The sequence below is a fragment of the Eulemur rufifrons genome, chromosome 8, assembly GCF_041146395.1.
Source record: "Eulemur rufifrons isolate Redbay chromosome 8, OSU_ERuf_1, whole genome shotgun sequence".
Taxonomy (NCBI): Eukaryota; Metazoa; Chordata; class Mammalia; order Primates; family Lemuridae; genus Eulemur; species Eulemur rufifrons.
In genome coordinates, this window is record NC_090990.1 from 95,306,017 (window position 1) to 95,376,699 (window position 70,683).

Below are 70,683 nucleotides of genomic sequence, written 5' to 3' on the forward strand. Positions count from 1 at the left end.
CAGCCACAAAAAACAATGGTGATCTAGCACCTCTTGTATTATCCTGGATGGAGCTGGAGCCCATTCTACTAAGTGAAGTATCACAAGAATGGAAAAACAAGGACCATATGGATTCACCATCAAATTGGTATTAATTGATCAACACTTAAGTGCACATATAGTAGTAACATTCATTGGGTGTCTGGCAGGTGGGAGAGGGGAGGAGGGGATGGGTATATTCACACCTAATGGGTCTGGTATGCAACATCTGGGGTATGGACACAGTTGAAGCTCTGACTTGGGTGGGGCAAAGGCAATATATGTAACCTAAACATTTGTACCCCTGTAATGTGCTGAAATAAAAAAAAAGAATCTGAATAATTTGAGAGATAAAAAAAAAAAGCTACAGATTGTGTACACCAATTAACTGGCCAGTAGGGTGGGAGGAAGACTTCCACTGTTTATTCTTTTATACCTTCCGAATTTTGAGCCATGTTCATATATTATATCTTCAGAAGATAAGACATTTATAAAAATAAAATATAAAGTTTCTTATTGCTTCTAACATACTATTTTTTTTCTTAAATCAGGAATGGACATTGGATTTCTTAAAATTGATTTTTATGTCATCTTTATTCATGATCATATATTCACCTTTAATCCATTATTTAATGCTAAAATACATTAATATCATGAATTACATTATTAAGTTCTCTAATATTGAATTATTCTTATATTTTCTCAATAAGTCTATTTGGTAATATTAAATTGTTATATTAACACACACACACACACACACACAAAGAAAATGTGTCTCCCAAATGCACTATGATGCTTCTTGGGTAAGAGTAACAAGCATTCCTGGGATAACAGATGAGAATACACATTGTGAAATGCCTGCATTACCTATTTGATACTTGTATAGTGGGTTACTCTTGCATTTCCCTCATCTTACTCTGGTTCTCATCAAACTCCTTATCTCTATTTGACAGGTGAGAATAGTGTTACCTAGAGAAGTAAGGAGATCAGTCTGAGTTGACACAATTAACTAGAGGTAGGTATAAATATTTTTCTCAAGGTTCTTTCCAGTCCATCAACCAGGGAAATGCACAAAAATTAGAAGTAGAATGAACTTTTATGATGATTCTTTTTCTAGGGGAAATGGAATAGGTTCTATTGCCTGAATTTTCAGGGCACATTTTCTAATTTAGTACAACAATTATGATTTCCCAGTTTTTGTCACAGATAAATAAGTCAAATACTGGGGTAGTGCTGAAATATATTTACCAATAAATATATTTAACTGGGCTGAGTGAGGTGGCTCATGCCTGTAATCCTAGCACTTTGGGAGGGCGAGTTGGAAGGATTACTTGAGGAGACCAGGAGTTCAAGACCAGCCTGAACAACATGGTGAGACCCCCATCTCTACAAAAAGTAAAAAAAATTAAGCAGGCATGGTGGCACATGCTTGTAGTCCCAGTTACTCTGGAGGCTGAGGTAAGAGGATCACTTGAGCCCAGGAGTTTGAAGTTGCAGTGAGCTATGATTGTGCCACTGCACTCTAGCCTGAGTGACAGAGCAAGAGCTTGTCTTTTTTTTTTTTTTTTCTGCTCAAGGGTTTAGAAGACCTTGTCTTAAATAAATAAATAAAGAAAGAAAAGTTAATTGAAACTTATTTGCATGCTATAATATTTTTTACTCAATTTTCATGCAGTTGTTATCATTTTAATTTTTAGAAGTATTGTATATTGCAAAACAACTTTACGGAATTTTGAGTACTGTCAAAAAGTTTGTTTTATTACCAGAGAAATGTTTTGAAATTTGGATGGACATCACGATGATAATTTACAGTGATGGGAAGGCGTTGACCATACAAACTTTAGGGACCAATTAGTGATTCCTGGAAAAAACGGTATTTTGTGACATTCAGAGCAAATTTGGCCAGCAGTGTTTTCCCTAGACCCTATTGGCATTTGGCCCCCTTCCTTCATCCCAAGCCCATGGGACATGGGACACAAAAGGCATATTCAGGAGGGCTTGTTTTGGTTCTCCTTTGATGCCACACTATCTGGGGAGCAGGCATTAGGGAGCAGATGGTGAGTCCAACAATAACAAAGAAATCAATATGATCTAATGTTTTCTTAATGTTTATAGTGTGCAAAGTACATGCCTGTGCATTATCCCCATTTGAACCTTACAACAGTCAGTGAGGTCAGTACAAGTCTACAATTCCAAAATTCCAAAAATGCGGTACTGTATTTGATTATGAAGGTTGCCTTGGATTCTGCTGGAGATGTTAAGCTATATATGATATGTTCAACCTATTTCTCTTGAAAATCCTCAAAGTTTTTGAATTCTAAAACTCATCTGGTGCTGATTTTGGATATGGAACTTGAATTACTACCCGTACTTTACCTATGAGGAAGCTGAGCTGTCTCAAAGGGACAGTCTTCCCCACTCCCTGCCCCAGAGGGATCTTAGGCAGAGTGGGGTTGATGAAGCGTAAGTGGGTGGTAGGGAAGGTTCTAAGTGGGGCTAACTTCTGATCTCCTGCCTCTCTGTCTTCTTGTTTAACACAGCCTCTGGCCAGGCGCGGTGGCTCACGCCTGTAATCCTAGCACTCTGGGAGGCCGAGGTGGGCGGATTGCTCGAGGTCAGGAGTTCGAGACCAGCCTGAGCAAGAGCGAGACCCTGTCTCTGCTATAAATAGAAAGAAATTATCTGGCCAACTAAAATATATACAGAAAAAATTAGCCGGGCATGGTGGCACATACCTGTAGTACCAGCTACCTGGGAGACTGAGGCAATAGGATCACTTAAGCCCAGGAGTTTGAGGTTGCTGTGAGCTAGGCTGACGCCACGGCACTCACCCTAGCCCGGGCAACAAAGTGAGATTCTGTCTCAGAAAGAAAAACAAACAAAACAAACAAACAAACAAAAAAAAATCACAGCCTCTGGAGACCACATTGCCTGTAGTTTAGGCATCCATGGGGTACTTCATCTCCTAGTCTCTCCAACTATTTGACTTCTAGCAGGAATGGCATGCATCTGCAGGTGTGGGTGCCTCCTAGGAATTTTGCATATATATAAAGAAAAAGGGTTATAAATAGAGATTAAATAAATAAAGAGAAAAACAAAGTTTCATGGTAGGATAAACATATGAAAATGACCATTGTTCCTAAATTATTTTCTAGGTTTAATGCAATTCAGATCAAAATTCCAAAAAAATCACCACTGTTTAACTTCATTAATAACCAAGGAAATGAAGATTACAAGTTTTTTTTTTTTAAATTACAAATTGACCAAAAAATGATAAATCATAGTTTCTACTGGTGATCTCTGTTCATTCCAATCCCACTTTCTCCTTGCTTTCTTCTAATGTTGGTAGCAAAATACTCAAATTCCCAGCCTTCCTCATAGCTAGGGATGGGCATGTAACAAGTTTTAGTGAACAAAAGCTTAATTCTTCTTTGCCTTTTACTCTTTCATCTTCTTTCTCTCTGTAATACAGATGTGATGCCTGGAGAGACAGTAGCTATCCTGTGATCACGAGGCTGAAAATGCCAAAGGATGGTGAAGCAGGAAGGTCAGAGTAGACAAGTACCCTCTTAACATAGTTGAGGCCCACACCAGTCCTGGGTTGACTACTGCTGCGGTTTTGTTTTGTGATAACTATTCCTCTTACCTATTTAAGCAGCTATGGCAAGATTTTCTATTATTTGCAGCCAAATATAATCCTTATTAACATACTGGCATTGGCTAGAGTATAAGAAATGGACTTTTTAATTCACTACTAGTGGAAATAATAATTGACACAAATTATCAGGAGGCCTTTATAGATAGCTTCCAAAATGTTTATACTATTTTGCCCAGAAATTTCACTTCTAGAAATTTATCCCTAGAAAAGACTTATAAGTGTAGGCTAGGCATGGTGGCTCACTCCTGTAATCCTAGCACTCTGGGAGGCCAAGGCGGGAAGATTGCTTGAGGTCAGGAGTTGGCAACCAGCATTAGCAAGAGCAAGACTCCATCTCTACTAAAAATAGAAAAATTAGCCGGGTGTTGTGGCACGTGCCTAGAGTCCCAGCTACTTGGGAGGCTGAGGCAGGAGGATCGCTTGAGCCCAGGAGTTTGAGGTTGCTGTGAGCTAGGCTGATGGATGCCATGGCACTCTAGCTTGGGCAACAGAGTGAGACTCTGTCTCAAAAAAAAAAAGAAAGAAAGGAAGAAAGAAAGAAAACAAGAAGTTAAAAAGAAAAAAAATCACACATGAAAATAATTATAGATGTAAATAAAAGCATATGTATAAGAATCTTTAGTGCAGTGTTTATTATAGTGAAAACTTGGAAATAGCTTAACTGTTCAACACTAAGGAATGGTTAAACAAATTATTAAAAGTTTATGTAAATGAATATTTCATTGTTAAAAATCTTGTTTTTGAAGAATATTTAATAATGCAGTAAAATGCTGAACAGTTTTGTGAAAGTAAATAAACAACCCAGGATATATGAGTTTTTCATTCTGTTTCTCCATTTATATGTAAAGATTGGAAGTTAATAGGAGCTATCTTTGAGTGGTAGGCTAAAGAGGAAGTTTTACATGATTTTTAGTTAGTGTGAAATAAATATACAGGGAAGAATAGCAAATAAACATTTAATAAGAATTTACATTTAATAAACATTTTATGCATATGTGTAAATGTGGGCATTAGCCTTTCTTAGTATCAAAATATGTCATTAAACTATCATAATTTAAACAGCATAGTACTATGCAAAAATAGATGACCCTAGATAAGAATGCATTTGGTGCCTAGTGAAGGCACTAACTGTGACTAAAAACAATTCATAAATAATGCTGGGAAGAGAAATTTGCAAGTTGAAAAAAGATCAATTTTTTTAATTAAAAAAAGTGTTTATTTATTTTTAACACAAGTTTTTGCTATGTTGTCTGAACTTGAGTGCAGTGGCTGGATCATAGCTCACTGCAATGTCGAACTCTTGGGCTCAAGTGATTCTCTCACCTTAACCTCCCACAGTGCTAGGATTACAAATGTGCACTGTGCCTGGCCTACTTTTTTGTTTTTTTTTTGAGACAGTCTCACGATGTTGCCCGGGTTAGAGTGTAGTGGTGTCATTGTAACTCACTGCAACCTAGATTTCCTGGGCTAAAGGGATCCTCCTGGGTCAACCTTCCGAGTAGCTGGGACTACAGGCACATACCATCCCAGCTAATTTTTCTATTTTTTGTAGAGACAGGGGTCTTAATATGTTGCTCAGACTAGTCTTGAATTCCTGGCCTCAAGCCATCCCCCTGCCTTGGCCTCCCAAAGTGCTAGGAGATTACTGATGTGAGCTACCACGCTTAGCCAAAAAGATCAATTTAGATCTTACATCGTAGATGAAAATTAACAACAGAGACATTAAAAAATGAGATTTAAAGGCCGGACGAGGTGGCTCACGCCTGTAATCCTAGCACTCTGGGAGGCTGAGGCGGGAGGATTGCTCAAGGTCAGGAGTTTGAGACCAGCCTGAGCAAGAGCGAGACCCTGTCTCTACTAAAAAATAGAAAGAAATTATCTGGACAGCTAAAATTATATATGTAGAAAAAAATTAGCTGGGCATGGTGGTGCATGCCTGTAGTCCCAGCGACTCGGGAGGCTGAGGCAGAAGGATTGCTTAAGCCCATGAGTTTGAGGTTGCTGTGAGCTTGATGCCACAGCACTCTAGCCTGGGCAACAGAGCGAGACTCTGTCTCAAAAAAAAAAAAAAAAAAAAAAAATGAGGTTTAAAAATATCAGAATTTGCAAAGAAATGTCCTAAGTGGATAATAAACATTTATAAATATGTGATTCAAGCACAAGTTTTCCTTTCTTTCAGAGTCTTGGGCCACATTTTTCTTTAAATTCCAATGGAATACCAGGAGTTCTGTGCTGTGGGAAACCTACCAGCATGGTCCCCAGTGGTACTGAAGAGTCCCAGGGAGACTTGTGTCCCTCCCCTGTGAATCTGCATTTCCACAGCTCCTTGGCTCTCATCTACTTATCATCTTCCATCTGACTGTGGCTGCCATCGATTTTCTCTGGCTTGCTTTGTCCCCAACAGGACACCACATCTCTTCCTTTGTACTCCCAAAGCACTGGTAAACACCAGGCTGTTGTCTGGACATTGTCTGTCAAATATTTATTGAATATTTGATGGTGGAAACACGGCATAGAGTAATTGCAACAAAGAGAAGAAAACTATTAAATTTTGTATTGGCCATTGTCATTCCTAGAAATTTTTTGGATTGGGGGTAGCATTTGAATATGATTTTAGTACTACCTGGAGCCAATTTCCTTTTTTTTAATTTAATTTTTTTATTTCATTTATTTTTCGTTTTTAGAGACAGGATCTTGCTATTTCGCCCAGGCTTGTCTTGAACTCCTGGGCTCAAGTGATCCTCCTGCCTCAGCCTGCCGAGTAGTTGGGACTACAGGCATAAGCCACCATGCCCACCTCCTGGAGTCAATTTCTTTCATTCAACTAATGCATATTGAAGACCCACTATGTGCCAGGCATTTTGTGTAGCCCTGGAGATACGATGGACCACCACACACATGATCCCTGTTCTCATGAAAGAGGAGACAGATATTAAGCAAATACCTATATAAACACCCAAATAAAAGGATCCGGAAGTTTCCTGAGAGGGAAGTCACACAATCTTTCCAGTAATAGATAGTACCTTAGGATTCTATTAGGTTGGTGCAAAAGTAATTGCAGTTTTGAACTGTGAATTTTAAATCATTGTAACTAGGCTCAAACACATCTTTATTAATCAAAATAGGAACCATTACAATCAACACATTTTTGCCAATGAGAAATAAGTTTGTTTATTCCTGTAGCATAAAAATCAATGCTTCGGGATTCTATGAACTCTTGGAAAGCATTTTCTGCATCCTGTTGGCTGTGGAAATGTTTTCCCTGCAAAAAGCTGTTGAGATGGTTGGAGAAGTGGTAGTCAATTGGTGAGAGGTCAGGTGAATATGGTGGAGGAGGCAAAACTTCGTAGCCCAATTCGTTCAACTTTTGAAGTGTTGGGCGTGCAATGTGCGGTCAGGTGTTATCTTGAAGAATTGGTTGGGCCCTTTCTGTTGACCGATGCCGGCTGCAGGCGTTGCAGTTTTTGGTACATCTCATCGATTTGCTGAGCATACTTCTCAGATGTAATGGTTTTGCCGGGATTCAGAAAGCTGTAGTGGATCAGAACGGCAGCAGCCCACCAAACAGTGACCATGACCTTTTTCTGGTGCAAGTTTGGCTTTGGGAAGTGCTTTGGAGCTTCTTCCCGGTCCAACCGTTGAGCTGGTCATGAGTGCTTGTTGTATAAAATCCACTTTTCATTGCACGTCACAATCTGATCAAGAAACGTTTCCTTGTTTTTGTGTACAATAAGAGAACGATGACACTTCAAAATAACGAATTTTTTTGATTTTCAGTCAGCTCATGAGGCACCCACTTATTGAGCTTTTTCACCTTTCCAATTTGCCTCAAATGCTGAACGACTGTAGAATGGTCGACGTTGAGTTCTTTGGCAACTCTCGTGTAGTCATAAGAGTATCAGCTTCCATGCTTGGTCTCAATTGGTCGTTGTCACCTTCTGATGGCTGGCTACAGTGCTCCTCATCTTCAAGCCTTCTTCTCCTTTGCAGAACTTCTTGAACCACCACTGACTGCACTGTACCTTCATTAGCAGTTCCTGGACCAAACGAGTGTTGATGTTGTGAGTTGTCTTTGTGCTTTACAACACATTTTGTTTTTTTTTTTTGTTTTTTTTTTTTTTTTTTTGAGACAGAGTCTCACTCTGTTGCCCAGGCTAGAGTGAGTGCCGTGGCGTCAGCCTAGCTCACAGCAACCTCAAACTCCTGAGCTCAAGCGATCCCGTGTCTCAGCCTCCCGAGTAGCTGGGACTACAGGCATGCGCCACCATGCCCGGCTAATTTTTTCTATATATATTTTTAGCTGTCCATATAATTTCTTTCTATTTTTAGTAGAGGTGGGGTCTCGCTCTTGCTCAGGCTGGTCTCGAACTCCTGAGCTCAAAGGATCCGCCCACCTCGGCCTCCCAGAGAGCTAGGATTACAGGCGTGAGCCACCGCGCCCGGCCTACAACACATTTTGAACCTGAATAAGAAAATTGCTCAAATTTGCTTTTTGTCTAACATCATTTCCATAGTCTAAAATACATATAAAATAAACAGCAAATAATAAGTCATTAGCAAAAAAAAAAGTGAGAAATGTGCATTAAAATGATGTATAACATAACAACATTTAGTTAAGAATGTATTCCAGGCCGGGCGCGGTGGCTCATGCCTGTAATCCTAGCACTCTGGGAGGCCGAGGTGGGTGGATCGTTTGAGCTCAGGAGTTCGAGACCAGCCTGAGCAAGAGCAAGACCCCATCTCTACTAAAAAAATAGAAAGAAATTATATGGACAGCTAAAAATATATATAGAAAAAATTAGCCGGGCATGGTGGTGCATGCCTGTAGTCCCAACTACTCGGGAGGCTGAGACAGGAGGATCCCTTGAGCTCAGGAGTTTGAGGTTGCTGTGAGCTAGGCTGATGCCACGGCACTCACTCTAGCCTGGGCAACAGAGTGAGACTCTGTCTCAAAAAAAAAAAAAAAAAAAAAGAATGTATTCCAATATCAAACGTGCGTCAGCTGTGGGCAGTGCTGGAAGGAGTCAGGGCGAGCATGGGGTGTGTGTGGAATGGAGAAAGCTTGTTTGTTAGCACACACCAGACATTCCTTGGGGATTATGGACTTCACAGCGGACCAGAAATCTCCTTACCATGGGAGGCGATGAAAACCAGAGAAATTTCAGTGCCATTAATGCCAAGTCAGCATGACCTCCCTAAGGAGGTACCAGTTACATTAAAAAGAGTTAATGATTGCCAGCGAGGGGCTCTGGCCTGCAATCCTAGCACTTTGGGAGGCTGGGGCAGGAGGATAACTTGAGGCCAGGAGTCTGAGGTTGCAGTGAGCTATGATGACCCCTCTGTACTCTAGCCCAGGTGACAAAGTGAGTCCCTTTCTCAAAAAGAAAGAAAAAAGTTAATGATATGAAGTTGATAATTGTACTGTGGTTATATGTGAGAATATTCCTGTTATTAGAAACACAGGCTGGGCGCGGTGGCTCACGCCTGTAATCCTAGCACTCTGGGAGGTCAAGGCAAGCGGATCATTTGAGCTCAGGAGTTCGAGACCAGCCTGAGCAAGAGTGAGACCCCGTCTCTACTAAAAAAATAGAAAGAAATTAGCTGGGCAACTAAAAATACATAGAAAAAATTGGCTGGGCATGGTGGTGCATGCCTGTAATCCCAGCTACTAGGGAGGCTGAGGCAGAAGGATTGCTTGAGCCCAGGAGTTTGAGGTTGCTGTGAGCTAGGCTGACGCCATAGCACTCTAGTCCGGGCAACAGAGTGAGACTCTGTCTCAAAAAAAAAAAAAAAAAAAAAAATGCACACTTATTTAGAGGCAAAGCCCCATGATATTTGTAACTTACCCTCAAATGGTTCAGAAACAAAATGTGTGTGTGTATATAGAGATAACATAAAAATTATAAAGCAAATGAGGTAAAATATTAAGAATAGTTGAATCTGGTGAAGGGCATGTGTGTGTTTTTGTACTACTATCTTTATTTTTACAACATTTTGTAAGTTTTAAATTATTTCTAAACAAAGGTAATAAAACATCGAAATTGCAGTATGATACATGCAATAAGTAGTGTTAGGACCACGTTCAGGAGTGGGACAAAGGCGGAAGCCATGAGCTTTGTCTGGGGTGGGTGTCGGGGAAGGCTTCAGAGAGAAGTTTAAGGAGGGACTTGAAGGATGTCGTCTTGACAGAGCTGTCCTAGGGCACTGAAGCTTCTGGTTGGAGGGAGGAGGAGGATGCAGGGAAGGACTGTGAGGTCTGACCGACCCTGCCACTCTGATATCACACCGTTACACTGTGTAGCCTGCCCTGACAAAGCAGGAATCCCCTCTTCGAATGGTGAGGGTCACCTGTGTGATCAAGAACACAGCCCCCTGCCCCTCCAGCCAGTCTCGCCTCCCTTCTCACTCCCAGAGGCCCGGGCTCAGGTACCCTGGAAGGGCAGCTGTCAGAGGGAGGGTCCCGCAGCCTGGGCTGGGCAGGGCTTGCGTGGTTTGGCTGTCCCCATAAAGGGCTCAGCACTGTGCCCTGTTTCAGGATCCTCTGCAGAGGGAGCTCTGAGTTCTACCTGGCAGGGACCTTTCAGCCCCTGGCACCTGCAAGGAGGGAAGGAGGGAGCTGTCCTTGCTGGTGAGGAAGGTGTTTCTGAGACGGAGACAAGATCCGTGTGTGTGGGCGCAATGATGCCAGCTCATGTCTGGTCTCAGGCTCAGGAATGGAGAGTTTCAGGGAAAGGACCCCTTGGCTGCTTAGGTATCTGTAGGGTTGGATAGGAGTAGGGGGATATTCCAGGAGGTTCTAGAATGCTCAGAACCCATCACTTTGCATTTGAGGTTTCTTGACTCAGAGAGGTCAGGGAGTAAGGAATGGGAGGAAGACCAAGGATGGGCCAGTCAGTGACCTTGTGTATCTTGCTTCCCCTTAGAGGACAATGACCAGACTCTGCTTCCTGCTGTTCCTCTCGGTGGCCACCAGAGGGTGCAGTGCAGGCAAATCTCTCATGGCAGCCACAGTTCCTTCTGCTCCTCTCTGGCCGACAGGGCCTGGGCTGGGTTCTAACCCCTGGGCCAAGGGGGAAGTCTTGGAGATGCACAGAACTCACGCTGGGTAGTCAACTTGAGATGTTGACTGGGTGTCAATTTGTGGCCTTTCTTGGGTTCTGGGCTGATGCAGTCAGAGGGTGAGTTGGGGCATGTTCTGGGGCTCCATGTTGTGCCTCTGTGTCTGAGAAGGGTTCAGGGCTGAGAGACTAAGGACCGTGTCCCCTCCCAGCCACCCTGCTCCTGAGGCCTTGGCCTCGGGATCTCCAGAGGGAGCTGGGTGGTCAGTGCTGTGTCCAGGGTACATCTTCCTCCCATCAGTATCGTCACAAGTCCATTCCCCCAGTGGGCATACTAGTGATATTTTTCTTTGTTATTGGTTCTACTAGTTATTTCAATTAAAAAGCACATTTGCATATATCATCTCATTTGATCTCCGTGAGTAAAAAGAGTTTATTAACGACACCTTAAAGATGAAGAGAGACAGGATCCGAGCTGTATAGTGTCTGCCTGAGGAAGCTCTGCCATCAGGGCTTGTCTGGGACTTTAACTTGAGTCAAAGCACACTTTTCCCCATTCTGCCAGGCTTTCAGAATAATTTCGGGACTTTTATACTAGTCTACATGACCCTTCATCTACTTGCCTCTGTTAATTTCTTGGCTTTCGTTTTCACCCCTCCCTGGATCACAGTGCGGTTCCAGCCACAGGAAGAGACTGACCTGTAGTTTTTGGCAGGCTGGACCAGGCTCTTCCATCCTTTCAGGCCATCTTATGTGCTCTCTTCCCTTCTTGTAGTGTTGTCTCTCCTCTTCTTCCTGTTATATCCCATTTCTTTTTGTCCTGTCAGAATCAGCCTGCTCCGAGTTACATCTGAGAGTCCTTGCCCCCACAGGTGGGCTTTTCCCCACCCAATGTCAGCTGGGTCCCTTTCTATGTGCTCCTCCCTCTGGAATGTAATCTCTGGAAGGAACATGTGAAATCATCTTTGAATGCCCAGTGTCTATGTAGTTCACATGATAGGGATTTAATTTAAGTCAGTTGGGTGGAAGATTCCAGTGTTCAGCCTAGCTGCTGGGTCAGATAGTCTTAGCACAGAGAATCCCTGACCTCTTGGGACTTCAGAACATAGTGACATGCTGATGCAGTGGGCAGGGGTTGGGAACTGGTGCCAGACTAGAACGAGAACTATTTTCGCATCCTCTAATCAGTGGCCCATTCTTTTAAGATGCTCTGGGAAGACAAAACCTGTGCCTCTTCCTTTTCTTCCCTGCCCAGAAGCTGCAAGGAAATCAAAGAAAGGTGCTGTAGAACAGGTGGTGAGTAATGAACCAACGTGGCATTCTCTCCTTGAAGCCACTTTTTCACTAAGCAGAGCCCAGTCATGGAAATCAGGAGGAATGTACCCATATGGAGTCTGTTCTGGCCCCAGATCCTACCCAGGGAGGTTTCCAGTGGGAATTTTGAGGATTTTGTGTCTGACCCCTGTCACATAATCTTCTGAACCCAGGGAGAATGCAGCGTCCCTGGGGACACAGGGTCGGGGCAAGAACTGTGAGGGGTCTAAGATTTCTCCCCGTTTGTAAGCTAATGAGTTAGCCTGCCGCAGGTTCATGGAGCTGGCAGAAAATGTGAGGCTCTTGAGCCAGAGAGAGAGAACTTTATTAATCACAGAAATAGTAGTCGCCAGAGTGTCAGCATTGTCTTGTGCTGGGTTGGGTGACATCTGCACACGTAGTGGGTTTATCAAGGAGGCTAACTAATTTGGTTGGCAAAGAAACAACAGGCTCTTTGTAGAGTCAGTTTATTACTCATGTAGGTAGCAAAATCTAGATCAGCTTCTCCCATTTCCCACAGGCCGGCACGGAAATAACAGAGGCCAGATGACAATGCAACATGGGTAGTGGGTGCCCTGTTGCTGGGAACCGGTCCACTCTGCAGCTAAGCAGTTTTATAGCCCATAGACACCTCATCAGAACCTGGGAGGTGAAGCCGTCTCATGACAGCTTCCATGAAAGACAGGGATGTGGGTGAGAAATGACCTCATAGCAGCTCCTGACAAACCTCCCATGTTTCTGGAAGATCATAGTCTTTCTGCCACAACTTACGTCAGCTGTGCCTATGTGGCCTATGCAGGGCTGCCAGGGTGCCACAATGGAGCCCGTCTCCTACAGGGCTGTGAATGGGAGGGGAGCTCGGAGGTTAGAGGACCTGAACCTTCTACGATGGGCAGTAACCATTTGCCCCAAGAGGCAGAGAGGCCACATTCTGATGCAGAATCAGGTGTGTCCCTGTGCTGATTTGTGGCTTCTCCTGGCCAGAGGGAGGTACCGTCCAGGGGGAAACACCATCTCTCCTTTAAGGCTATTTGCTCTGCAACATGGAGAAGACAGTATGGGAAAAAGCAGAGGCACAAGACAGGTGGAGAATCATCTTCCCACAAATGAGTGTGTGTGAAAGCCTCCGGAATATGCTTCCTAGGGCCTCTCTGTAGGGCTGAGATGGCCATGAGCTCTGAGACAGGGAGGCTCTGGCTGGTTCTCTCTGCAGATGGCCTGTATTTCCTCCGCACCGAGAATGGTGTCGTCTACCAGATCTTCTGTGACATGACCACTGGGGGTGGTGGCTGGACCCTGGTGGCCAGCGTGCACGAGAACAACATGTATGGGAAGTGCACGGTGGGCGATCGCTGGTCCAGTCAGCAGGGCAACAGAGCAGACTCCCCAGAGGGGGACAACAACTGGGCCAACTACACACCTTTGGGTCTGTAGAGGTGGCCACAAGCGACGACTACATGGTTGGTGCCACTTTCCCACTCACTGGGAAAGGGTGAGGAGTTGAGTGTGTCTGGGCACAGCATGCAGGAGGGAGGGTGGGAGGGTGGGGACATGGAAACAGAGCTGGAGAAGAGGAAAGAAATACTTAGACATCTTGAATCACAATTTCCTCCGCACTAGTCAGTTAGGGACGTGGGTGGTGGGGAGTCCTCATCAGCTGGAAGTGGGGGTGTCTGAGCACAGGGGACCATCTGTCCCCCTGGAGCCCAGAGCTGTCAGCTCAGCTGAGGGCTGCACGTGTGGGCCTTTGCCTGGTGGGACCCCCTGGCCCCGTCAGGCTCAGTGTGTGTTGCTGTTGCTGTGCAGAACCCTGGCTACTACGACATCCAGGCCCAGGACTTGAGCATCTGACATGTGCCCAACAAGTCCCCCCTGGAACACTGGAGGAACAGCTCCCTGCTGAGGTACCACACCGAAACTGGCTTCCTCCTGGGACGGGGACATAATCTGTTTGGCCTCTACCAGGTACACAGGGCTGCTGGCCTGTGGAGCACTTTCTTTGGTTAACAGAGAGCCACGTGTTTGGGGTGGGGAGCAAATGTGCTCTGTGGTCCCATGTCACTAGTGAGTACCTGCGCTCAGCCTTTTCTCCCACCTTTGTTTGACTGTAAACTCATGTCCTGCATCTCTCAGAAACTCTGAGCCAGGCGAGGGAAGAGGCCTATGGGTGAGAAGAGAGGGAGGAAAGGGGTGGGGGGAGGAATGTGGGGCTGTTGGGGGCACAGGGCTGAGGGGAACAAGGATCCACCAGTATGAGTGGTTTCTGAATAATGACAGTTTAACTTGGAGGGTTTACCACCCTCCCCAGTGTGGCAGTTTCTCCACTGTCCTCACACAACCTCTCTTATTGGTTCCCACAGAAATACCCAGTGAAATATGGATCAGGGAAATGTTGGAATGACAATGGCCCGGCCATACCTGTGGTCTATGACTTTGCTGACGCTCAGAAAACTGCAGCTTATTACTCACCGTGTGGTCAGTGTGTGTTTCTCCCTAAGTCCTGTCATAAATCCTTCCCTGCACTCTCGGGGGAAGGTGGCAAATAACAACAATTAGTAGTTGCTAGTATTTAGTTAGCATTTAGAAAGTGCCAGACTCTTTTCTAGATACTGAATATGGCTTTGTGCCATTTAATTATCATGAGAAAACCATGAAATTATTAATAGAATTGCTATTGTCTGCATTTTTACAGGACATAAACCCAGGCTTCTTAACCACCACCGTGTACAGCCTCTCATCATAGTTAAGAAAAGGTGCAGGATAAGGTTCCCAGTAACGAACAACTCACACAGTGGCAAGAAAAATTTAATTTTGTTATGAAGGATAGCTATTAATTGTCTTAAAAAAAAGACATTTTAAGGATAATGAAACCACAGACATTAAGTCTTGGATGGGAAAATCAAAGCCATTATTGTTTGCATTTGATATTTTGATGAAAGCAAGTGATAGTTGGAAAAATAAATCCATGGTAACTGGGTGAGAAGTGTGTAAACAACAATGGGTGGCCACATGTGATCATCGCTTGTCCCTGCTGGACCTTCTGAGGTCTCCTGTAAACCTTAGGCAGACAAGGGTCCTTTGGTGAGCCCCAGCCTTTGTCCTCCTGCCCTAGATGGAGAGAAGTTGTCTCGAGGCCAAGTTCAGGGCCAGGATGCACCAGCCACTTGCCACAGAATGCTGGGCACCACCCCTTAAGCTTGAAGTGGTTGCCTGTAGCCTAAACTTTTGCTTAGGGAATCCCTGGACAAGTCCAAGGGAAGCTGTTTCTAGTACTTCCTTTAGATACGTGGCTCTTTCTTTGCCTCTTTTTTTTTTCAGGAGAATTTGTTGCAGGATTCATCCAGTTCAGGGTGTTTAATGGACAGAAGGCAGCCAATGCCCTGTGTGCTGGGATGAGAGTTACTGGCTGTAACACTGAGCATGTGAGTTTTTGGGGAGACTGAGGGTCCCTGCAGGAATGTGTGTATGCGTGGCTCCTCTCTTACTCTCATTCTCTTTACTCCCATTACTCTTTTTTTTTTTTTTTTTTTTTGAGACAGAGTCTCACTCTGTTGCCCAGGCTAGAGTGAGTGCCGTGGCGTCAGCCTAGCTCACAGCAACCTCAAACTCCTGGGCTCAAGCGATCCTCCTGTCTCAGCCTCCCGAGTAGCTGGGACTACAGGCATGCACCACCATGCCCGGCTAATTTTTTTCTGTATATATTTTTAGCTGTCCATATAATTTCTTTCTATTTTTAGTAGAGATGGGGTCTTGCTCTTGCTCAGGCTGGTCTCGAACTCCTGAGCTCAAACGATCCACCCACCTCGGCCTCCCAGAGTGCTAGGATTACAGGCGTGAGCCACCACGCCCGGCCCCATTACTCTTGATAGCGTCTTATGAATAGAATTTATTTTAATGGAGTTCAGTTTACCAAAATTTTCTTTTATGATTAATACTTTTTGTGTGTTCTTTAAGACATACTTCGCTGGCTGGAGACTGTCTTTGAGGGACGTCTTCTGGCCAGGGGCTGGAGAACAAGAGAGTCAGAGCCATCAAGAACATTCTCGGCCTCTGGCCGGGCGCGGTGGCTCACGCCTGTAATCCTAGCACTCTGGGAGGCCGAGGCGGGTGGATCACTCGAGGTCAGAAGTTGGAGACCAGCCTGAGCAAGAACAAGACCCCGTCTCTACTAATAAATAGAAAGAAATGATTTGGACAGCTAAAAATATATATAGAAAAATTAGCTGGGCATGGTGGCACATGCCTGTAGTCCCAGCTACTCGGGAGGCTGAGGCAGAAGGATCACTTGAGCCCAGGAGTTTGAGGTTGCTGTGAGCTGGGCTGATGCCACGGCACTCTAGCCGGGCAACAGAGTGGAAAAAAAAAAAAAAAAACAAAAAAAACATTCTCTTAGGGCCCCCTTTCCTCCCCAAGTGGCAGTTTGAGGTCATAGCTCCATTTTCACTCCCCCACTCAACCTTCAGTTTGTCCATTTTCCAGCCAAGATAAGGCAGCTGTGCTCTCATGGAAGGACCCCTAGATTATGATTCAGAGGATGACGGGGTGTGGGCACTGGGGGCGGGTTAGGGTATGTGCCTTTGTGCCTGTTTCCTTGGCAACCATTTCTGGCACTGGCTACCATGGCTCCTTAGTGCATGTTTGCATATATCCCTGCATCATTAATTCTTAAAAATACATGCATAGAGCACCAACTACATGCTAGGTGTTAGAGAAACACAGATGACATGGTCATCTTGAAGCACTCAGATTGGGACAGAGAAGTAAAGGCATAATTGCAATCTCCTGTGGTATAATAGAAACATAAACAAGGTGTTCTGTGAACACCATAAAGGAACTCCTAACTGTACTGATGCACATAGTTGATTCTCCAAGGAAGGTAACATTTATGCTGAATCTCAAAAGAAGACAGGAGCTGACGCTGGAAATATCTACCGGAAGGAGGGCAAGGAAGGACATTCACATTATGTCAAAGATTTGGAGTTTATGTTGTGGCTGATGGAAATCATTAGAGAGTTTTGAACAGAAGAGTAACCCAGGAGCTTTGGTTTTGCTAAGATATGCCGCATAGCAGTGTGGAGGGCGTGGATCCAAAGGCAGGGAAATTAGGGTCAAGGAGACCATGGAGCAGGTACAAAGGTCTAGATATGAAATGCAAAGGAGCTGAGCCAGAGGCTCTTGACAAGGCTGGATGAGCACAGACAGATTCCAGAGATATATAGGCGATGGAGCCAACAGTTCTTGGTGACCAGATGGTTTGGGGAGTGGGAAGAGAAGAAGACTAAAAAGACTTTAGGTTTTTGTTTTGGGTAACTGGTTGCTATCTGTTAATTAAGACAGGGTGACAGGGTGAGGACCAAATTCAGGGGAACAAGAGAGACATTCCCCCCCCCCCCACACACACGGAGTTTGAGAAACCTGTGGGATATCTAGGTGGAGTCATCCAGGTGGCAGTTGGATATGGAGGTCTCAAGCATAAGAAATAACTGGGCTGGAGTCAGAGACTTGGGAGTCATCAGTATACGGATAATAGAGTTGTGGGAGCAGAAAAGCCATCACAGTGCAAATGAGGTGTGGCCTGAGCGTGGAGGTATAGCATTTAGGGAGGGGCAGAGGATGAAATGCCAGCTGAGGGGCCAGAGAATGAATGCTAGGAAGTGTAGGGAGGAAGTCAGAAGAGAGAGCATTTTTTGGAATCCACTGGAGGAGAGGGTTTTCTGTGAGAGCGTGGTCAAAGCCAGGTAGGATGAGGACCGGAGAGTCCATGGACTTGGCTATTAGGAGCTCCCTGGTGTCAGCAGCCAATCAAATCCCTCACTGGAGCCTTTTCTTCTTGTTTCCCAGCACTGCATCGGAGGAGGAGGGTTCTTCCCAGAGGGCGAGCCCCGCCAGTGTGGGGATTTCTCCGCCTTTGGCTGCAGTGGATATGGGACTCACGTTCACTGCAGCTGCAGCTGGCTGATAACAGAGGTGGCTGTGCTCTTCCTGTTCTACAGATGAGAGAGCTCTGCAGTGGTGTGGGACCCAGAACCTGCCTCCTAACTCCAGATATTTGGTGACAGAAAAACTGGGATACTAACAAGAGAGGAGAATAAATTACATCAATCTGTGGCCCTAAGTTTCTTTGAATTCTTTTCACAAACTGGCTGACACCTTGAGAGATATTTTAAAAAGATACCTGTTGTTCCAGTGAATATCACATTCTGGGCTTGGCATTTCACATCTCAGCTATCCAAGAACACCAGTATGTCCCTCTGTCTAGACCCCTGAATTAGATTTAAGGGCAAGGGAAAGTATTTCATGTTCATTTATCTTAATGCACTCTTATTGGGTAATTAAATAAAGCCTTCAGTATAAACATTTTTTTTTTTTTTTGAGACAAACTCTTGCTCTGTCTCCCAGGCTGCAGTGCAGTGGTGTCATCAGTTCACTGCAACCTCCAACTCCTGGACTCAAGCAATTCTCCTGCCTCAGCCTCCCAAATAGCTGGGAGTGCAGGCACACACCACCATGCCTGGCTAATTTTTCTATTTTTTTTGTAGAGACAAGGTCTCGCTCTTGCTCAGGCTGGTCTTCAACTCCTGGCCTCAAGCGATCCACCCGCTTACAGATGTGAGCCACTTTCTTTAAATGTCTTAAAGAAGAGATGACTATTTAGATTCAGCAGAAAGGCAGGAGATGGAGGGCACAACTACCCATTTTCTTTCTTTTCTTTTTTTTCTTTTTTTTCTTTTCTTGAGACAGAGTCTTGCTCTGTTGCCCAGGCTAGAGTGCCATAGCGTCAGCCTCGCTCACGGCAACCTCAAACTCCTGGGCTCAAGCAATCCTTCTGCCTCAGCCTCCCGAGTAGCTAGGACTACAGGCATGTGCCACCATGCCTGGCTAATTTTTTCTATATATATTTTTAGTGGTCCAGCTAATTTCTTTCTATTTTTTTTAGTAGAGACAGGGTCTTGCTCTTGCTCAAGCTGGTCTCGAACTCCTGACCTCGAGCAATCCACCCACTTCAGCCTCCCAGGGTGCTAGGATTACAGGCATGAGCCACCGTTTTCTTTATTCCTCCAATGCTACCAGTCAGGATTGTCTCCCCAGGGGTGGATGTACCTGGCCACATCTGGAATCCTATCTCCAGTGGCTTATTCAGAAAGGTACCCAAGGGTTCCAATCAGGTCTCAATGTAGCTGTGCAAACAGGATGCTGGCTAGGGCAGGGCTCAGATGTTTTATACTGTTCTGATTCAAGTGCAAACATACCTGATCATAACATTCCCCAAGCCTCATTACCACACTTTTTCTCCCTTGCTCCATGTGGACTAGAACATTGGTTCTCAAACAGGGTGGGAGATGGGAGAGGTAGGGGTGATTTTGCCTCTCAGGTAGGGTTGCCAGATTTAGCAAATAAATATATAGAAGGCCAACTTAAATTTGAATTCAGATACACAATGAATAATGTTTTTAGTATAGGTATGTCCCATGCAATATTTTATCTGGCAACCCTACCCCCAGGGAACACCTGGCAATGTCTGGAGACACCAGAGTTTGTTTTGGGTAACTGGGTGCTATCAGTTAATTAAGACAGGGTGACAGGAGTGCTGCTGGCAACTAGTCAATAGAGGCCAGGGATGCTGTGAAACACCTTACACTGCACAGGACATCCCTGCCCCACAACAAAGAATGATCTAATTTGAAATGTCAATAGTACTGTTTTGAGAGACCCTGGACTAGAGGATTTTGTTTCAATTCTATAGAATGGAAACCATGAGGCCCTGGATTTTGGCAACTGAAGGAAATGATGAAAAGTTTTAAAAAGATGTTTAAACAAATATGCTCAGTGGTTTTTTTTTTTTGTATTTTGTTTTTACAGTTTTTATAAAGGTCTATTTCATTCTTGGTGGGTAGCATATTTAACAGTTAAGTCCATTTAAATAATGTTGAGGCTGGGCGTGGTGGCTCATGCCCCAAATCTCAGCCCTTTGGGAGGCCTAGGCAGGAGGATTGTTTGAGGCCAAGAGGTTGAGACCAGCCTGGGCAACACCGCGAGAACTCTCTCTACTAAAGACAAAAAAATTAGCCAGGTGTGGTGGTGTGGTGGTGTATGCCTTAGTTCTAGCTACTTAGGAGGCTGAGGCAGGAGGATCATTTGAGCCCAGGAATTTGAGGTTACAGTGAGCTAGGGTGATGCCACTGCACCCCAGCCTGGGTGACAAAGCAAGATCCTATCTCAAAAAAAAAAAAATATATACAGGTGACTGCATGATTACAGCATTGGTAACCAGATAGAGAACCATTTCAACTGGAAACAAGCTAACAAGAAATTAATACTTAGAATACAGCTCTTGTTGAGATCATCCTCTGTTTTCATCACCCTTTTGGGGAGGGAGGAGCCTGCTGGTCATATTGTGTTTTAAGGGTATCAGGGATTTATTTTAGTCGGGTGTGGTAAGACCTATAGACACAAAAATGACTGTCATGAAGGAAGACATTTTTACTCACTGTCCCCTGGGAGAGGAGGCGTGGCACACCACACAGGGCCACACAGGGCCACACAGGGAAGCACCAGCATTGATCAGGAGGCAGAAGGTTAGAGGTGAGGGGAGAGTGATTTGTTTGCTATCTGGAAATTGGCTTTCCTTGGCACTGGTGGTCCCTCCAGGGTCAGTAAGGCCTGCGGATGCAAAGCATCAGGAAGTACATAAAATAAGAAAATGATTGATACATATTATAAGTATATTAAGAACAAATCTTCTGACATTTGGTCTTTGAGGTTTCTTCAGCTGGATTAAGCCTTCAACTTAAGTTGAAGTGTGTGGCCCTAGTTTGTGGCCTCCAGCATTAATGCTCTTCCCGTCTGTCCCCAGGCTTCAGAGTCAGAGCATAGCCTGCTCCAACTAACCTAGAGTTGTTGACTTTTGCAGAAATAGAGGTAGTGGGACCCAACTTGTGTTTAGCTGCAATGTCAAAACAAGTGCAATTGGTACCTAATGTCCAAGTAAGGCGTACTGGTGTGTCAAGATCTCCAGGCATCTTCTGATAAATCGATCTTCCAAATTCTGTCCCATCATTGACATTCGTGTGCAGCTGGAAGTCCCCAGTCCTGTAGTCCTCTACAAAGTTATTTCTTTGTCACCTGTCAAAAATCATCTGGTACCCAAGAAGCCAGCCCTCATGAAGCCAAATACAGTTGCAGCCTGGATGGCAGGTCCAGCTAAATGAAAGTCAACATCACAACCAACATTTATACATTCCCTCTTGTAAAAAGACTTGATTTTGTTACTATTCTTTCTTGTGTTTTATGAGAAGAGAGTATCAAATATCAGTTTCAAACTTTGACAAATCTAGTCTTCAATTGTGGCTCAAGTCTGTTCCCAGAGTGTTTTCAGTTTTGCATTTTTCTACAAAAGTCAGACCATACTCACACTATTTGTGTTTGGTCTCAAGGTCCCAGTAAATTTACCAGTAACTGAACCAGAGGTTGAAAATTCCATGCCACTGTGTGACTTTGTTTTCACATCCAGTTTCAACCCTACACCAGATCTTTTGGTGAAAGTACCTCTGGCAGCTTTGCCAAGGTCAGCATATGATGGAGGAATACACACTGGCCACATCCAGCTCTGTCCATAGGTCACTATGGTGACGGTATGGGAAGAGTTGATCGGGGTCTCCTGCTGCTGCTGCCTCTCTATTTACAGCTCAGGGTGCTAGGCTCACATGGGGTTGGGCTGTAGCTGTTGGCTGCAGGGTGAACTGAAGGTCCAATCGTTGCTCTTGGTTAAGCCTGATTGATACGGCCACTGTGAGTATATTTGCTTTTTTTCCTTAAACACTCATTTCTGCTTTTTATTCCCACTCCTTTATTGGCTTTGCAATGGTCTGAATGTATTCCCCAAAATTCTTGTGTTGAACCTTAATCACCATTGTGATAGTATTAAGTGGTGGGGCCTTTAAGAGGTGATTCAGTCACGAGGGCTCTTCCCTTATGAATGGATTAGGCTTCACACAGCATTCATCCCTTCTCCCCTTTGTCTTTTCCATTGTGTGAGGACACAGCGGTCATCCCCTCCAGAGGATTCAGTGTTCAAGGTGCCATCTTGGAAGCAGATACTTGGCCTCACCAGATATTAACCTGCTAGTGCCTTAGTCCTGGACTGCCAAGCCTCCAGAGCCGTGAGAAAATAAATTTCTGTTCTTTATAAGTTACCTAGTCTCAGATATTTTGTTATACAGCAGCACAAATGGACCCAGACACCCTCTTTTTCTGTTCACTTCTGTTACCTCCTACCTTGTTTCTCTCTCTCTTCTAATGTCAGAGTTCTACAAGAAATGCATAGTATACTCAAACAGGGTAACTGAGGAGAGTTTAATAAGGAGACTCTTTACAAAGTTTGCGGTATGGTTATGGGAAACCAATGAGACCTGCACAGTATCCCACAGTAGGGAGCAGTTACTAGCCCTAGGATGGAAGGGCAAGAGAACAGAGCAGCTTCTGGAACCCAGGAGAGAGTAGCTGTAGAAGAGGTCTGCCAGACAGGAGCTTAGTCTTTGGAAGAGGGATGTAGCCAACTCATGTCACTCTAGCAGGAAGGGAGCTGGGGTATAATTACCTTCATTATCCTTCTGCCCTTACATCTATTGTCAGTGCCTCTCATTGCTTGCACACAGTTGGAAGCCAGAGGATAAGGGAGCTCATGAATGCATTCCATAAAGGTCAACCCCCCTGAGCAACATAGTAGGATAGGGAATAGATCCGGCAGGGCAAATGAAAAATATCCAACATGGTCCACTCTTTTTGCCCATAAACATCCATTTTTCCCTTTGTCCTGGTGAAAAATTCATGATTCCAACGCAGAGGACATACCATCATCCCATTAGCTTTCATATCATTGTAGGGTGATATCATTGCAGTCACATCCTTGTGTGAAACCCAATACATCAGGCACTACCAATGGTCTTCACATGAAGGTAGCAGGGGAAAAATGCGGAAGCAATAAATAAACATAAAACATAGTTGCTACAGTTGTTGCCTCTGTAGCTGGTCATGAGGCCTTAGTTCTTTTTTTTTTTTTGAGACAGAGTCTCACTCTCTTGCCTGGGCCAGAGTGCCGTGGTGTCAGCCTAGCTCACAGCAACCTCAAACTCCTGGGCTCAAGTGATCCTTCTGCCTCAGCCTCCCGAGTAGCTGGGATTACAGGCATGTGCCACCATGCCTGGCTAATTTTTCTATATATTTTTAGTTGTCCAGCTAATTTCTTTCTATTTTTAGTAGAGATGGGGTATTGCTCTTGCTCAGGCTGGTCTTGAACTCATGAGCTTAAAGGATCCACCCACTTCAGCCTCCCAGAGTGCTAGGATTATAGGCGTGAGTCACCGCGCCTGGCCAAGGCCTTAGTTCTTAACTGTAGTTCATTCTTCCACTACTCATTCCTTGTTCCCATCACCCTCTACCAACATTTTGACTGGATAGTGTTCTTTAACCCAGTTCTTCATTCCTGCTGGATCTGCGTAGCTGTGGTTCTACATTTATTGGGTTGTTGCTCATTTTTTCATTGACCAGGAATGTTGGCAAAGGGTTCAAGACATCACCTTCCTTATCTCCATTGTGTAGCAGCAATGCAGTTTTCCCTGGGAAACCAGATTTAATCTCCCCAGCAAGTACAGTGGCCCCTTCTTTGCCTGTTGGTTCATTAGTGTAAGGAATCCAGAATGGTCAGGGTGTGGTCTCAGCTTCCAAATTGTTTCAATTTGGTTTCAATTGAACCATAACTGCATTCCATGGTGGAAACATTCTTCTAATCCCACCAGCCCACCTGGACCTTCAAGCCTATTGAACCTAAGGTTGTGGAAATGGGAAACAAAAATTCCTTCAGGATATTGTTTGGTGTAGTTGTAATAGGAGCCATTTACTTCTACTCCCTTGATTCCCAGGCCTGTGCATTCTGGCCATTTGGGAGGGGGCAGGGAAGACAATAACTGTGTATATAACAACTTCCAGTGAGTTCTGTGAGCCCTTCTAGTGAATTATTAAACACAAGGGTGGTCTTGGGGACCCCCAAGCCGGCAATTAATGTCAGGAGACTGAGGGTGATCTTGGGAGACCCTGAACTTGCAGTTGATGTCAGAAGTGAGTGTGGTCTTGTGGACTGCGCCTCTAACTGTGCGCTCAGCATACCCTTGATACAAAAATCTGACAGATATCACAAAACAGGATAACTACAAGCCAGTCACTCTCATGACCGTATATGCAACCATCCTAAGTAAGGTATTAACAAATCTAATCCACACATTAAAAATACATCATAGGCCGGGCGCGGTGGCTCACGCCTGTAATCCTAGCACTCTGGGAGGCCGAGGCGGGTGGATCGCTCGAGGTCAGGAGTTCGAGAACAGCCTGAGCAAGAGTGAGACCCCGTCTCTACTAAAAAAAAAAATAGAAAGAAATTATATGGACAACTAAAATATATATATACAAAAAATTAGCCGGGCATGGTGGCGCATGCCTGTAGTCCCAGCTACTTGGGAGGCTGAGGCAGTAGGATCGCTTAAGCCCAGGAGTTTGAGGTTGCTGTGAGCTAGACTGACGCCACGGCACTCACTCTAGCCCGGGCAACAGAGCGAGACTCTGTCTCAAAAAAAAAAAAAAAAAAAATACATCATAATAAAGTTGAGTTTATTTCAGGAATACAAGGAATCAATCAATGTAACTAACTCCACTGACGGAATGAAAGAAAAGAAAATCTTGTAGATGTGTAAAAAGAACCTGAAGAAATTCAAAACTCATATATGATGAAAGTTATTCCTGTGGTAAATTGTATCTTCCAGAAAACAACAGCAAAGATCATACTTTATAAAGAAATTGAGTTTTCCTTCAGAGATCAGGAACTAGGTAAAAATGGCTGATAATACTGCTTATAGACAACATTGTGCTAGAGATCTCAGCCAGTGAAGGAAGGGGAGAAAAAGAAAATACTTGATTACATATGTAGAAAATCCAAAAGGCTCTGTAAACTTTAGAATTAAGAAATGAATTTAGGAAGGTTAAAAGATTAAACAAGAATATCAATACATCCCAGAAACAAACAACTAGATAATAAAACGAAAGAAACTCCACCATTTACAATGTCAAAAATAAATAACAAGAAATAAATTTAATAAACAATGAGTAATACCTCTAAAAACATCTATAAAACGTTACTAGGAGAAATTTAAGAAGACCTAAATAAATGGAAAGATATACCATGCTCATGGATTGGAAATCTCATTATTATAAGGATATTAATGCTGCCAAATTGTTTTGGACCCAATGCCACCCTAATAAAAATCTGAGCAGATTTTTGAAATCTCAACTAATTCTAAAATTTATATGGAAATGCAAAGAGCCAAGAATACTGATGACAATTTTCTTTTTTTTTTAAATTAAATTAAATTTTTTTTATTTTTAATTTTTTTTGAGACAGAGTCTTACTCTGTTGTCTGGATTAGAGTGCCATGGTGTCAGCCTAGCTCACAGCAACCTCAAACTCCTGGGCTCAAGCAATCCTTCTGCCTCAGCCTCCCGAGTAGCTGGGATTGCAGGCATGTGCCACCATGCCCGGCCAATTTTTTCTATATATTTTTAGTTGTCCAGCTAATTTCTTTCTATTTTTTTTTTTTTAGTAGAGACTGGGTCTCACTCTTGCTCAGGCTGGTCTCAAACTCCTGAGCTCAAATGATCTGCTTGCCTCGGCCTCCCAGAGTGCTAGGATTATAGGCGTGAGCCACCGCGCCCAGCCCTGATGACAATTCTGAAGAAGAAAAATTTAGGGAACTTATACTACCAAATATCAAGATTGTCTTAATTAGGGTTCCTCCAGAGGTGAATGCTCAGACAAGGCATTGGGTATAAATAATTTTTGGGGAGAGTTGGCCTGGGAAACTGTGGTGAAGGAATGGAGAAGCAAAATAGGATAGGAAAGAAAGCCAATAAAATACGCATTAATTTTAGGTGATGTTGGCAATGAAGGTGTTGCTGAACCTGCAGGTGTTGACAAACTCCCTTAATGATCTAGTCTATAGTATATAGTGTGTGTTAGACTGTATGCATAGACAAATGTATCCCAATCTGTGAACAAAATCTCTCTAATGCCTTTTGCTAATAGTAATGTGTTAGTGTTTTGTTAGGTATGTTTTTTACCCATCCCAAATATGTATACATAACTACTCAAACATATTCATATGAACAATATTGTGTTATCTAAATACAATCAATCTGAATATTTATAATGGATTTCAATGGAGGCAATGAACTGCCTTTCATTTTTAGCAGGTTGTTCTAAGCTACCCTAGAACATTTTTGGACCAATCATATCTGATTATTTTTACTATCTCAACATTTCTTTCTCTTACTTTTGTGTTTTCACCACTCCTTATGTTACTGGAGCAATATGACAGGACAGATCTTTTGGCACCACCAAGTGGTAGTGTGGGACACACCATAGAATATGTGCAGCAGGCATGGAATTAGTGGATAATAGACAACCTGTTAGTCACCAAGACTTCCTTCTTGAATATCTGGGGCTTGATCTAGGAGAAGGGCAACATCATGTTGCAAGGAGAGCTAGTTGGAAAAAATTAAACAGAGGTGCAACCTGGGATCTGGAATTGCTTGTTCTCAGCCAGTCTATTTTTGTTTTTTGGTAACATTATCAGCTGGTCTACTTTATTTTTTGAAATATATGGTTTGTTTAAAATTTTTTCATTCATTTTCATTAGCTTATACATGCATATGTTGCAATATTCCACAGGTATAAAAAGATACACAATGAGAAGTATACCTCCCTTTCACCACTGAACACAGATCTCTAGATTTCTGCTCCAGAGGTTATCACTATTATTCCTTTTTGTAATTGAATTTATTTGTTTTTTTTTAAGACAAGTTCTCACTCTACTGCCTGGGGTAGAGTGCAGTGGCATCATGATAGCTCACTGCAACCTCAAACTCCTGGCCTCAAGTGATCCTCCTGGCTCAGTCTCCCAAAGTGCTAGGATTACAGGAGTGAGCCTGGCCTGTTATACTAAATTTCTGAACTACAACAGCTCTTATGCACTTTAAGTGACATAGATCACAGCAAAGATCTGCTGAAAGAAAGTTCTGAGTGACTAGCTGGAACAAAATGTCATCTTCTTTAACCTGAATACCTATCCTCCTTCAGCAAACTTTTACTTGTAATCAAGACAAATGTTTTTGTTCGTTTTATGAAATTAAATTCATATTCAGCAGTTTACATCTCCCTGAAACATCTTGGGAATCTATCATTGCTCAAAAAATTACACTAAAATATGTTCAACTACTTTTTGATTTTGGAGAGTATCTTTTGTGTTTCACTCAATTCTAGCATTTCTCAGTTTTTAATTTTTAAAAAAAATTATTATTATTATTATTTTTGGATTTTTTTTTTTTTTTTTGAGACAGAGTCTCACTCTGTTGCCCGGGCTAGAGTGAGTGCCGTGGCGTCAGTCTAGCTCACAGCAACCTCAAACTCCTGGGCTTAAGCGATCCTACTGCCTCAGCCTCCCGAGTAGCTGGGACTACAGGCATGCGCCACCATGCCCAGCTAATTTTTTGTATATATATATTTTTAGTTGTCCATATAATTTCTTTCTATTTTTAGTAGAGACGGGGTCTCGCTCTTGCTCAGGCTGGTCTCGAACTCCTGACCTCGAGCGATCCACCCGCCTCGGCCTCCCAGAGTGCTAGGATTACAGGCGTGAGCCACCGCGCCCGGCCTATTATTATTTTTGAGACAGAGTCTTGCTCTATTGCCCAGGCTAGAGTGCCGTGGCATCAGCTTGGCTCCCAGCAACCTCAAACTCCTGGGCTCAAGTGATCCTCCTGCCTCAGCCTCTCAAGTAGCTAGGACTACAGGCATGTACCACTATTCCCGGGTAATTTTTTTTTTTAAAATTTTTAGTTGCCTAGCCAAATTTCTTTCTATTTTTTAGTAGAGACAGGGTCTCACTCTTTCTCAGGCTGGCCTCGAACTCCTGAGCTGAAACAATCCTCCCACCTTGGCCTCCCAGAGTGCTAGGATTACAGGTGTGAGCCACCATGTCCGCCCTATTTCTCAGTTTTTGATCTTAGGTAAGGAAAGAGTCAGAGCTCTTTGAACTATCTGGCAACATTTAAAATCTTGAGGTCAAGGTATCCATTGTACAAGGCCAGGAAATCCTTCGCCTTTCACTACCTAAGTCGAGGATTCTTAGTCAGGTGGAGGAAGGACAGCTAATGCTTCTTTTCCCATCATAATTTCATAATATGTTCTTTAAAGCAACATATTTTATAATGGCAACATCAGGAGGTAATTGCAATGCTTGTAAAGAGTTTATACATAATGACCACTGGAAATTTTAGCTCCTCTACAAGTGAAGAAATCATGGTGTTCTCACAACTGCTATACTTATGAGCTACTTAGTGTAAATTTTAGACTAAATTGTGAACAAATTTTAGCAGAAGTTTGGGAAACAAAGAAACCTGCTTTAGTAAGGGCAATATGCTCTGCCACTTGGGCAGAATATAGAGAAAGTGACTGAGAAAGCTCCAGTACCTCATGTTAAGAACAGATGACACACTCGAAGCCATTTTTCTTTGAGTATCTGATTGGTAGGACCCTTCTTCATAAATTTTGAAGCAGGCTGTCCTGAGTATCAGTTCTGGGCTTTGTCAGGTTTGTAGAAACTGAAGGATAATGGTGAAAGTCTCTATCTACTAATACTAGAAACAAAGAGACAAAGTTTAATATAAGACAGGATATGAGAGTATCATTTCATATTTAGTTAAATAAGCATTGGAATAGCTTTGAGGTTTGGGCTTTAGGAGGAGGAACATTTATAGCTAAAGAGAGCCTGTGATAAAGATATAGAGGTAAATTCTACCTGTTCCAAATTACATCTGTGGCTACAGAACACAAGCAGGGGGACCACTCAGCTGTCCTAAGGCCCAGAGAAGGCCTGTATTAAACCATAGTTCTTTGCTTGTGTCTATGACTTATCTCACCTAACTCAATTCTGTTCTTCTCATGACAAAAGAGGGAAAGCTCTTATCCTAATCAGGAAGACCTGACTAAGTCCCATTTGAGGAGGAAAAATTATTCTTCTATTTCCGGTAGCCAAGCACAAGTCAATTGTATTTTAGGTCAACAGTTGAAGAATATCTCAATGTTTATTGTTGACAATGGCTGGCCATACCTTAGAAGGTACATAATGGTGAAACTTCAGTTGTCCTTGGAAGTTTGAGAATTTTTTTATTCAGGAGTCATTGAGGTGATGCATGTGAAGATATGTCACAGGTAATAGACTTATGTCAAACATAACTGTTATTTTCCTTAGATGCCTTACCACTCTTTTGAATAAGAGAAGAGTAAAATTATTGAGTCTTGCTTATAGACATCTATTTAGGAAGATGCTGGTAAGAGATCATCTACATACTGAAAAAGCATGGAGTATCCAGGCAAAATAACACTATCCAAATCTTTTTTAAGGATTTGTAAACATAATTATGGGCTTTTAGTATCCAAGGATACAGGAGACTTTGACATTTAATGGCAAATAAAACAAGATTGGCAGGATAAAAAGGGGTAGAAAAAAGGCAGAAGGAACACCTACCTACCACTGGGGTATAGCAGAAAATGGAATGGATGATTGATTATATAGTGGTCAGATGGAGAATAACCAGAAAGTCAACACCATTCCATTGAGTGTTTGGAGGTCTTAAATATAGTGGTAAACATATTTGTTTTGATTTTTAACTAAAAGAATTAGAAAATCTCTAGGGCATTTAGATAGAATTATAATTTCTTGCAGCAGTGACATAATAGTGTGGATACTACCTCTGATTCTGGATGCAAGGGATAATGGAGCATTTTAGGAATAGGTTTAGTTGTATTTAATGATTCCAGCTGGTTGAGTAGAATGAAGGAGTCTGACATCATTTGCACATAGGGACCGAAGGGAAGGGGGAATGGAAGCAGGAATTTCTTGTGTGTCATAGTTATTGAAACAGCTGGTAATGAATTGGGAATTTCAGAGAGGATGATGTCATCTGTCTTCCAGAGAGGATTTATCTTTGCTCCTGGCAGGTGCTCAGAGGCACTAGTACTTAGCAACCACCCTAATCCAATTACAAGAATTAAAATGATTCAAAGTTAGGTGTTTGTTCCTGCAAGGGCTATTATGGTTTTTAGACAGTTTAACAGTCTCTCACTTTCCCTTAAATTGTATCAGTTCTGTTCAAACATAGGGCCTTTTTGCGCTAAAACTCCACATTCTAACATTACAATTTTAATAATAATTTTCAGTTCTTTGCTAAAATTTCTATCTTCTATGTTATTGCTTTGAACATATTAAACATAGAGCCTATGTCTGATAACTCTATTGTCTGGATGTCTTGTGGGTTTGTTACTATTGTCTGCTATTTCTCTGGGTTTTGGCACATTGCTTTTTCCTGCACATATGCTAGATTATTTATGATTAGATGTTTGTCCTAGTCTGTTCAAGCTGCTAAAACAAAATACCACAGACTCGGAAGCTTATAAACCACAGAAGATTATCTCTCACAGTTCTGGAGACTGGGAAGTCCAAGATCATGGTGCAGATTTGGGGGTCTGGTGAGGGCCCACTTCCTCATAGACAGCTGTCTTCTCATTGTAACCACACCTGATGGAAGGTGTCCAGGATCTCTCTGGGGCCTCTTTTACAAGGGCACTAATCCCATTCATGAGGGTTCTGACCTCATGATGTAATCACCTCACAAAGGCTCCACCTTCTACTACTCTCACATTGGGGATTAGATTTGGACATATGAATTATTGAGGGACATAAAATTCAGACCATGGCAGTGCTGGACATTGTATATGACAAATTATAGACATAATTCAAGACCTAGGGTGATGATTGTTTTTGTGGGTTGAATCATGTTCCCCAAAAAGATATGTTGAAGTCCTAATCTCAGGTACCTGTGAATGTGAGCTTATTTGGAAATAGTTTTTGCAGATGTATTTAGTTAAGATGGGGTTATACTGGATTAAGGTGGGCCCTAAATCCAATATGATTGGTGTCCTTTTAAGAAGAAAAGAGAGAAGAGACAGCCACATAAGAGGGAAGATGGCCATGTGAAGATGGAGGCAGAGAATGGAGTTATGATTTCCTCAGAAGATACCAAGGATTGCTGACAACTACTGGAAACTAGGAAGAGACAAGAAAAAAAATGCTCCCCTAGAATATTTGGACAAATCATGGCCCTGTTGACACCTTGATTTTGCACTTCTAACCTCCAGAATTGTGAGAGAATCAATTTCTGTTGTTTCAAGCCACCCAGTTTGTGGCAATTTGTTATGGCAGCCCTAGGAAACTAATACAATTGTGTTTTATTATTCAGTTTTTACTCTCTACTAGTTTTAAAGTTCCATACTCTGTTTCTATTCTTCTAGTGGCTACCATAGAACTAACGGCAGGCTTCATGAATGTTTTCTAATCATTCTTTCATGTGTTCATTCTTTTTACAAGCATTAATTGAGAGCCTATTATATGCTGGAACATATTCTAGATGCTAGAGATATAGCAACAAAAAAGGCAAGCCTTTCTGCCTTTCTGGAGATTGCATTCTAGTACCAGGAAACATATAATGTACTATATACAAAAGTAAAGTAAATAGAATGTCACCTTTTGAAAAGTGCTCTGGAGAAAAAGAAAGTAGAATAGGGACACAGCTATTTTGGGGGTGCTGGTGGTTTGTAACCTTAATAGGTCTTTAGAGAAGGTTTCATTGAGAAAGTGACGTCTGAGGACAGATCTGAAGAAAGTGAGGGATTGAGCCATAAAATGCCCTGGGGTTGAATGTAACCACACAGAGAGAATAGTGTAACAGAGCAGTCACCCTTCCTCCCATAGATATGGAAGGGAAATATTGACAGTGGGGAAAGTGTAACAGAGGGAATGTCCATAAAAAATAGCAAAAATATTTTCTGTTTCTTTAAAACATCCTCTACTCCTTTTTGAGAACTAACCCCTGCATCCCTGTCTCAGGCCATTGGTTGGGAGAGGCAGGGTAAACCCTTTGTTCTTTGTGCTACACAGGATGGCTCTGCTCTAACCTGGTGGAGAGAGGTTATGGGTGGAGGTCAGGGGATTGTCTTTAGCAGAGATGGGACAATCAGAATCATCAGCTATAGCTGAACACTAATTGCCTGAAGCTGAGAACCCACCCTTTAAAAGCTCTGTATTTCTAGTTATTATTAGGATGATGGCATTTCAGACAGGAGTCTCCATCATCCTCTTTTGCCAGCAAAGTAATAAACTTCCTTTTCCTTCTTCTCAAACCATTTGTTCTTGTTCTTCTGATGTGATCTTGAGGACAAGTGCCGAGCTTTTGGTAACAGATTTTGGGTATCCCTGCATGGGCCATCAGCTTCCCAATAGAATGGCACCCTGTGACTGCTGGAAGGGGCAGGGAGCAGCTCTGGGTCAAGCCATGGGCAGGAGTATCCAGTTTTTGGGCAAGAAAAGGATTCCCCCCGTTAGCTGCTGGGGCCAGTTTAGCTCTGGAGAAGTCCCATCTCTTTCTCCCCAAATGATTGTAGCTTCAATCAACCAGAACTGAGTTGAGGAGAAGGAAACAGATTTGGGATGCGATGGGACAGTCATGGCCATTTGTAAGTAACATTCCCATGGATGCTGAGACCCTGTTTCCACCCATAAGAGGGGTGGGGTTCAGATCTCCCTGTTGGTGAGAGGTACTGTTTGGGTGGAAGTCTGGAGGTTTAGTGGAAGGAACGTGGAGACCTGGTTTGGATTTAGATCCCATTTGTGGTTCCCAGGGGACCAAAGGGGGTGGGGTAGGGTGGGAGATGTTGTTCTTCTTGTCTGAGAGAAACTGGTTTTTGGTTTCCCCGTTGGATTAGGAGATTCTGATTCCCAATTGAGAATTCAGTTCCCATTTGTGGTTTCCATTTGGGTGGCTGTGGCATTTTGTGTTGGAGATTCCCTGTATTGTCTGTGTTTGTTTGTAAAGTTTTGTTGCAACATAGGAAAATTCCATCTAAAAGCTCCTTGGGAAAAATTTTGGCTGAGTGGTAACCTATGTGTAAAAAGAATGGTATTATTGTAACCCAATATATGTGCTGGAGTGTGAGGAGAAGTGGCTGTTAAATGCAACCCTGATTATATTGTCTTATAGCTGGAATTATTTTGTGAAATGTCAGGTAAAGGGGACAATATCCTATATGTGTTTGGTTATTGGGTAGGAAATGTCTGATTTATTTGAGGTCAGACATTTCATATTTAATGACCTAATACAATGTTAAAGATCTGGGATAAAGTTAATGGTATGAGAGAGACCTCTACTGGTGGGATATTAACAAGATGTTAAACAGCTGGACCATCCCAGTTCTGGGTCTGCTGCTGTGCTCCCGGCTGGGGCAAAGCTGCGGCGTGGGACTGCAGCCCTGGAGGCGGACCCGGTGGGGGAGGGGTCTAGACTACTGCAGACTATTGCAGCCTGCTGAGTGATGGGGAAGGTGAGGAAGGAACCGTGTTGCCCGACTGCCCCCACCACTAAGTGTGCACGACATGGTGGGGAGCGGCTGCAGTCCCTGTCACAGTTGGGGCAATCTGGAAGAAGGCACTACAGGCTTGACTGCACTCAAGCTTGCATTGATTGGCCCCCTGCTAGAGGCTAGAAGTGGTCTGGGAAACAGCCCAGCGAAACAGCCCCACATGGAATCCAGCCCAGGACAAACTAACACCTGCCACAGCCATCTTGACACTGAGGGAGGGGAAACAGAGCCGGGCAGAGGGAGAAACACTTGCTGCCTGACCGCTTGCAGGGGCATGTGTGCTCAACATGTTGGGCAGGGAGGTTCCAGGGCCAGAGGTCAGCAGCATCCAGGAAGCAGTGCCATCCACCATCTGAGTGGATCCCGCCTGAGGCAGCTGCATACTGTGCTCAGCAGAATTCCCATCTGCCTTTGGTGTTTGCCTAGAACAGGAGCAGGGTCCTTAAGAAAATTTCTTATGTGAACGCCACCCGGGCCATGAGAGGAGTCAGGGAGGGTGCAACTTGAACTTTCCAGGCCTACACCCTCTAAGGTATGACTCAGGGGAGGGAATGGCCTCTCCAGTAGAAAGCTCAATTTGGCCAGGTGTCACTCTGTAGCCAGAGGAAGACAATTTATGTACAGTTAATGTGCTTTTTATAAAAAGAAAGGACACTAGACAGAACACTGCCAGGACTCCAGGTACCAAGAAGCCCCCAGGAAAGTAAAGATTTTTTTTTTTAAGTTTGGGACTCAGATGGCAAAGGAGGGGGCCTGGAGTCCCATGCCTCCGAACATCCCCATGGGAGACAGGCAGCTGTGGAGGCAGCTCAGCAGCTCCTCCTCCTACAGCAAGGGTGTCAGTAGACACCACAGAAGCATAGCTGAGCTGCAGAAATCTTAGGCCAAGAAGTGGAAACTTATGGAGACAGATGAGGCTCAGACAGGGAAGGTCAAGCTGTCCGTGTCCTGGGACTCACCTTCTTGTTGCTGCCCTGGCTTCTAACTATTGGCTCAGTTTCTGGACCGACAGTCCCATTGTCGACAGGACTCAGGAGCCCAGGGAGTCCTGAGCATTTCACAGGTGACTACTCCATGGTGGTGCTGCTTCCTGCATTTACTGCACACTGTCCTATGGTCGCCCATGAACTTCTTTGAGTGGAGCCTCAGTGGGAACCTGGTGAGCCTTTTCTACATGGTAGACTCAATGATCCCACAGGTTGTCAAGATGTTCAGAGGCTCCCCTCCTCCATACAAAGTGATAACGGACACTCTTTTGAATTGGAGGTAACCCAACAAATAGGTAGAGTCCTACATCTAGAATGACAATTGCGTGCATCCAGATAGGATATTACCTCTTGTCCTCCTCTGGATGAGGATAGCCCTCAGAAGCAGGCTTATGTTACGCCCTTAAGAAATAGCTTATAAGAGACCCTTCCTAACACTCCAAGGTAAGTATGGTAATATAGCCATGAGTAAGGAAAACTGCATAAAGCAATAGGTCAAATGAGTGGGGCAGGTGCTAACCACTATGCATGAGTTTGCCTCTTTCAGGTCTCCACCACGGTTGGAAACAAAGAAGCAAAAGAGACCCTATGAAGTGCCTCTAATGACTCACACCTCATCAAAATTGTCAGAAATGAAAACCTTGGGTCCATCATACCAAAGAGAAGTCCCATGTCAGAAAAGGACCCATGCCCCCAGTGGAAGGGCAAGCCTTTAGGTGATCTAAAGTATCTGTTACAGGAAAAGAGAAAAATGAAAATGTTGATATTGTTGCTAATGTTTCTTTGATTATTGGCTCTGTCTATAGGATGGAGAGACAACTCCTTTGTGAGGATTTCCCTGGGCTATTGCCTCTTCTGTTGATCTGTCTTTGTCATCCCAAACCTTGTTCAGTGCTGTGTATGATTTCTGAATTTGCAGAAGTTCTCAGATCACCTACAGAGTGCAAGTAATAGCTCTGTACTCAGAGGTCCCATGTTTCTTTCTAGCCCAGCCCTGATTAGAGATTGTGTACAAGATGATAGTTCATTTTGCCTTGGCAATCCTCACTGTTGTAATTGTTGCTTATGACTTTTTTTCACAATCAGTTGTGGTAAATATACCGCCAAAGTTTTGCAATGGCATATGTAAGCATAAACCTTCCATCTGAAACATTGCCTCAAATCAGCAGGAAGTAGCTTGATGACTATGTTGTCCCTCCTCCCATAGATATGGAAGGGTAAAATTGACAGGGGGGGAATAGGTAACAGAGGGAATGGCATGAAAAAAAAAGGCAAAAATATTTTCTGTCTCTTTAAAACATCCTCCACTCATTTTTGAAAACTAAAACCTTCATCCCTACCTCAGGCCTGTGGTTGGGAGGAGCAGGGTAAGTCTTTTGTTCTTTGTGCCAAAGGAGATGGCTCAGCCCAGACCTGGTGGAGGGAGGTCCTAGGTGGAAGTCACAGGTCTTCAGCGGAGATAGGATGATTAGAATCATCAACTATAGTTGAACAGCAATTGCCTGAAGCTGATAACCCACCCTTTAAAAGCTCTGTATTTCTGCTTATTGTTAGGATGATGGCATTGCAGACGGGAGTCTCCATCCTCCTCCTTTGCTGACAGAGTAATAAATTTCTATTTCCTTCTCTTCAAACCACTTGTTCTTGTTCTTCTGATGTGATCCTGAGAACAAGTGCCAAGCTTTTGGTAAGAACAGCAACAGCAAAGTCCTCCAGGTGGGACTGTCTTCGCCATCATGTTGGCTCTGGTAGCAGAAACTAAATGAGCATGGAGGAGAGTAGCAGGTGATGAGTAATGTGGGGGTAGATTGTGGAAGGTCTTATGGGCCTTCTGGGCAAGCCAGGAACCCCTACCCAGAGGGGTTTGGGTAGGAGAATAACCTGATGTAACAGGATTGCTTTGGCTGTTGTGTTGAGGACATATTGGAGATTGCTAAGGGCAGAAGCAGAGAGAGCAGTGAGGAAGCAGTTCTGCAGCCGGGCAGGGGACACTAGTGGCTCTGATAAGGCTGACAAAAGTGGAGTTGTGAGCAGTGTCAGGTTAGGATTATTCTGAAGGTAGGGCTGACTAATCAGATGTGGGGTGTGAGAAAGAGAGGCATCAAGGGGTGCTTTTACTCACTCTCATTCCTATTTTTATTATCATTTTTATTTTATTTTATTTTTTGAGACAGAGTCTCACTCTATTTCCCCAGTTAGAGTGCCGTGGCATCAGCCTAGCTCACAGCAACCTCAAACTCCTGGGCTCAAGTGATCCTCCTGCCTCAGCCTCCCAAGTAGCTGGGACTACAGGTGTGCACCACCATGCCTGGCTAACTTTTTCTATTTTTAGTAGAGACAGGGTCTTGCTCTTGCTCAAGCTGGTCTCGAAATCCTGACTGCAAATGATCATCCTGCCTTGGCCTCCCAGAGTGCTATGATTAAAGGCGTGAGCCACCTTGCCTGGCCTATTCCTATTTTTAAAGCGATATCTGATCAAATACACCTTTTTTTTTTTTTTTTTTGAGACAGAGGTCTCACTCTGTTGCCTGGGCTAGAGTGCCGTGGTGTCAGCCTAGCTCACAGCAACCTCAAACTCCTAGGCTCAAGCAATCCTTCTGCCTCAGCCTCTGGAGTAGCTGGGACTACAGGCATGCGCCACAATGCCCAGCTAATTTTTTCTATATATTTTTAGTTATCCAGCTAATTTCTTTCTATTTTTAGTAGAGACAGGGTCTCGCTCTTGCTCAGGCTGGTCTCGAACTCCTGAGCTCAAAGGATCCACCAGCCTCGGCCTCCCAGAGTGCTAGGATTACAGACGTGAGCCACCTCGCCCAGCCCAAATACACCGTTTTTACTATTTATGTGACATAATCTTAAATTTTCTCCCTTCTGTTCATATATCTTGATTTTTAAAAAAGCAGTTTACTCGCCAAAGTGGAGTGCATATGTTTATTTCAATCTATGATACGATACATTTGTAGTAGTGATAAGGGCCTGTATTTATGCTGCAGTGGTTATTTTCTGAGGACGATTATCACTGACCATTTTGAGATGTTACAATCGCCCTTAGCAATGCTGGCTTGAGCCTAAGCTGCAGCTTTTTGTGCATCCACAGGTTTATACAAATAGTCTTCCCTTATCCATGGTTTCGTTTCCTGAAGTTTCAGTTTTAGTCAATCATTGTCTGAAAATAGGTGAGCACAGTACAATATTATATTGTGTGTGTGTGTGTGTGTGTGTGTGTGTGTATGGTGTGTACGAGAGAGAGAGAGAGATATCACACTCACATTACTTACACTATATTGTTATAATTGTTCTATTTTATTATTAGTTGGTTCGGTATGATCTGTGGTTTCAGGCCTTCACTGGGGGTCTTGGAATGTATCCCCTGTGGAAAAGAGGGGACTACTCTACTCTTTCTTTTTCTAAAATAAGAATGAAATTATAGTGTTCTCTTAAGGAAGAAGATTAAGATATATAATACAGTACAATTGCTTCACATTTTTGTCCAGTTTTCCATAAAATTTTGACTGGAAATATTGTCTAATGGGGTTACTTTTGAGGTTTTTATTCTCACAGTCAGGGATTTTTAGGTCTCTCTCCTTCTCCTCACGCGCGCGCACGCGCACACCCCCACCCCCACACCCACACCCACAATTAACTGAGGCAGAAAGGAATTTATTTAAAAATCTCAGAGCTATTCTAGAATCAATGGGAGGTGGGAAGGCTAGTGTCCTAGGTTTGGACAGTGGGCTGGAACTCAGAGGTGGATGAGCTTCAGGGGACACAGCCATGGCTGGTCACAGAGCAAGTCTTGTCAGGATGCTGCTGCTGGCACCGTGACTATCAGACTCTCTGAGGTTGTGGTTGGTTTACTGTTGCTACCACCACTGTTGTGATTATTGAATGACTCTGACTCTGCTTCTCTATCTCAAGGTTTAACATTTTGGGCTGCATCACCTGATTGCAGCAAGCCAAGGTCATCTGCTTGCATCATGAACTGTCAGAGGGGTACAAGGGAGAATCAGGCACCTTCAGCTTCCTTAGTTAGAGGTGGGGCTCTGTCTCTCTCCCATCTTACATGATGTAAGGTGAGGGAGAGAGTCCTCCAAAGGAGGCAAGGTGTCCTGGTGTGGGGTAGCCAGAAAAGGGGCAAAGGTCCACTATACTCAGTCCCCCAAAAAGAAGGGTGCAGGCATTCCATGAAGGAAATACTTTTTCAAATTAATAGTGTCTCCAAAATAAGATATCTCTGGAAGTAGATTTGAGTCTAGACTGACTTTGGGAGATGCAAATTAGTAGTGAACATAAAAGATGCTCTAACTCAGCCAGTTGCAGTGGCTCATGCCTGTAATCCCAACACTTTAGGAGGCCAAGACAGGAAGACAGCTTGAGAGTGGGAACCTGAGAACAGCCTGGACAACATAGTGAGACCTCATCTCTATAAAAAATTAGCCAGGCATGGTGGTACACTCCTGCAGTTCCAGCTACTCAGGAGGCTGAGGCAGGAGGATGGCTTGAGCCCAGGAGTCTGAGGCTGCCGGGAGCTATGATTGCCCCACTGTACTATAGCCCAGGCAACAGAGTGAGACTCTGTCTCAAAAAAACAAATACAAAAACAACACCCTGAAAAACAGATGCTCTATCTCACTATTCTACCAGTAAATGGGAATTTAAACAAGAAGATACCCTGAGAGGATTTTGAATAGCGAAAGGATGTAGCCAGAATGCCTGCTTTACAAAGGAGTGCCCCTTTATTCAAAGTGAAACTTTATTGTAGCCCAAGCTCACTTGAAATGTCTCAACTTGTGAGTGATGAGGATTTCAAAATTAAAAGAAACCCGAACCAATGGAATTTTGATTTTGAAATTTGGTTCTAGCAGAGTCTGCTAGAATACCAAACCCTGAAGACTTCTATGTCAATCATCACATCCCTAGCAGACCCTGGTTTTAGATCTGGTTAAGGTCTATTCTTGCCGTTGTAGACACTTAAGTGTTCTTTCTTTCAATAAGTATCTTCTGAATCCTCTCCTAAGCTTACAATGTGCTAGTATGCCTTGTATATAGCAGAGAGCCTTTTATAAAATACGGGCACTATGCACAGTTATTGATTGAGTTTTGGGTCTCCCAGCTGAGGTGAGCTGCTGATGGCAGTGGTGGAAAAGAGAATTCAAGGTTTTCTTTTTTTTTTTGAGACTGAGTCTCGCTCTGTTGCCCATACTCGAGTGCCGTGGCATCAGCCTAGCTCACAGCAACCTCAAACTCCTGGGCTCAAGCAATCCTCCTGCCTCAGCCTCCCGAGTAGCTGGTACTGCAGGCATGTTCCACCATGCCTGGCTAATTTTTTCTATATATATTTTTAGTTGTCCAGCTAATTTCTTTCTATTTTTAGTAGAGACAGGGTGTCGCTTTTGCTCAAGCTGGTCTCAAACTCCTGACCTTGAGTGATCCTCCTGCCTCGGTCTCCCAGAGTGCTAGGATTACAGTGTGAGCCACCGCGCCCGGCCAAATTCAAGGTTTTTGAAATCATCTTTCTTACTGGTAATCATGCTTTCCATATATTTGGACACATTCTCATGTTGCTCCTGACATTTCACTCCTTACAACAATCCTGTGAGGTAGAACTTTTTATCCACATTTTACTTACATGGAAACTGAAGTGCAGAAGGATGGAGTGGTTTGCTTAATGTCACAGATCTAACTAGGACCAGATCCTGGACTGGAGCTTAAGTCTCCGGGCTCGCAGGAAGTTCTCATTCCAGTGTACCAACTATCTGCTCATGTCAGAGCTAGATTTTTCATTGAATCTAAGATGCCATTGATAAAATGCACCATTATTTTATGTGCCACTCAAGATGAAACACAAACTGTGACATGCCATTGAATGAAGGTGCAGTCAATATCAGAGATATTACTGTGTTAAATATAGTGTTATAGGAGGTATACATTTTATTTGAATATTTGTCTTAGACTTGGACACAGTTCTATTTCCTTTTGTTAATGTATCTGGAAATATGTATCAATAATTCAATACTTTTTATTTACAAATATAGAAAGTATTAGCTTAACAGATATAGTGCCTCATAAACCTTTTCCTAAGAACTGCTGTGAAAGACTGTAAACAGTGAAAAGTTTACACTATTATGTTAAGATAACACACTACAGGGTTGATGCAACACCTAGGAGGAAGTGATCCATTCCACTGGTGAGGGAAGAGAGGAGTGAGTAACATGTATGCTCAGGGGACTGAGGAATGACACTGGGACTGGAATGATGGAGCAGGTATTGAAGCATCAGAAGGAGTTTGTACTGGATCAGTGAGTCAAAATGCAGCCTGAGGACCAGTGCTACTGTAGAATGAGCCTCCTCCTGACCCCCAATGAATTTGCATTGGTTTATAGCAAAATGAGAAAAATATTTTTCATAAAACTAAATTTATTTAAGCTAACAATTTATATTTAGTTTGAGACTATGGGTTTCCTCTGCTGTCATTAACATATATTTTCTTTTGTGAAATCATTGTTATAGTTGATTTAAAATATGTTTTCACTTGGCAAAACAAAAAAAATTGGACCCATTCTCATTTTAAAAAAACTTGGTAGAGCTAGAACTCCAGTGTGCTCTCAGTGTTGTAGACTTCTGAGATTAATGGTGATGATGGTGACTTAACGATGCCCCTGAGCAACTTCCCGAGAATTGCCCATTTTTGTGCTGCAGAAAGCTGAGGTCATGGGCTCCTTTGCTGTGTCTGTGCTTTAAGATTTCTTAAAAGCAGACTTCTGTATGTTGCCTTTCCAGCATTTCCAATGGTTGGAAGTTTTCATTGAACTACTTATAACCTAGTTATAAAGAGAGTTATTTTATATAATGAAAAATTAAATCCTCAGGAATATGGCAATTCTAAATTTCTATGTACCAAAAATATAGTTTCAAAGTAAAAAAAGCAAAAATTGTCAGAACTACAAAGAAAAATATATAAATCCAAAACTGTAGTGGGAGATTTTAACATACTTCTCTCAGTAATTAATATAGCAAGTGGACAAAAAACCTGTATAGATGCAGTAGATTCAAATATTAATAGCATTATGAACAAATTTGACCTAGTGGACATACATAGAGCACTACCAAATATCCATCCTTTTTGGACACTGATAGGACACTTACAAAATATTTACTCTACACTAGGTCATAACAAGGCTTAACAGATATTAAATGATTGAAATCATTCAAAGTGTGTTCTGTGATCACAATGTAATCATGCTAGAAATCAATGAAGAAAAGTAACTGCTTTTCTTCATTGTGAGGAAAATCCTCACATGCTGGAAAGCTAAGACATGTAGATGCTGCTTGACTTAAGATGGAATTATGTCCCAATAAACCCATCATAAGTTGAAAATGGTGTAAGTTGAAAATGCATTTAATATACCTAACCTGCTGAACACCGTAGCTTAGCCTGGCCTTAAACGTGTTCAGAATAGTTACATTAGCCCACAGTTGGGCAAATCATGTAACACAAAGCCTATTTTATAATAAAGTGTTGAATATCTCATGTAATTTATTACATACTGTATTGAAAATTAAAAATAGAATGGTTGTATGGGTAATCCAAGTATAGTTTCTACTGAATGCCATCGTAAAGTTGAAAAACAGTAAGCTGGCTGGGTGCGGTGGCTCACGCCTGTATCCTAGCACTCTGGGAGGCTGAGGCAGGTGGATCACTAGAGGTAAGGAGTCCGAGACCAGCCTGAGCATGAGTGAGACCCTGTCTCTACTAAAAAAATAGAAAGAAATTAGCTGGGCAACAGAGTGAGACTCGGTCTCAAAAAAAAAAAAAAAAAAAAAACCAAAAAAAAAAAAAAAAAAACCTGACAAAAGAATATGAGAAAAGAAAATAAAAGACCAATCTCATGCATAAATGTAGATGCACAGATTCTAAATAAATATTGTCAAACTGCATTCATATATATATATATACATGAATCTGTGATTGCCAAGTTGAGTTTATCCCAAGAATGCAAGGTTGCTTCAACATTAGAAAATGAGGCTGAGCATGTTGTGTCTCACCTGTAATCCTAGCACTTTGGGAGGCTGAGACAGGAGGATTGCTTGAGGCCAGGAGCTCTAGACCAGCCTGAGCAACATAATGAGAGACCACATTTCTACAAAAAATAGAATATTAGCCAGGTATAGTGGCATGCACCTGTAGTCCCAGCTACTCTTGAGGCTGAGAGGCAGGAGGATCCCTTGAGCTCAGGAGTTTGAGGTTGCAATGAGCTATGGTCATGCCACTGCACTATAGCCCAGGCAACAGAGTGCGACTCTGTCTCAACAAACAAACAAACAAACAAACAACCCAACCCTCCCCACAAAGAACAAAACAACAAAACATTAAAAAATCAATTAATAATTAATGTAACTTTCTTTAATTGCAAGTAATAGGATAAAAAGAGTACATCGAATCTTGATACATGTAAAAAAGATGATAGATGAAATTTGACATACATTCATGATAAAACATCCATTTATGAATATTTTGAGCATTTGCTCATGCTAAAAACTAGTATAAGAAGGGAATTTCTTAATCTGATAAAGGTTATTCATAAAAAAGTACAGTAACATCATATTTAATTGTAATTATATTTAATTATAACATTGAAATCTTTCCCTTTGTGAAGGGAAGGAAAGATACTGTCTTTTCTTCTCTGATATTCCACATTACACTAAAGGTAGCAGGAGTATAGTAGGGAAAGAAACAAACCAAAAGGCATTGGTTTGTTACCAAAGAAATTGGTAAGGAGGAAATAATAGCTATAATTTTTCAGATGATATAGTTGCTATGTAGAAAATACAAAATAATCTACAGATCAACATTAGTATGAGTAAAAAAGAGAATGTTTTCTGATTGCAAAGTCAACATGAAAATAAGTTGTATTTCTTTTTCTTTTTCTCTCTCTCTCTCTCTTTTTTTGGTATTCAGAGATAGGATCTTGCTTTGTTGCCTGGGCTCTGGAGTGCAATGGAGCAATCATAGCTCAAATGATCCTTCTGCCTCAGCTTCCCAAGTAGGCAGGACTACAGGTGTGCATCACCACACCTGGAGAATTTCTTTTTAATTTTTTTGTAGAGATGGGATCTCGTTATGTTGCTCAGGCTGGTCTTGGACTTCTAGCTTCAAGTGATCCTCCCGCCTTGGCCTCCTGGAATTATAGGCAAAAATCAGTTGTATTTCTGTATAGAAACATCAAACAATTAGAAAATGAAATTTAAAAAGATAGCATTTACAGTTGCATCAAAAATGTCAAATACTTAGAAATAAATAGAACAAAAGATGCACAAAATCCTTATGGAAGCTATAAGATATAATTATGAGAAAACAATGAAAATCCAAATAAATGGGGAAACATGCCACATAAAATATTTTATAGGCATGAGTTCTTTCCAAAATGATTTATATATTCAGTGTAATTTCAATAAAATCCCGAGTGTGTGTGTGTGTGTGTGTGTGTACGTATGTGTATAAGTAGAGTTACAAATTTTATATAAAGGCAAAAGACCAAGAATAACTGAGAAACTTTTGAAGAAGAACAAAGTAGGAGGCCTTGCTCTACTGGACTTCAAAATGTTTTATAAATCCGTAAGACTTAAAACAATGCGGCTGGGCACAAGGAAGTGATGATTACCATAAGGCTAGTGATTACTTTAGGGGAAAGGGAGAGGTTTGTAATGTGGACGGAACATATGGGAAGCTTCTGGGGTGCTGGCAAAGTTTTATTTCTTGACCAGGATGATAATGACACAGGTATTTGCCTTTTTGTAATTCATTAAACTGTATATTTAAGTCTCTAATCCAATTCAGTATGTGTGTTGATTTCTACAATAAGGCTTTCTTTGTTTTAAAGAACAAAACATAACCAAGTGAGTTGGAAGTGCAGGTGCTGGGCTGGAGTGAGGTGGTGGGGGAGGGGTTTCTTCCATACTGTTGTCTCTCAGGCTGCACATATTCTATCAAGTTTTTTAGTTTTTGTTTTAGTTTTTTTTGCCTCAGGTACAATTTGAATTACTCAGACATGGACTGACCATTGATGATGAATCTAAATCCACAAAATGCAATAGTCCATTAAAAGCAATTGTCTATTCCCCTTTTTTAATGTTCTTATCAACACTCCCCCATCTCCCAACAATTTCCAGCTTGTCACTACACAAAACCTAACCTCAAACTCTGGTGCACCCCTCAATTCCAATTTAGGCTGCAATATAGTAGAAATGTCAGTTGGCTGCAATTGCTAATTCCTAACATTTCTCTCACTTTCCTCCAGATCTCTTCACTGCCAATGCTGTAACATTCCTTGCTGGTTCTACAGTTGTCCTCTTAATTCCTCTACCTCATTCCTATTATTAGGGAAGTTGATCTAAAATGCACATGAGACCCAAAGAGGGGAAGAGAAAGGTGGAGAGGGCTAGTGCCAGGCATCCATACCATTGGACTGACCATTGGCAATGGGCTCATTATTGCTTTCAGACGTGTGAACAATCCAAATCTAAAATGCACACAGCAAAGACCATGTGAGGACACAGAGAGGAAGTGGCCATCTGTAAGCCAAGGAGAGAGACCTGCCAACATGTTGATCTTGGACTTCTAGCTTCCAGAACTGTGAGAAAATAAATTTCTGTTGTTTAAGCCAACCTGTGTGTGGTATTTTGTTATGGCAGCCCTAGAAAACTAGCACAGCATGTGACCATCTCTGGCCAACGAGACATGAGGAAAAGTGTGCCGGAGGTCTGTGAGCAAAGCTTGCTTTTTCTGAAAGAGGAGCCACAGGAAGAGATGATCCCTCTTCTCCCTTGTCTTGTAGATGGTGCCAGGAACACCAATAACCATCTCGTCCTCAGACACAAGATGAAGCCAAGGTAGAGAGGCTGAAAGAGTCTAGGTCCTTGAGACATGGAGAAGCTGCTGAGTCCCCCAAGCCCTGAGCCTGCTCTCTCTCTAGATTTCTGATTTCATGAAGTGACATATTTGCTCTTTGGTTAAGCTACTTTGAGGTGGGTTTTCTATCAGTCACAGCTGAAAGCATCCAAACTGACCTAGATCTGAACTAAACAAATATCAAGGGCAGTGGGATTTGGAGGAGGTGGTGTGAGAACAGATTCAAGAGGAAGTGGGAGGTGGAATCACCGGGACACAGTCGCTGATTTGGGATGACGGTGTTAGAAGGGGCAATGTCCCTAAAATAGATCTACCGTTTTTGTCTAGTAGATGCTGTCAATGGTAGGTTGTTCCATGATTTATGTATTAATAACACTAAGGATGAGATGCATAGTGATATTAAAGATATCAAAATATGAAAAAAATGTGTCTTAGAATCAGTAAAAGAAAGTACTAAAAGAAGTATAAATTTGGAGCTTTTCTTCTTGGGGTGCTATTTTACTTTCTTCTGTCAATATATTTGAGTATTCTGTGTAAATCAGTACCTTGAAGCTACAAAGATAGAAAATATTAGCTTCGCAAAAAAGAGATTCACAATCTTTTCCTAAGAATTGCAGTATAATTAGTGCTATATGACATCACTGAGGAGGACCTGATCAATTCCATTACAGCTGAAGGGAGGATTTAAGAAGTGAAGGATGACATCAGAACAGGAATGATACAGGAAGTTTGAAGCATCATTTGACTAAATCATTTTATTTAGTCTCGAATGCAATCTGTAGTAAATTTTCACTAATTTGTGGCAAAATGAGAAAATTAAGGACAATGTAGTGAGTCTTTCTGTGAAACTGGATTTATTCAGTCTAAAGTTTTATATTTATTTTGAAATGATCCCTTTCCTATTTGGTGGTTGAAAATTTCCTTTTTCTGTGAAATGATTATGGTAGATGTTTAGTTTTTTTTTTTTTAAGTTTTGATTTTGCAAGAAAGGAAGACACAAACAAAAACTCCAAACCAACTCTAGTTAGTCTCTTCATCTATTTTCTTGTTGGAAAACGCACGGGTCCATGATATCCCGAACCTGGGATAGCGCTACTAGGCTAGCAGGTGACCTTTAAGATTTGTCCTTTAGAGTTGGAACCCATTCTACTAAGTGAAGTATCCCAAGAATGGAGGAATAAGCACCACATGTACTCACCATCAAATTGGTTTCACTGATCATCACCTAAGAGCACGTTTGGGAATAGCATTGATCGGGTGTCGGGCAGATGTGGGTGGGGGAGGGGATGGGTGCATACATACATAATTAGTGCGATGCGCACTGTCAGGGTAATGAACACGTTTGAAGCTCTGACTCGGGGGTGGGGGGGGTGGGGGTGGCAAGGGCAATATACGTAACCTAAACTTTTGTACCCCCACAATATGCTGAAATAAGAATAAAAAAAATATATAAAGATTTGTCCTTTAGAACCTGCTAATTCTGTGAGTTATCACTGTATAAAGAACCCGCCCTGAGTCCTCACCTGCACTGGGCATCGTGCCAGGGGAGGGTGGGGCTGGAAGCCTGGGCCAAGCCCCACTGGGCTTTCTCCATAAAGGGCCCAGCACATCACCCCGCATCAGGAGCCTCTGCAGAGAAAGCTCCACTCAGCTGGCAGCTAACTCTGAGCTCCTGGCTCCTGTGAGGGAGGAGGCAGCTCTCTGTGTTGGAGGGAACTCAGCTGAGACACATGGTCTGTTTGTGGGGGGAATCCTGGTTTCAGCTCAGGTCTGCTTTTGGTCCCAGAGATGTGTGGAATTTAAACAAAATGCAAGGGGCTTTGGAGTCTTTGTAGGATTGGATAGGGGTGGGAGCAGGGATGTAGAGAAAAAAGATGGTCAAGACAGTGACCTTCTTGCTTTTCTTTAGATTACAATGAACCAACTTGGCTTCCTCCTGTTCCTCATTGTGGCCACCAGAGGATGGAGTGAAGGTGAGTCACCTGTCTGGGGGCAGCGGTTCCTCCACTCAGCTCTAGTGTTCAAGAGGAACACAATGGGCTGGGTGGTTCAGAATGCTGGTCTCTCCTGGGCCACAGGGGATGTCTCTGAGATGCAGGGAGGTTGACTTGAATGTAGGCAAAGTGCTGATTTCTGGCCTCTTGTGGGAGGAATCTGGCCTGTAGCAGTGAGGGTGTTGCCCGAGGCATGTCCTGGGTTCAGCTCTGTGCCTCTGTGTGGGCCTGAAGGGGCTCTGGTGAGAACTGTGTTCCCTCCCAGCCACTCCCTATATCTGTGGCCTTGGCCATGGGATTTCCATGGGAATTGCGTGGTCTGCTTGGTGCCCAGAGAATATTCTTTCCACAGTCTTCCTCTCTACAGCAGAAATAACAATGGCATTGTAAAATTTGCATTTGTCTTCATATTTATTTATTGATTTTTAAAAAAGTAAAGGCTGTTTCTAATATCTTCTCACTTAATCTTCACAAAAACACTTTTTAGCTTTGTTTTTGGGATGAAGAAACTGGGGCTCAGATATGTTAAGTATCACTCCAAGGATACTCAACTAGTAGGCACTGAGTTACTTACAGGTGGCCTCAAAGCTTGTGATTACTGTCATTCCTCTAGACTTTTAGAGTAGTTTGCAGGCTCTTTAGCCTTCAGATTAGCATATAAATTTCTTCATTCTGTGCCTCTTGCTAAACTCTTGGCCATAGTCTCACCACTGCTCCCTATCTCACATCCTATGTTTCAGCCACATTAAGCTACTTATATTTCTTTAACCGGCCGGATTATTCTGTACTTTTTCTTCCAGGCTTTCGCACACACTATTGTCCCTGCCTTGAATTCTCTTCTCTTTCTTCCTACTGATGAATCATGTTTGTTCTCTCTGAATAAATGGTGGTGTCACCTGGACTAGGAGGCCTTCTGTGACTAAGACGTGAGACAATCCCTGCCCACCACCTCCACCTCCGACTCCCAGACAACCACCCTGCCTCCAGTCTGGCCTCTCCATTCTGCACTCTCCCCTCAGAGTCTTTGTTTTGTTCTCCTGAGCTTGTCTATCTTTTTTTTTTTTTTTTTTTGAGACAGGATCTTGCTCTGTCACCTGAGATAGAGGGCATAAAGTGCAGTGGCATCATCATCACTCACTGCAACCTCAAAGTCCTGGGCTCAAGTGATCCTCCTGCCTCAGCCTCCCAAGCAGCTGGGACTACAGTTGTGCATTACCTTGCCCAGCTAATTTTTTTATGTTTTGTAGAGATACGGTTTCACTCTTGCTCAGGCTGATCTCAAACTCCTGGGCTCAAGTGATCCTCCAGCCTTGGCCTCCCAAAGTGCTAGAACTATAGGCATGAGCCCATGTGCTGGGCCTTGCTTATTTTTTTTTTTTTATCATTTTTTCTTCTTCATACAATTTTCTGTGGACTGATCAACAACTCCCTCTAGGGGCAAGCTCTTGGGGGATGTTTAATTTCTTTGACTGCCCAGTGCTTAGGGCAGGGCCGGGCACAGGGTGAGGTCATGTGGAGGGAGGCGTGCATCAAGCCTGTGCTGGGTGTTGGGTCAAATGGCTGAATGAATATGACACTGGATATCTCTGGGTCTTACCACTCCGGCAGCGAGGCTCTGCTACCATGGGGTGGAATTGTTTGGAACTAGTGACAAGGAGAGGCTGGGTTTTGTAACAATCAGCAGTGAGAATAAAACTGTGCATATTCTCTAGAGGTGGACAATACTTCCTCCCAGAAGGGGACCTGTTCTTCTTTGTCTCCATCTCTGCCCAGAAGCTGCAAGGAAATCAAAGCGAAGTGCCCCAGCGCCGGTGGTGAGTGATGAGACATTTAAACAGAGCCCTCTGAGGGCAATCAGGATTTTGTCCTCTGGGAGGTTCTTTTTAAAGTTAAGAAGAAATTGTTGTAAAATGTATGTGTGTGTGTGTATATATATATATATATATATAGATACATATATATAACCTATTGGATAAAATTTGCCACTTTAATTTTAAATGTAAAATTTATCAGCAGTACTTACCTTCACAACGTTGTGCAGCCACCACCATTATCCATCTGTGGACTTTTTCATTACCTCTGTACCCACTCAGCAATAGCTCCACACTGCCCTTTCCCCCAGTCCCTGGGAACTGCCGTTCTGCTTTCTGTCTCTATGGATTTGCTATTCCAGTTACCTCGTGTAAGTAGAGTCAGGTGATATTTTTCTCGTTGTGTCTGGCTGATTTCACTCAGCAAAATGTTTTCAAGGTTGATCCGTGCTGTAGCATGGATATGTCCTTCCATTTTATCCACTGTGTGTATACATATGTAAACCACCCCCCACACACCCTGCATTTTGTTTGTTCATCTATTGATGAATATTTGGGCTGTTTCTCAACTCAAACATTGTTGTGACTCTTGTCACTCATGCTGCAATGAACACTGGTGCACTAGTATCTATTCGAGTCCCTTTTCTCAATTCTTTTGAGTATAAACCTAGCAGTGGAGTTGCTGGGTTATATGATAATCCCATCTTTAACCTGGTAGAAACGTCACTGGCCACGTGGAGTGCTGGTAACTCTATGTTCTCCCTCAGTCTCAGGAGCGTGATCTTCTGAACTTAGGGAGGTTCCAGGGTCCCTGGGAACACTTAGTGACAGGACTCAGGGAGGAACCTTTAGGCCATGTTTCTGCTTCCTAGGGCCTCTCTGGTGGTAGGGCTGAGATGGCCATGAGCTCTGAGACAGGGAGGCTCTGGCTGGTTCTCTCTGCAGATGGCCTGTATTTCCTCCGCACCGAGAATGGTGTCGTCTACCAGACCTTCTGTGACATGACCACTGGGGGTGGCGGCTGGACCCTGGTGGCCAGCGTGCACGAGAACAACATGTATGGGAAGTGCACGGTGGGCGATCGCTGGTCCAGTCAGCAGGGCAACAGAGCAGACTCCCCAGAGGGGGACAACAACTGGGCCAACTACAACACCTTTGGGTCTACAGAGGCGGCCACAAGTGACGACTACAAGGTTGGTGCCACTTCCCACACACTGGGAAAGGGTGAGGAGTTGAGTGTGTCTGGGCACAGCATGCAGGAGGGAGGGTGGGAGGGTGGGGACATGGAAACAGAGCTGGAGAAGAGGAAAGAAATACTTAGACATCTTGAATCACAACTTCCTCCGCACTAGTCAGTTAGGGACGTGGGTGGTGGGGAGTGTCAGCTGGAAGTGGGGGTGTCTGAGCACAGGGGACCATCTGCCCCCCTGGAGCCCAGAGCTGTCAGCTCAGCTGAGGGCTGCACGTGTGGGCCTTTGCCTGGTGGGACCCCCTGGCCCCGTCAGGCTCAGTGTGTGTTGCTGTGCAGAACCCTGGCTACTACGACATCCAGGCCCAGGACTTGAGCATCTGGCATGTGCCCAACAAGTCCCCCCTGGAACACTGGAGGAACAGCTCCCTGCTGAGGTACCACACCGAAATTGGCTTCTTCCAGAGACTGGGACATAATCTGTTTGGCCTCTACCAGGTACACAGGGCTGCTGGCTGGGGCTGGTTTTTATGGATGTCGGAGAAGCAAGTGTTAGAGGTTGGGCAGGCCCATCTTTCAGTGGGCCTGTCTCCCATGTTCTCCTAACCTTGATTTGCTGGTGGCTTCTGTCCCACTTCTCTCAGGAATTCTGAGCCAGGCAAGAGAAAACACCTATGGGAGAGGAGAATTGGGGCAGGAGAGGAAAGAGAGAGAGAGAAAATGAGAATGAAGTGGTCTGGGCTGTTGGAGAAGCACAGCTTCTGAGTGACTAGCAGCAGCAAAAGGGAAAGATTTTTTTTTTTTTAGTAAGAAATTTCTTATAAACAAATTGTGCTTAATAATGAAATGATTATTTCATATTTTTCTAGTAAATGTGCTCTATCTATTGTCCCAGAATATCAAGAAAAATGTTATATAAACTCAAAGATGATAATCGCATGTTTTATTTAGGCTTATCATTTATTTACATATGTTCAAGAATAACCTGTTTTTATGTAATTAATTAATTAATTAATTTTTTATGTCAGAATATTATGGGGGAGGGAGGAGTCTTATTTTGACTCGTTTTGAGATAATCTCTGTTACTGATAAGGCATTGTTTTCCCTCAGTGAACAGCAGCATCCCTGGGAAGGAATGGCTGGTAAGGACAAAGCTATTGTCCTTGCTCAATGACTTTCTTTGTTCCTCATAGAAATTCCCTGTGAAATATGGAGAAGGAAGGTGTTGGACTAACAATGGCCCAGTGATCCCTGTGGTCTATGATTTTGGCGATGCCCAGAAAACGGCGTCTTATTACTCACCTCTTGGCCAAAGTGAGTCTTTAATGCTCCTCTGACCTCTTGGTAGGAAGAGTTTCAGTTTTGATTGAGCTCATTCAATCAGGACAGGTAGCAGTTATTAATCCGTAACCATGGCCCGGTTCTCTTCTATGCATGTTACCCGTGTTGTTCCACTTAGTCTGCTTGACGGCTTTAAGGTCTGAGCTGTCATTAACCTCATTTTAGGAAACATGCACTGAGAGGTTTGGGAACTTGCTGAGATCACAGGGCACATACACAGGGGAGCTCACATTTGCACTGCGGAAATTTGGCTCCAGACTCTTTAGTCCTAACAACCCCACTGTCAGCTCCTCAGGAACTTGTTAGGACCAGGCCAGGTTCATGAACACAGGGCAGGACAATCAACAAAATGGGGAGGCCTTTTTATTTTTATTGTGAGGGGTAACCATGAGTTTATTTTGTGTGAATCTAAAGTTGGCAGCATAATATCTTTCACAGAGGCTGAGCCTATGCTATAAAATTCAAAGCCGTTATCATTGAGATTTGGGATTTTAAAATAAAGGAGAGTAAGAAAAATGTAACAAGGAACAGAGTGAATCTGCCTCCCAATTGGGGCAACTCCGTCCTTGGAGGTGTTCAGTGTGATCTTCCTGCATAGTTGAATTTCTCTTCACAAGCCTCTGGCAGACGAGAGGCCCTCCCTGAGGACAAGCTCTTGCTCTCTGGGCTGGGAACAGATCCCTGATGGGAAGTTTGGGGCCAGGATGCACCATCCGTTGGCCCCAGAAGAGTTGAGCTCCACCAGTGTGGCTGGAGTATAGGGCTGTAGCCTGAGCTTCAGCATAGAGAATCTCTGGGCTGGCGTAAAGGAGGCTATTTCTAGCATCTCCCTTGAATGCTGTTTTCTGTCTCTTGTTTTCAGAGGAGTTCACTGCAGGATTTGTCCAGTTCAGGGTATTTAATAACGAGAGAGCAGCCAACGCCTTGTGTGCTGGAGTGAGGGTCACCGGATGTAACACTGAGCATGTGAGTCTTTGTGGGGACCAAAGGGGCTGTAATGTTGAGTTTGTCACCGTGTGTTGTTATGTGTGTTGGGTGTGGTATGAGTGTGCTGTGAGTGTATGTATGTGTGTGGGAGTGTGACTTTCTCTTGCCCATTGTTGAGTTTCAGGGGCCAGAGCTGTAGGACCCATTGTCCGGGTACAGACATCCTGTACCTTTGAGGACTAAAATCGAGGGCTGAGTCTTCACAAGAGCCACTGCTGGATGCTCAGCCTTTGGGATAAAGCACTCGGTTTCCTGGAGTTGGGGTGAGGCTTCCATGCAGGAAAATTCTGTGGAAGCCTTTTGGAGCTGAGATTCCTTGAGAAACACAAAATGTTGTCTTTCTTCACCTGAGATTTAGGTTTCAGAGAAAAACTGGGCTTCCCCAACCTTGGCCAGGGCTTGCATAGCTACGCACTGTGTTGGGGGTTACTGGGAGGGTCCTGGACATCACCTTCTAGAACCTCATTCAAGCCATCCCTCGCCATGTGCCTGTGGTGATAAATGATGGGTATCGATGAATTTTCAAGATTTTAAATGGAATACCAGTTGAATACAGAGGATGGGAAGGGAAGAAGTCTAGAATAGCTCATGGTTTTCGTTTGGTTGAATGAGTGTCATTTATTAAGTCAGGGTGTCTGGATGACAAACAGTTTGGGGTCCATGATGGATATTTAACTCTGTTTTGGTCATATGGAGCTTGAGATTCCTGTGTAGAATCTCAACCCAGGTTGGATTTCGAGGTCTTCAGTACAAGGAACATCTGGACTGGAGATAGAGATTTGAGGGCCATAGTGAAGTGCTAGTAACTGAAGCCAAAGTGGTCATGCAGTCTATAAGGGACAGGGAGATGTGTCCCGTACTGAGGAGCAGCACTTAAAGAATTCAAGATGGAAGAGTCCCGCCAAGGAATCTGAGAATGAGTGTTCAGAGAAGCTGGAGGACAGTGAGGAGCAGACAATGAGGTCACTAAAGCTAAAGGTGTAGAGTTTTTATGGGAGGAACAGAACAACATCACCAATGGAGAGTCTGCTGAGGACCAAAGTCTGCACTGGATTTGGCCATTAGGCTGTCACTGGCGTCACCAGCAGATCTGTCATCTCTGTCTCTTCCTCTCCGTTTCCCAGCACTGCATCGGCGGAGGAGGGTTCTTTCCCGAAAGCAATCCCCGCCAGTGTGGGGATTTCTCTGCCTTTGACGCGAATGGATATGGAACTCACACTGGTTACAGCAGCAGCCGCGAGATAACTGAGGCAGCTGTGCTTCTATTCTACCGTTGAGAGAGTTGTGGTACGAGACCGAGACCTCCTCTCCCAACTGTGGGATCTCAAGGATGCAAAGTGACTTACCAACTGAATTGTTAATGGCAAAGGAGAAGAGAATAAATCATATTGATTCAAGGCTGGGCGTGTGTGAATTCTTTTCCTGCAGGTGGTGAAGTACTATTAGAATTTTCAAAAGAATTTCTATTGCTCTGGTTGGTTCTACTTCAACTACTTTTGTGCTTGGAATGTCAGAGCTTAGGAATCCTGATAGAGGAACATGCCCTCCCCACCCCCTTCTAGGTAGCCCTTCAAATAGCCAGAGGAATAAAGGGTCAGGGGAAGCATTTTATCCTACCCTTTCCTAACTCATGTGGACTGATCAATTAAATCCTTCACTTCAGTATCCTAAAGAAGAAAAGAGTTCCTCTGTGGGGGTGTACCAAAGAGATACACCCAATATCCCCATCTGGTATATTGTAGCCTTAGTGGTTGGGGCATTGTCTGTAGGGAAGCACGGGGCAGGCAGCCTATGATGAATGATCTTGGGTGGTACCTTCACTGATCCTGAGTTCTCATGTTTAGGTGCTTATTCAAAAGGAGCCAAGTGGCCAAATCATCCCCAATGAGTTATTGGTGCAGATTGGATGGGGATGACATCAGCTTTGACCCATGACTAAATATTAGACATTTTATTGTTTCCTCTAGAATGCAAATCTGATTATAACAAGCCCTTCCAATTCTCCCATGTGAGTGTCAATTACTTCTCATTGACTAGAAGGCGAGGCTCAAAATTTTTAGGCCTTAGGGAAATTAGAAGAAGGGGAAGCAGAGGAGGGGAAGAAGTTTCCCTTCAGGAAGCTGAAGATGCTTGCCTTAAAAATGTTTGAGAGGGCTCTCTTTGTTTAAACCAGATTTATTTGGGCCTGGGTTAGAAATTGTCACTATTTTCCCTACAGTATTTTACTTGCTTTCTGCTGCCTGTTCTTTCCTGCCTTCTCTCTTACCCCTCGTTCCCATTCTCCATCCTAGAACACAGACGTCTCTGCCCCTCATCACTCTCAGCTGCCGTTCCTCCAAATAGAGCAGACAAGAAACCTGAGTAAGCTTTCACCTCTCACCCATGTTCCCCTGTGTGTGACTCGCCTGCTGTGTGCCAGACAGTGTTGGCTGGGAGTGCACAGAGCACTGGTGGGATGGGCGAGTGAACATTTTTTTCTCTTTCACATACTCTTTTTTTCAGTCATTCCAACAAAAATTACTGGATGTGTACTATCTCCTGGGCAAGGTGCTGGGAATACAGCAATAGAGAAGATGGATGAACCCAATTCTAAAGCTGCAGGTGGCAGAACCCATGGGCCCCTTTGGTGCACAGTGGGAAGATTTCACAGGAGAACTGCCTAGCGATTCGTGGGAGCACAGAGGAGCAGCCCTGAATCCAGAAACGAATGTTAGGGAGGACTTCTCTGAGAAGGCGACTTTACCTTTGTTCTCCCTTCCACCCTGGAGTGACCACAGAGATGTCTGAGCTGGGAAAGTTTTCACCTGTCATTATTTTCATCGTGCCCCACATCTGTAGCATGAAGTTGTTCAAGGTCCAAGCTCTGGCATCCAGTGGAATTAGCATAAATCCTGGCTCCCTAAATTCACCTGCCTCTTGGAAGGGTTTTTATATACCAGAGTCTCAGTTTCCTTATCTGTGAAATAGAGATAATAGCAATATAGTAGTAACGTTCTCACCTGTGGTCTTATTTCACATGTGGTTTTCATAAAAATTAAGTGAAATAACTTGTATACCTTTTATTTTTTTTTAATTCTTCAGAATTAAATCCACAATTTTATACATTTATCTTGTCTATAAGTCAATGAAAATTGCCAATTATTATAAAAACAGGGCAAATTATATCAGGAAACAACCAAAAAAATAGCAAAAATTTCGTAAAAAATATTTCCAACTATGAAAAGTACTGCTGTCTTGGTGTCTTCACATCCTTCTCTTCTGTGAACTTATGTACAACACATTGTTTCCTCGGATAAGTGCATCCCTGTACTTATTCTTCAGTTGTCCATTTACATATTCTTCTGTCTGCTCCAGGACTATATTGATGCAGCCATCCAGGCAAGCCAGGTCCCCTGGATAATATACTCCAGAATTCAGTTTTACCATGACTGGCCATCCAATGATTTGCTTTAGGAAATCACTAGGGATTTGCCTCAGAAGACTCATTTTAATAATCTTGGGAGGCAGGAAACCTGAGTTCTAATGCCACCTCTGCTACTTAATTAGCTGTGTGCCTTGGATAACTTATCATTTCACCTCTCATGGCCCCAGGTTCCTCATCCTGTGGCCGGGACCCAGAACCCTCACGCCAGGCTCCCCACTAGCTCGGCCTCCATGGACAATCACCACAATAACTTGTATAGCTGTTAAAAGAGCACCAGGCTTGTAGTAACTGCTTGATATATGTTAGTTATTATTATATTGTTTCTTGAGCATTTTCAAAAGTCTATTTCAACTCAATTTCACTCACTCATGAAAAACAAATTTAGGGCACTGTTGTTGAAGAACCATTGTGCCATGCATTCTTGTAAACTCTGAGATTTAAAGAAAGTTAGTATGTGTTTCCTGACTCAGAGTGCTGTGGGAGGAAGTGCAAAGTCAGAGAGATGGCAAGGAGAGATGTACATGTAAGCAAATTATTAAAACACTGTGAATTCATTTTTTTCCTATAGAAAAAGCAAACTCTTTTTTCCTCTGTATTCACACTACTCTCAGTGCTTATGTGACCAGATATGTGGATTTTTCCCCACATTAACCAATTCTCTGACACCAGCTGAGGGTCCTACAATTCAATTCAGTTCTGACACCAGCCAGAGTGAGTGCAGACCCTATAGGTCAAGGGCTCAGCCCCACAAGTTTATCCCTTACTTAGGATGTCAATTGCAAGTAGTGTGTCTCCAGGTTACCAACAACTTCTGTTTAACTTTGCTCCAAATCGGAGGTTCTCATAACCCTCTTTGTGGGTTTGGTCATTTGCTACAGTGGCTCACAGAACCCAGGAAATCAGTTTACAGAATATTGCTGATTTACTACAAAGCATATTTTAAAGGATATGAATGAACTGCTAGATGAATAGGTCCTGGGCATGGTTTGAAAGGGTACCAAGCACAGGAACTTCTGTCTCCATAGAGGTGGGGTGCTCTATCCTCCTGGCATGTGGATGTGTTCACCAACCCAGAAGCTCTCAGAACCCCTTACTTTTGGCATTGTTATGAAAGTTTTATCAGGTAGGCAGGATTGATTACTAACTCCATTTCCAGTCCTTCTTCCCTCCCTGGAGGATGGGGAGTGGGGCTTAAGGTTCCAAGCTTCTAAGCATGGCTTTGTCTTTCTTGGGCCCATCCCCATCAAGGAGCCCATCAGGAGTCATCTCATTAGAATAAAGGTCACTCCTATTACCCAGGAAATTCCAAGGGGGTTAGGAGCTCTGTGTCATGGACCAGGGTTAAATAGAAAGTACTGGAACAAAAGATTCTCCAAGTACTCTTATTTACAAGGGTTTCAGGAGCTCTCTGTGAGAAATTGGGGGCAGAGACCAGTATACATATATATTTCTTATTATTCATATTTTATAGTTTTCTTTCTTTCTTTCTTTCTTTCTTTTTTTTTTTTTTGGAGACAGTGTATTGGTATGTTGTCTAGGTTGGAGTGCGGTGGCTATTCACAGATGGGATCATAGCTTATTGCAGTGCTGCAGCCTGGAATTCCTGGCTTCAAATGATCCTCTCACCCCAGTCTCCTGAGTAGCTGGGACTAGAAGTATGAACCACTGTACCCAGTTAGCTTACACTTTTCTATATAATTTAAAGGGCTAATGCATTACAAACATCATTAGTTTCTATTTTAGACCCACAGTGCATAAAGATGTAATTCTGTGACATGAACATCTGAAAGGGGTGGGGACAGAGGTATAAAGGATCAGGACCTTTGTATCTTATTGAAGTTCAACTGGTATAAATTCAACTTGGAGTGTTATAACTTTGGGATGTAGAATGTAATCCTCCTGGGAACCATAAAGAAAATAGCTTCTACCAAACATTTAAGGAAGAACTAGGACTGATCACTCTCAAACTTTTTCAAAAAATGGAAGAGGAGGAAAAACTCTCTAACTCATTCTATGAGGCCAGCTTTGCCCTGATACCAAAGCTAGACAAAGACACTACAAGAAAAGAAAACTACAGACCTATATCCCTTATGAATATTGATGCAAAAATCCTAAATAAAATACTAGCAAACCAGAAACATATTAAAAAGAATTTACACCATGACCAAGTGGGATTTATTTCTGGAATGCAAGAATGGTTCAACATCCTTGAACTGGATCAATGTAACCCATCATATTAACAGAATGAGGGATAAATGATCCTACTCACCTCAATTGATGTAGAAAAAGCATTTGACACAACTCAACACCTTTTCATGATACAGTCAACAAAGTGGGAATAGAAGTAAAAACCTTACACAATAAAATAAAAGCCATATATGAAAAACACACAGTGAACATTATACTTAATGTATGAAAGAGTGAAAGGTTTTACTCTATGATCAGGAACAAGACAAGAATGCCCAGTTTTGCTATTTCTATTCAATGTAGTACTGGAAGTTCTAGCCAGAGCAATTAGGTGGGAGAAAGAAATAAAAGGCATCTGAAACCAGCAGAAGCAGCAGCTGAAGCAGCAGCAGCCTGCACCATCTCCTGCCTGCCCTCTGCAGCCCTCCATCCATCCTGGGGTCTCATTACGCCTTCCTCCTGCTCCTCCTGCACCTGTCCCCCCTCCTGCTCTGCTGCTGTGGTTGCCCTGCCCCTCGCCTTCCCGCCTGCCCCTATTATTCCGCCCCAGGCCTCCTGCCCTTCCCATTCCTGCTGGCTCCCCTTTTTACCTCAAGCTGCCTCATAAATGCTGTTTTTGGCTTTCACCCCCACCAGTGACCAAAGACTTGACCACTCAAAGTCCACCTCCCCAGAACAGTGCTCGACATGGACACCGGTGTGATTGAAGATGGATTAAATGTCACTCTCACCATCTGGCTACTTATGTATGGAAAGGAAGTTGGCAGTATCATTGGAAAGAAAGAAGAATCGGTTAAGAAGATGTGTGAGGTGAGTGGTGCACATATCAACATCTCAGAAGGGAATTGTTCTGAGAGAATTATCACTTTGGCTGGACCCAGTAATGCCATCTCCAAAGCCTTTGCTATGATCATTGACAAATTGGAAGAGGACATCAGCAGCTCTATGACCAATTGCACAGCTGCCAGTAGACCCCCAGTCACCCTGAGGCTGGTGGTCCCTGCTAGTCAGTGTGGCTCTCTCATTGGAAAAGGTGGTTGCAAGATCAAGGAAATACAAGAGAATACAGGGGCTCTGGTCCAGGTGGCAAGGGATATGCTCCCCAACTCAACTGAGTGGGCCATTGCTATTGCTGGCATTCTTCAATCCATCACTGAGTGTGTCAAACAGATCTTTGTGGTCATATTGGAGACTCTTTCCTAGGCCCCCCTGAAGGGCATGACCATCCTCTATCAGCCCAACCCATCCAGTTCTCTGGTCATCTTTGCAGGTGGTCAGGCCTATACCATTCAAGGATGGTATGCCATTCCACAGCCAGATTGGACCAAGTCGCACCGGTTGACGATGCAACAGTCTCATTTTCCCATGACACATGGCAACACTGGATTCAGTGGCATTGAATCCAGCTCTCCAGAGGTGAAAGGCTATTGGGCAGGTTTGGATGCATCTGCTCAGACTACTTCTCATGAACTCAAATCATTCCAAATGATTTGATTTGCTGCATAATCAGGTGTCAAGGCACCAAAATCAATGAGATCCATCAGATGTCTGGGGAGTAGATCAAAATTGTGAACCCAGTGGAGGGATCTACTTATAGGCAGGATGCCATCACTGGATCTGCTGCCAGCATTAGCCTGGCTCAATATCTAGTCACTGTCAGGCTTTCCTGGGAGACGGGTGGCATGGGGAGCAGCTAGAACAATGCAGAATCATCCATTATCCCTTTCTGCTGTTCACCAGAACACCCATGGTCCATCTGTGTAGTTTCTGAACAGTCAGCCATTCCAGGTTTTAAATAGTTTGTAGATTTTCAGTTTCTACACACTTTATCATCCACTTGTGATTTTTTTAATCAAAGGGTTTTAATTCCTTTCTCTGTTCAGCTATTAAATGCTGAGATACATGTTTAGTTTTTATAAGCTTCTCCCTGTTTTGTTGTTTTCTTTTTTGGCTCATGAATTTTTCTTTTTGTCATGGAAATGTAACAGTGGAGTATTAATATATTTTAATAATGTCAGGAATTTTTCAAAAAAATTAAAAGATGGACTGGAGATTTTTCTTTGTGAATAGAAAAAAAATAAAAGGCATCTAAACTGGAAAAGAAGAAGTAAAATTATCTGTGGTCACAGATGATATGATCTTATATGTAGAAAACCCTTAAGATTCCACAAAAATGTTATTAGAACTAATAAATTCAGCAAAGTAGCAAGATACAAAGTGAACACACAAAAATGAGTTGTATTTGTATTCACTAGCAATGTACAACATGAAAAGTAAAATTTTAAAAATCCCATTCACAATTGCATCAAGTAGAATAAAATACTTAGGAATTAACTTAGCCAAGAAGGTTAAAGACTTACGCAGTAAAAACTACAAAACATTTCTGAAAGAGATTAACAAAGACATAAATAAATGAAAAGACATGTCATATTCATGGATTGGAAAACTTAATGTTGTCAGCTTGAGATGTCAGCACTACCCAAAGTGATTTGTAGGTTCAATGCAATCCTTATCAAAATCCCAATAGTATATTTTCCATAAGTAGAAAAACTCCTCCTAAAATTCATATGAAACCTCAAGAGATCCCAAATAGCCAAAACCATCCTTAAAAAGAACAATAAGCTTGAGCGCTTACATATTCTTATTTCAAAACTTACTACAAAGTTATAGTATCAAAACAGTATAGTACTGGCATAAACACAGACATATAGACTAACTGAATAGAATGCAGAGCCCAAAATAAACCCACATATATATGGTCCATTGATTTTTGACAAGGTTGCCAAGACTATTCAATAGAGGAAAGAATAATCTTTTAAATGAATGGTGCTGGAAAACTGAATATTCACATGCAAAAGAATAAATTTGGACCCTTACCTAATACTATATATAAAAATTAACTCATTGGTACCAAAGTCATTGAAAGAAAAAAATTAACTCAAAATGGATCTCACCTAAATGTAAGACCTAGCACTATAAAATTCTTAGAACCAAATGGGACAAACTCTTCGCAGTATTGGATTAGGCAATGATTTTGTGGATATAACAACAAAGCACAGGCAACAAAAGAAAAAATGCACAAATTGGCCTTTCTGAAAATTTAAAAATTTTGTGCACCTTAAGACACTATCAACAAAGTAATAAACCCACAGAATGGGAGAAAATACTTGCAAATCATATATCTGATAAATATTAATATCCAGATTATGTAGAGAACTCCTAAAATACAACAATAACAAAAACAAAAAACAATAACAAAAATCCAATTCAAAAATGGGCAAAGGACTTGAAAGGACTTTTCTTCAAATGAGACATACAAATGCCCAATAAGCACATGAAAAGATCCTGTTCATCACTACTCATTAGGGAAATGCAAACCAAAACCCCAGTGAGATACCACCTCACACCCATTAACATTCCTACTATCAAAACAAAACAAAACAGAAAATAACAAGCATTGACAAGGATGTGGAGAAATTGGAACCCTTGTGCACTGGTTGGTGGGAATGGAGAATGGTAAAACCACCGTGGAAGATAGTATGGAGATTCCTCACAAAATTAAACATAGAATGACCAAATGATTCAGCAATTCTACTGTGTGTATATGGAAAAGAGTCAAAAGCAGGGTCTTGAGCAGATATTTATTCACCTATGTTTATAGCAGCATTATTCACAATAGCTAAAACGTGGAAGCAACCTAAGTGTCCATTGACATATGAATGGATAAGCAAAATGTGATATATACATCCAGTGGAACATTAGTCAACCTGAAAAAGGAATGAAATTCTGACAGAGGCTACAACATGAGTGAATCTTTAGAACATTCTCCTAAGTAAAATAAGCCAGTCAGAAAAAAATAAATGCTGTATGATTCCACTTTATGAGTTCCTATAGTGAAATTTATAAGACAGGAGAATAGAATGTGTTTGCCTGGGGCTGAAGGGAGAGGGGAATGGGAACTTAGTGTTTAATGAGTACAGAGTTTCAGTTTTGCAAGCTGAAACAAGTTCTGTAGTTGGAGAATGGTGATGGTTGCAATATGAATGCACTTAATAGTTGCTCTTGATTGAGTTGAATGGACAGAAAGATTTTTATAGTGTGTGTGTATTTGTATGTGTCCTGTTGAAGATCATTTATCAGTGAAATTTTTCCATACCGTTTACCTGTTGAAGACATTGAGTCAGTTATTCCTTTCATTTCGGCTTGCAAAACAGACCATGTGGTTTTCCTTTGGTCATCTCTTTTATTTTATTTATTTATTTATTTATTTATTTTTTTTTGAGATAGAGTCTCACTCTGTTGCCCAGGCTAGAGTGAGTGCCGTGGCGTCAGCCTAGCTCACAGCAACCTCAAACTCCTGAGCTCAAGCGATCCTCCTGTCTCAGCCTCCCGAGTAGCTGGCACTACAGGCATGCACCACCATGCCCGGCTAATTTTTTCTATATATATATATTTTTTAGCTGTCCATATAATTTCTTTCTATTTTTAGTAGAAATGGGGTCTCACTCTTGCTCAGGCTGGTCTCGAACTCCTGAGCTCAAACGATCCGCCCACCTCGGCCTCCCAGAGTGCTAGGATTACAGGCGTGAGCCACCGCGCCCGGCCAAGGTCATCTCTTTTATAATATATTACTATTACCAAAGGCAGCCAAAATGTCAACACAGTGTTGACATTCTGATTCTCTGGTGTCTTCCCTTAGAGATCAAGTGCACTAGGTGCAGAACATACTTCTAGAGTTACCACAAGCAATGCTTTTTAACATTTTCACTACTATATAACATGGACTGCCGTCTTTCCAATCTCCAATAAGTACTAGTTTCTTCTTCACCTATAAACCTACCACCAAGCCAATGCTATATATTTTAGGTATTTATTGAAGGTGGAAAAGGAAGATGTTGACTGGTGCCTTGTTTCTCTTAAAGGCTTCAGTCTTAAAGTGACACATTCTGCTTATATTTCTTGGCTATAACAAGTCACATGGTGCTGTTTAACAAGGGAAGAAGTGCAGCCTTCCGTGTGCCTCCAAAAAGAGGAGAATTGCATCATTGTGAGCAACACTAATGATTACCTGAAAGGTTTCATGATCAAGTGATATTAGTGGTCATTTCTTTATGGTTGTAGCAAACAGCAGAAATGCATGGAAGCTAGGTCAGTTCTCTCACTCCCTCTCCCCCCACCTTTCTGCCCACCTGTCTGCTACCTTCCTTTCTTCCTTTCTTCTACCATGCCATAGACGCTTATAACCCATGACACAATCCAAGAACTAAAATGTTATTAATAATCTACACCTACCTCTGTGCTTCTCTATATCACTCCACCCCTTGCTTCCCCCTCAGTTGTTGCCGTTACCTCAATTTCTGATTAATGTCGTATCACTTAATTTACTTTTAAGCAGTCATACACACATGCACACACATTACACATATGCCTAAATGGCAGATGGTTTACTTTCTTTGTTTTCAACCTATGTAAAAATAGTATCATATTATATTAATATATTGTTTTCTGAGGCATACTTTTTCCCCATGACTGTATGTAACTACTATACATCTATGCTATTCCACATTCATTTTCCTGCCATTGATTTTCATTATATGAATATAACACAACTTATTTTCCTTCCAGTTGTTTTCTAAAAACAATACTGTTATGAACATTGTTGTATGTGTCTCTAGGTACACATGTGCTAAAATTTCTCTTATATATGGATGTATAACTAGACATCAAAATGCAGAATCATTAGAGTTTATGAATATTTGACTTTATAACACCAATTTATTTCCAGAAATTGTACTAATTTATATGCCCATTAGCTATATGTAACTAATTCAGTTGACTTATATCCTCTCATATACTTGGTATTACTCGACTTCTTTATTTTTGGCAATTAAAATTCTCTTGATTTGCATTTCCTCATTTCTAGTGAAGTGAATATCTGTTCATATGTTTATTGTCTATCTGTTTTCTTTTTCTGTGAAATACTTGATCATATCTTTTGCAATTTTTTATTAGATCATTTATGTTTTTAAAATTTTCTTATTGACTGGATATTCTTTATATATTATTAGTTTTTATTAATCCTTTATTGGATATATGTGTTGAAAATATGTTTTCTAACCATGTATCTTTTATTTTTTACTTTATCGATAGTATCCTTTGAGGAACAGAAGCTCCCAATGTTAAAGATTTTCAATCTTTCTTTTTATGATTAGCATAGGGTTTGGAAAAAAGAAAGATGTGGCCAAGCACACTGGCTCACACCTGTAATCCTAGCACTCTGGGAGGCCAAGGAAGGAGGATTGTTTGAGCCCAGGAGTTGGAGGTTGCAGTGAGATATCATCATGCCACTGCACTCTAGCCTAGGTGACAGAGTGAGACTCTGTCTCAAAAAAAAAAAAAAAGATGCTATAGTCTGTATAGTTGTTATTTTCTGTACTCATGACCTTTTGCTAAAAATAACTGAGCTTTACTGCAAAAATTCTGGTTGTCAGAGAGGTTCACTCCATACACCTCCAGATTTTGATAACCTAGAGAAATAAGGTTAGGTGAGACTGTTGGTCATGGATATGCCAACTACATTTAAAGACAGTTTGAAATTCTCCTGGGAACATAGGGACGTTGAAAATAGGACAAAACAATGACATTCTGTCTCAGTGTATCTTCAAATTTCCAGGAAGTGAGTAACTATAGGATCCCACTGCAAATTCCCTTAGGAATTGTAAAACCACCCAACTACAAAGACCGTGCTTCCATGAATCTCTTGCACAGTGTCTCCACACAACTTGCTCTGGACAGATTTCTACAGCTTTCACTCTTGGTGAGGCAAATACACAACCAAGTCTTGGAAATTCACTAATGGTTGAAATTATAGAAAAACAGCAAATTCCATTGTCTTTCACTAAGCACTACGTATTGATCATGCTATTTCATTCACAGTATTTAAAAATTCAGGCTGGTGGAATTCCACCTTGTGCTTTCCTCAAATAGGGCAAAAGGTTTTAACCAATTAAAGGAAGTGCTCACGAGGCTGCTTTGGAGTGATAAATGGATGTTGTGTCAGTATATATACCCACACACAAACGATGCAATATATACGACAAGTGCTACTGTGCTAAAAGTAGTAATATGCACACAGAGTTGGCAAGTGGACTGTAACCAGGAAAAACAGCAGATTTTAAAACATCTAAGAAATGAAGAGCAAAAAAGGAGAGCAGAGCAGGAACCAATGCATTTAGAACAGAAAAAAGGGCTAGATGTGAAAGAGATGATATTTTTCAGACTTGAGGAAGTGAATGGGAGTAAGATTTCTAGGGCCCAAGATGTAGAAGTTGGTCTTTGATATAGGCTGGGAAGAAATCCCAGAATTAAAACACAAGGTAATAAAAGTCTTTGTTAAAGATTTATAAATATGAAATGATGCTTTAGGAGCATCAGTTGGAATGAGGCTGATGCTGCTTTAGACATTCTGTCTAAAGTGTAATATATCTAACTCTCTGTCATAATACATCCAGCTACCTGTGCATGTGCTGGATTGCGTGGCTAGAATGAATGAAGACAGGAATAAAGTATCAGTGAAGAGAGTGGAACAAGGGGAGGTCAGAGCATGTGGTCCCCAAGGGCCAGGTCCTCACAAGAAGAAAGTACAGAGATGTGTTTAGGGACACTATCAGAGGCAACTAGATGGAGAGGGAATGCCAGAAAAACTCAGAGAACTTCACATGAAAGTCGTGTAGGGAGGTGGGAGAGGGGCAGGGGTGAGGATAGGAGAAGGGAAACTCTCAGAGAAACAGACAGTCAGATCTAGGCTCTTCGTCTTTTATGGTCTCATGTGTGGGTGTGTGGGCATGTAAATCTTTGCGGTGGATTCAACGGCACATAGAGTCAAGGAAACTGTCAGCAAAGATAAGAATTCTGCATGACAGATAAACAGCAACCTGAAATAGACTAATATCCTCCAGAATGAAGTTTTGTCATGTCAAAACAATTTCATTTATGGTCAATTGTGAATATGTGTCATCATTAAAATGGCAACTTAATGTGGATGCAAGTTTATCTGATTACACTACTAAACTTTGGTCACGTACACTTGTTTTTAGAGGTACCCATGTAGCACAACTTAAAATATTATAGGGAACATTGGCTTGTGCAAATTACCATATCATTAGAACATCAGTTTTGATCTTCTATATTTATAATTCACAAACTATGTAAAATTCACAAACTATGTGACAGGGCAGTTAGAGGGCATTATGTTTTCCTTCTTTTGTTTTATTTTTGCAAAAACAATCTGATACTCTAAAATGTCAAACATAAAAATCTGATACTAAAATAAAATATAAAAATTTGATACTAGATCAGATTCTGATTTACAGAATATAATAAAAGATACAACTGTACAAAACAAAATTTATATTTAATTATCTTTAAATTGCATAAGGCAATTCATTTGTGATTTTCCCTTGCAGTTGGGAAAACTTTTTCATTCATTTTTTGTGTAGAAACACCTTTTTTTTTCTTTTAGTTTTCAGAATTCTTTTTTTTTTGAATTTCAACATATTGTGTGGGTACAAATGTTTTTGGTTATATGTGTCGATTTTCATTCGCTTGAGGCAGGGTTATAAGTGTGCCCATCACTCAGCTAGTGTTCATTGTACCCATTAGGTAAGTTTTCACCCATCCCTTATAGAAACATCTTGTTCCAACATAAAAAAGCAGAGATTGGTCTCATTTCCTACATCGTATTGTTATTGTCAGGGAGATAGCCTCCAATTTTCTGCATCATCAGCGTTGTTTCTTCACCCTGAAGCTGGGAAAGACAAGTTTCTTCTCATGGTGAAATTCTGAGATGAGCTATGATGTGGATTGCGCTCTTTGGCTGCTGCTCCTGGTCCTTGACTTAGATGCAGGTCTACCAGGTTATTTGATATCCCAGGTATTGTTTAAGAGGCTCCATCTTCCATCTTCTTCATGGGAATATTGCATCCTTCACCTTTAACCTGAACCTGTAAGTTATCACAGCCAACATGTAAAAAATAACTGGCTAATTCTCTTCCCACAAGTCAAAGCCCAAGAGAGATAAATATATATAGAAGGGGAAGCAATTTTTCAGTCCTTCTGAGAAATAGAGATAGAAAAAGAATGGCTGTGCTTGTGAAGAGTTTAATTATGGTTTCATTGAAACAGGAACATAGACAATATTCAGATGGTTAGAAATAAAGACAATGAGTTCTCTTTTAGTGTCTAGTATCACAGAAATTATTTGTTGAGTTCTTGAAAGATTGGTTGGCCATATCTGTAGGATTGGTTGGTCATATCTGTTGGGCCCTATTTGAAGGGTTTATCTTTGACTACTTTTACATCTTCTTCTTTCTGGGTATGCAGTAAAGGATTAGCCTTACCCAAAGAGAAGCCTGGTCTTTGTCCTTAGCTCTTGAGAAGTAATCTCTAAGGCTTGGAATGACCTGCTTGAGACGTCCCCAGTGTCTTCATCTACAGGGGACCTTGGGCCATGCTGGATAGTCTGTGCCAGCAATGTGATTTATAGTGGGGGTTTTTGGCCACAGAGCCCCAGCTCGACTTCTAGAAGGACCAGAGACTGAGGTCAGCCATGTGGATGGTCAGCCATGCCTATGTGACCAAGCCCCAGTAAGAACACTGGACGCCAAAACTTGGAAGGGCTTTCCTGGTTGGCAGTGCTCTGTCTGTATTGTCACACACAATTCCTGGGAGAAGCAAGCACTGCCTGTACAACCCCATTGGGTGAGGAGAACTGGAAGCTCTATGCCTGCCCTGTGTTTGGGATGTTCCTGGACCCTGACTTAGGTACCTCTTCCCTTGGTTGGTTTTCTTCTGTATTGTTTTGCTGTAATAAAGTCTCACCATGTGTAAAACAGGTTTCAGTGAGTTCTGTGAGTCTTTCTAGGGAATTATCAAATTTGAAAGGGGTCTTGGGGACTTCTGAACTTTGCAGTTGGCATCAGAAGTGGGATTTACTAGAATGAAAGTGTAGTTTGGGAAAAGGAAGGATGAGAGGGCAGGAATTGATGCACCTTGGATTCCTAGATGGCTGCTGACATTTAAATGCCCCATCTGAGTCTCCTGTCCCAGACTTTTAGAGACTTGGGCAATATGTATGGGAAATGGGGCTACAGGTGTCTCTGAGTTTATGTGGACTTTGTAGGGTCTCGGGTCTTCATGTCAAAGTAGTTGAATTGCACAGGAGGGCTTTCTGCACAAAGACTTGGCAAGGCAAGGTATAAACTCCACGAGGGTGGGGACCATGGTGGCTTAGCTTACCACTGCATCTCAAGGGGAATAGAAATATCTTCTCTGGGGAATTCATTCATTCCTTCAGCACTTGACAATCTATTAATCATCTATGAAGAACCAGGCACTGGGTCAGGCTCTGGAAACACTAAGCTAAGGAGAACACAGGCTTTATGTTGAAGAGCTCAGGGTTGGGGAGGGCAGTGTGTAGAGCAAATAGCAGCTATTATGTGGTAGAGTTTGTTAAGGACCACAAAACAGACACATACAAAGTGGTTTGCCCAGCTCAGTTTCTAGGGGCTGGTGGGCCACCCACATGCCTGGTGGGGAGGATGGAGCTGGTGTTGGACTCAGGATTGGTGGAGCTGACTCCTAATTCATGTGGTTCATTATTGCTTCCCACAGTGGGAGCTTGTGCTCCATCCATTATGTGAGGAAAGTTTACATTTCCCTGTTTTACCACGTCTTGAACACCACTTCTCAAGGTCAAGGCCATGGCCAGATGAACTCCAAGGAAACTCCCAGGGGTTGAATGCTGCACCTTGGGAAAAGACAAAGGAGAGAAGAGACGACACCATTAGACCAGCTGGGAAAAGCTATGCGGGGCTTAAAAAACCAAAACACAAAAGCCTCACCTAGGTCTAGTGTTTTTTACATGCATACTCTCAGGTATGTTTTTAAATTTGATCTTGAAAACTACCTTGTGAGGAAGAGGAGAAAATATTGTTGACTCTGCAGGCTCAGTAAGTAACTTGGCCAGAATCACACAGATCACCAGGTGCTGAATGGGAGCTCAAGTTCGAGTCTTTTACTCCAAATCCAGTGCTCTGCCCAGAACCCCACTGCTGCCTCTATTGGTAGCTGACCCTCTCAGTCTATCTCCTGCTGCCCAGTTCAGACAGGGTGACTGGAAATGTATGAAATGATGGGAAAGGGAAGAAGGGCGGACCTGAAGGGAATCAAAAGTATTTGCTGCTAAGGCGAAAGCAGAAGAAAGAGGCATGAACTCTGGGGAACAGCCATCTAAGCTTACTCGGGGAGATCCCAGCTGAAAGCTGCTCCCTTATTCCTCCAACCCTGGAGTCCAGGATGCTGTGAGACCTGGATCTTGCATTTTACATCCCCATCTTCCAGTGTTCCAGGGGAGGTTGGATGTGGCTGCCCCCACCCTTCCACAGAGGCCTGATGCCATCCAAAGTTGCCTGGCCTTTCTGGAGGGTGGAATCCAAGGATGGATGGGAAGGGCAGCAAAAATGGGCCCATGCCCTTTCTGGGAGAAGGCAAGAGAGGGCAGAGAGAACTATTATGGGAAAGTAGAAAAAGATGTAGCACAGGAATATAGAAGTACATATAGGACACTTGGAGTAAAACCAAATTCTAATGAAAAAAATTTGATTGGCTTATGTTTAAATTTTGGTATCCACTTGCATAGAATCCCCAGGTCTGTTAGGTTTTTCTAGTGTCCCCAACCTCTTGGGTCTCTTCCTGTGTCACCCCAGCTACTCATTCTCTCCTTCAACATTATCACCCTCTTATCTGGGGTTCTGCGTCTCAGCCCTCATCCCAGGCCCTCCGCACCTCCCCTTTCCCCTCAACGATTCTGTGTGATAGGACGGTCTGGGATAATGGCTGTTTCATCCTCATGTAGGGCTCTGTGTATTGCCAGTAGGATGAAGAGAGTTGGAAAATTTCCGGGGCATCTGCCCTTTGAATGAAGCAGCCAGGCTGGAGCAGAGAAAGGGATACAATTTTGAAAATGGTTTTGTGAGTCCCTGAGAACACTGAGCACCCACCCACTTGCCAACTTCACAAGTTTGTCTTGTGGCAACTGTCAGACCAGGTCCAGGGGCTGGGGCTTCCTCAGCAGCCTTGTCAGCTTGCAGCAGACATTAACAGCCTTGAACTGAGGAAGCTGCGGCCAGATAGGCGGTGAGGCCACTCTGCTCCCCACCGTCCTCCTGCTG

At 42.6% G+C, this 70,683-nt stretch overlaps 2 protein-coding genes and 2 pseudogenes across 2 annotated transcripts; 3 read left to right on the forward strand and 1 right to left on the reverse strand.

The window, feature by feature from the left end:
* The first annotated feature begins 10,590 nt into the window (after window positions 1-10,590).
* On the forward strand, window positions 10,591-18,045 carry LOC138389834 (intelectin-2-like). The gene is given in 8 exon segments (XM_069478471.1): window positions 10,591-10,663; window positions 11,923-12,030; window positions 13,262-13,462; window positions 13,465-13,508; window positions 13,855-14,013; window positions 14,409-14,529; window positions 15,367-15,470; window positions 17,890-18,045. Coding segments are annotated over 8 exon segments (951 nt in total). The 5' UTR covers window positions 10,591-10,605.
* Window positions 18,046-20,763: 2,718 nt separating this feature from the next.
* Window positions 20,764-45,472, reverse strand: LOC138390319 (voltage-dependent anion-selective channel protein 2 pseudogene; annotated as a pseudogene).
* Window positions 21,795-54,239, forward strand: LOC138389835 (intelectin-1-like). The gene is made up of 8 exons (XM_069478473.1): window positions 21,795-21,837; window positions 47,430-47,493; window positions 49,227-49,328; window positions 50,271-50,518; window positions 50,854-51,012; window positions 51,708-51,828; window positions 52,718-52,821; window positions 53,967-54,239. The coding sequence occupies exons 2-8, from the start codon at window positions 47,436-47,438 to the stop codon at window positions 54,117-54,119; spliced, it is 945 nt and encodes a 314-aa protein (XP_069334574.1). The 5' UTR covers window positions 21,795-21,837; window positions 47,430-47,435; the 3' UTR covers window positions 54,120-54,239.
* Window positions 54,240-59,067: 4,828 nt separating this feature from the next.
* Window positions 59,068-60,279, forward strand: LOC138389836 (poly(rC)-binding protein 2 pseudogene; annotated as a pseudogene).
* The last annotated feature ends 10,404 nt before the right edge of the window (window positions 60,280-70,683 follow it).

What these genes read in the sequence shown, in the direction of transcription:
- LOC138389835 (XM_069478473.1), top strand. Translation starts at nt 47,436, where the DNA reads ATGAACCAACTTGGCTTCCTCCTGTTCCTCATTGTGGCCACCAGAGGA. An exon ending in GAAGTGCCCCAGCGCCGGTG is followed by an intron (nt 49,329 to 50,270) that starts GTGAGTGATGAG and finishes TTCTCTCTGCAG; the next exon opens with ATGGCCTGTATTTCCTCCGC. An exon ending in CCACAAGTGACGACTACAAG is followed by an intron (nt 50,519 to 50,853) that starts GTTGGTGCCACT and finishes GTTGCTGTGCAG; the next exon opens with AACCCTGGCTACTACGACAT.